Source organism: Gigantopelta aegis, chromosome 10 (genome assembly GCF_016097555.1).
Source record: "Gigantopelta aegis isolate Gae_Host chromosome 10, Gae_host_genome, whole genome shotgun sequence".
NCBI lineage: Eukaryota > Metazoa > Mollusca > Gastropoda > Neomphalida > Peltospiridae > Gigantopelta > Gigantopelta aegis.
The window spans coordinates 80,631,945-80,704,033 of record NC_054708.1 but is presented as its reverse complement, the minus strand read 5'-3'; the positions used below and the strand labels follow the sequence as shown (position 1 = coordinate 80,704,033).

The following is a 72,089-nucleotide window of genomic DNA, read 5'->3' as shown; positions in this document are numbered from 1 at the left end:
AATGCATTTTTACATGTTCCAAAAATTAACTTGTATGTATCATTCTAAATAATTTACTATTGTTTTCTTTTGGTGGTTTGTTTTACTTTGTTTTTGTTGTTTTATTGTTGTTGGTTTTTTTGTGTTTTGCTTTTGTATATTTGTTTGGTTTTAGTTTTGCTTTAGAGTTTTTTCGGTTTGCAGATGTGAAGGTTTCAGTATTTGAAATGATTTATAAAACTGAAAGCATCTCACGATTATAAAATATTTGAAATGATTTCTTAATTAGAAAGCATTTGCAAACTGAAGGTACATGTATTTCTCAATTTGCATATATTACAATACGTTATTTGAAATGATTGAATTAAAACTATTACCGTGACTTCAATTTTGAACGAGCCTCCAGGTGGAGGCATAAAAACAAATTGAACAATCCCAGACGAGGTTGTCGTTCCTTGTAGTGAGTGATCACCAACGCTGCACTGCACCTGTCGCTGACCTACAGGGTTTCCATTAGAAACGATTCTCACCTGTTACCACAATTGAAACTAACATTAACGTCAAGGAGAAATCATGTTTATAGCATCAGCGTAATATTAATCTAAATCAGTATCATTATGTAATACTAATTACTTAATTAAAAATACCGAGTATAGCATCCACGTAAATTATTAATGCAAATTAACAATGGTATATAATAAATATATGGGGGCCTACCTAGAAGAGATAGACACGGACAGACAGAAGAAAAATAGATGGATGAAGAAAGAGGGTCTAGTAATAAAGAGACAGTGAAAGGAGAGAAAATGATAGTGACAGAAAACTCATAGTGGTTAACTCTGAACTCATACAGTGACTAACTTTGAACTCACACAGTGACTACATTTGAACTCAAACAGTGACTAACTTTGAACTCATACAGTGACTAAATTTGAGCTCATATGGTGAGTAACTAATTTTGAACTCATATTATGGCTAACTAACATTGAACTAATGCAGTGACTAACTTTGACCTCATACAATGACTAACTTTGAACTCATACAGTGACTAACGTTGATCTCATACAGTGACTAAATTTGAACTCATATGGTGAGTAGCTAATTTTGAACTCATACTGTGACTAACTAACTTTGAACTCATACTGTGGCTAACTAACATTGAACTCATGCAGTGACTAACTTTGACCTCATACAATGACTAACTTTGAACTCATACAGTGACTAACTTTGATCTCATACAGTGACTAACTAACTTTGAACTCATACACTGACTAACTAACTTTGAACTCATACGGTGACTAACTAACTTTGAACTCATATAGTGACTAACTGAACTCATACAGTGACTAATTTTGACCTCATACAATGACTAACTTTGACATCATACAGTGACTAACTTTGACCTATTACAACGTCTAACTTTGAACCCATACAGTGACTAACTTTGAACTCATACAGTGACTAACTAACTTTGAACTCATGCAGTGACTAACTTTGAACTCATATAGTGACTAACTTTGAACTCATACAGTGACTAACTTTGAACTCATACGGTGACTAACTAACTTTGAACTCATACAGTGACTAACTTTGAACTCATATAGTGACTAACTTTGAACCCATACGGTGACTAACTTTGAACTCATACAGTGACTAATTAACTTTGAACTCATACAGTGACTAACTTTGAACTCATACAGTGACTAACTTTGAACTCATACAGTGACTAACTTTGAACTCATACGGTGACTAACTAACTTTGAAGTGGTACTCCACGCCTGGTTTGTAGTAGTTTCTGAAGTCGACCGGTTCCACAGCCAGACTCTGCAAGGTCACCAGCGCCGACTTGAACCTCTTGCTGACGGCGTGCCGCGTCCTGTTCTCCGTGGCCGTCACGTCGACCTCCAGCTGGACCGGGTCGTACGCCGGGTCGTAGTCGTACCCGTCGCTGTTGTCGCAGTGGTCGTACTTCTCTTCGATTGTCTTCGCCAACGTCGCACTGTCCACGTGTATCTGTAGACGCCCTGACTGATCCAACTGTAAAAGAAAACAAGTCCCTATTCTGCGTGTAGATCATTAGGCTTGTATCAACATGTACGGGTCTCTCTGATTACCTCACAACTAATGGTTGTGGTTTCTGTTTTGTACATAGCCAAGCAAATATTGGCCTGTTGTTTTTACATAGCCGAGCATACAAATATTAACCTATTGTTTTTACATAGCCGAGCATACAAATATTAACCTATTGTTTTTACATAGCCAAGCATACAAATATTAACCTATTGTTTTTACATAGCCGAGCATACAAATATTAACCTATTGTTTTTACATAGCCGAGCATACAAATATTAACCTATTGTTTTTACATAGCCAAGTATACAAATATTAACCTATTGTTTTTACATAGCCGAATATACAATTATTAACCTATTGTTTTTACATAGCGGAGCATACAAATATTAACCTATTGTTTTTACATAGCCGAGCATACAAATATTAACCTATTGTTTTTACATAGCCGAGCATACAAATATTAACCTATTGTTTTTACATAGCCGAGCATACAAATATTAACCTATTGTTTTTACATAGCCGAGCATACAAATATTAACCTATTGTTTTTACATAGCCGAGCATACAAATATTAACCTATTGTTTTTACATAGCCGAGCATACAAATATTAACCTATTGTTTTTACATAGCCGAGCACACAAATATTAACCTATTGTTTTTACATAGCCAAGTATACAAATATTAACCTATTGTTTTTACATAGCCGAGAATACAAATATTGGCCTCTTCTTTTTACATAGCCGAATATACAAATATTAGCCTATTGTTATTACATAGCCGAATATACAAATATTAGCCTATTGTTTTTACATAGCCGAATATACAATTTTTTTTTTTTTTTTTTTTTATTTTTTTTTTTTTAATTGTCCCAGATCACAAACATAGCAGAGTCAGAGATGGGAGCCCCAAATCACTGTTGTACATATTATAAATATACAACACATATATTCATACACAAACAAATACATACACACGTACCCGGATGTCCTCCGATACATACACATATGTACATACATAGCTTCACACATACATATATACAAAAAGGCATCAATGTAAGTGGGTACAAGAGTAGTAAATATACATACATGTAATTGGTTTAATCTGGGATATTATAAAGAGAAGAGAGACGATAAGAAAGAGGAAAAAGAGGTAGAAGACGAGATAACGTTATACGTGAGATGTATGTTTATTTTTCTTGTTTTCCGCTATCTCCAAACAAGCCATAGACAAAAACAAACTTAAGCTAACATCATATATATATATATATCATTTAATCGTTATCATTAAATAGATTAGCCCATGGAGCCCATTGTTTATTAAACATTTCGTATTTGCAATTTTTATATAAAATAAATCTTTCTATTTCAAACTTTTGCTTCAACAGATTTTTAACAACTTTGATTTCTAAATATTTTTTTTGTATCTTAATTACATAAACATAATATTTTATGTTAATAATTAACCAGTTAAGGAAGTTAGATTTTTCGTTATTAATAATACCAAAGATAACATTATCTTTATTGACATTAATTATAATACCAGTCTGAGTCAATATCCAGTTTTGAACTGCAACCCATAAGTTGTGAACTTTATAGCATTCGAAAAATAGATGTGGTATGGTTTCTGGATGGTTGTTACAAAAGTTACACATGTTTGACTCAACATAGTGAATAATATATAAGAAAGTGTTCGTAGCTAAGATTCGGTGAACTAGCCTATATTGAAACTATATTAATGTTGAATCCTGAGTGCTCTGAAATGGAAGTAAATAATATTCTGCCCATTCACTTGATGAAAAGATAAAACCTTGATTGGTGTATTTAGCTTGCGATTTTGGAGTTATGGATTTAGAGTTTAATAAGTTGTACATATCCTTACATCCTCTTTGTCTTTTTAATAAAAGATTAAGTTTAAATGGAAGAATTGGGTTATTAACCATTTTAAATTTGTTATCTTTCAAATCATCTAAACTATATATGTACGTTTTTATTGCATTTGTTAACGAAGCATAGCTAATGTAATTGGTGGATATATTGTATTTTTTTATAAACTGATCATATTTTAAAATATCACCTTTTTTGTCAATAAGGTCGTTTATAAAAACAATTCCTTTTTCAAAATAATTTTTATATAGAAATGGCTTACGATCAATACAAATACAAATATTAGCTTATTGTTTTTACGTAGCCGAACATACAAATATTAGCGTATTGTTTTTTCATAGCCGAATATACAAATATTAGCCTATTGTTTTTACATAGCCGAATATACAAATATTAGCTTATTGTTTTTACATAGCCGAATATACAAATATTAGCTTATTGTTTTTTCATAGCCGAATATACAAATATTAGCTTATTGTTTTTTCATAACCGAATATACAAATATTAGCTTATTGTTTTTACAAATATCAGCTTATGTAGAAATTAAACCACAATTTCCTTTTACTTTCTTCCTTAGAAGAATAAAATATCCCCAGTGATGATATTTATCTAAACAAGAAATAATTATCATTACGCATATGGTTAAGATATCTTGGTTCATATTAAAGTGTTACGTCCCGCTAAAGCTCGTGACAACTGACATTTATTTCACTCGAGACATAAACATGATACGAAATGGAAGCTCGTTTAATATCTATAAGTATTTTAACAAATATTTGAAATATTACCACTTTCAAGTTCGAGGGTTCTAAAAAAGGGAAGCAACTCTCATTAAACCTCAATATACAGGTAACACACTACATGATATGACACTGAGTTCTAGATGCAGTAATCAATCGTTTTTACAACATAATTCTGATAGTTGGACCCCCATTCAACATTGCCTAACGTAAGAGTTAAATCAGTTCTACCTCTCCTCCTAGGTTTGTCATCAGGTAGCAGGTCACATTGTTCACCATAGTAAGTATATCCAGCTTTACTGAGCCCTTCACTGGTTGCTTGTACACATACCTACATAAAGAACATCATCATGTATATTATTGCACGCGAAATTTGCTTATATAAATCAAATAAATATATACCTAAACCTCATTGTAAGCAAAACTAAGTTTAGTTAATCTACAAACCTGCAACACATCTGGTAGCCCGAGTACTCTGACTGTAAGAGAGCTAAACGGACATTTGGACGTAAACACGCTCTCATTACAGTCAGAGACCAAGCTATGTTTGTTTTTTGGCAATTGCCGACAACCAAAAAGTTGTCAAAGATTTCCGCTCTAATACCACAACAATCCTATGTTTGACGTCAAATACATTTACATCGACCATTTTCGAGTTACTTGATTAAAAAAAAATTCAAATATTAATCACTAATATACACACTACAGAAAGAAACCCGACAGCACCCACATTCAGCTAAGCTTCAGCAAACTCCGGACAGCAGAATTCTAAGTTCGCCGACCTATATCGTGACGTTGCGTCACATGATCGTCCACTCAGCCATTCCGTCTTCCGGGGGCCGTCTCAAAACGACAAGTGCCCGACAATCACACAAAAAAGTTTGTTTTGTGTAACGACACCACTAGAGCACATTGATTCATCGGCTATTGGATGTCAAATATTTGGTAATTTTATCATAATGTTAGAGAGGAAATTCGCTACATTTTATCATTAGTGATCTAGCAAGCACATACCACGGCCTTTGATATACCAGTCGTGGTGCACTGGGTGAAGCGAGAAATAGCGCAATGGACCCACCGACGGGGATCGATCCCAGACCGACAACGCATCCATTGAGCGCTTTACCACTGGGCTGTGGACAATCACCAAAGCGACAGAGAGTGGCACACACACACACACACACACACACACACACACACACACACACACACACACACACACACACACACAAACAATATTACATTCACGTTTTCTCAAGGTCAAAAAAGTATTTCATCTACGAGTCGTATGCCTGCTTGGCATGTGTACCACTCTGGCATGTCAAAGGCCGTGGTATGTGCTATCCTGTCTGTGGGATAGTGCATAGGCCTATAAACATCACTTGCTACTAATGATAAAATGTAGCGGGTTTCCTCTCTAACACTATGATAAAAATTACCAAATATTTGACATCCAATAACCGATGATTAATGAATTAATGTGCTCTAGTGGTGTCGTTACACAAAACAAACTTTTTTGTGATTGTCGGGCACTTGTCGTTTTGAGACGGCCCCTGGAAGATGGAATGGCTGTGTGGGCGATCATGTGACGCAACGTCACGATATAGGTCGGCGAACTTAGAATTCTGCTGTCCGGAGTTTGCCGAAGCTTAGCTGAATGTGGGTGCTGTCGGGTTTCTTTCTGTAGTGTGTGTATTAGTGATTAATATCTGATTTTGTTTTAATCAAGTAACTCGAAAATGGTCGATGTAAATTTATTTGACGTCAAACATAGGATTGTTGTGGTATTACAGCGGAAATCTTTGACAACTTTTTGGTTGTCGGCAATTGCCAAAAAAATACATAGCTTGGTCTCTGGCTGTAATGAGAGCGTATTTATGTCCAAATGTCCGTCTAGCTCTCTTACAGTCAGAGTACTCGGGCTACACATCTGGATAAAGTTAAAATATAGAGTGAAACAAAAGTCTGTGACATAAAAACGAGGAAATAGACAATATCGTTACTTCTCAGAGGTAAGTGATTTTTTTAAATATGAAAAATGCATTTCATGGTATTAAAAACACTAGGAAGGAAGGAAATGTTTTATTTAACGATGCTCTCAACACATTTTATTTACGATTATATGGCGTTGGACATATGGTTAAGGACCACACAGATATTGAGAGAGGAAACCCGCTGTCGCCACTTCATGGGCTACTCTTTTCGATTAGCAGCAAGGGATCTTTTATATGCACCATACCACAGACAGGATATTACATACCACGGCCTTTGTTACACCAGTTGTGGGGCACTGAATGGAACTGAGCTACGTCCCGCCCCCCCCCCCCCAAAAAAAAAAAAAACACACAAAGAAAACACACAAAAAACACACACACTAGGATGAGCAGAAACACTTCGAACGTACACAAAGGGATAATTTAAACAATGAAATATCAGTAATGTCTTATTTCAATTGTTGAAAACGGCTTTATTAGTGAAAAATAAGACGTAGTGTGGAAACCAGGATCTGTCACTTTAACAGTGTTTCAGTTGTTGAAAACGGCGTTACTAGTGAAAAATAAGACGTAGTATGGAAACCAGGATCTGTCACTTTAACAGTGTTTCAACATGAGCGGCGCGCAATTCACCTATTTTCCACGCCTTCGCCAATACCATGTCAAAAAAACCCCGGGAAAATTGAAAACGGTTTTAATAGTACTCACTTTGCTCTCACAGTCAACGTTAGTCTTGTCATTTCTTGTTCCACGTATATTGTGGCCGGGCTTGAAGAGAATGTCAGTCCGAATCGTGGCAGAACTTCAATGATATAAAACAATGCATTTAATATTTTTACAGTTTTAAAGAGTTAAAGGTTTGCTAATGTTTGCAGCCTGGGATAGAATGGGCACAGTAATATAGTCTAGTAACATCAACATTTTATTGAAATTTCGGGGGCGGGGTGGGGGGGTGGGGGGGTGGGGGTGTCTCCCTTGTTTTGTTGTATGTATAGGTGTCTGCGTGCGAGCGTGTGTTATGTCAAAAAAAGTATTTTATTTTCTTTGCATTGGTTTTGTTGCTTTTTCCTATTTCTTTTGTGGTGAGGATTTTTGTGATGGGAGGATTTATTAATAGGTTACACTAAGCTGGGCGATTGCATTTTATGTTTAGTGGGTATTCCAGTTTATCTAAATGAAATACATACCGTATTCCATGACGTCAAAGGTGATGATATTTTTTGTGTCAACCTGCAAATAAAAGTGTTAATGTCCTGTATTAAAGAGACTCACCTCACTTAGCCGCATGGCGCTGTCTAATATAGTTTTTTTTTAAATATAAAAATTACATATTGAATACATATATTGTATGTCAATATAGAGAAACAAGAGGGTTCAACCCCCCCCCCCACCCCCCACCCCCCATTTGCGTTTAACACCAATCAGCCCTGCCCACCACCTTTACTGCTTTCCTTTCATACTTTCAGACAATATTTAACACAAAAGACACCACCGAATCCCATGTCACCATGCTGTGATGGTGAACTATACTTAATCAGACCACCAAAACAAATGCAGATAAGTCCATGACCACCAGGTTAGTGTTGGCCTGTACAAGTTTAAACTCCGTTGAAGTCCAATGAGTTATTTACTCGAAATTCAGTAATGTTCCTGCACCCATGTCACCATAGTTGACATAAATGATTTATTATAATATTATTATATATACAACATCACTGTATGTATGCCCAGTTCACGCTACATACACATCAACATTCAAACACAGATACACACATAATGTAAACTTTAAAATGCCCCCCCCCCTCTCTCTCTCTCTCTCTCTCTCTCTCTCTCTCTCTCTCTCTCTCTCTCTCTCTCTCTCTCTCTCTCTCTCTCTCTCTCTCTCTCTCTCTCTCTCTCTGGGTTTTTTCATTCATTGTCATCTGTATCTATATGTTCATGTCCAATTAATGTTTAAGCATGCTGTTATGAACACAAACCTCAGCTGTTAGGGTTCTAAGTCTTGTACAAAGATGAATATTAGAGGTTTAATATTTGACTGAGCAGCAGTCCTTAAAGCTGGTAGGTACTGGGTTCGCAACCTGGTATTGGCCTCCCACGAAAACTGCGCTTTATGGAATTGGTGACAAGCTGTTGGTTAATATCACCGACTTCTCTCTCACTAATATCTTGCTAAGGCATGAGGTGCGTGCCCAGCATAGCATGATTTAACCTTAATTGGAAGTAGCTACAAAACTCAAGCCAAAATGAATGCTTTTGAACTCAGCTGAATTGAACGGGTACTGAGAGATGAACCCAGTGCGGACAGGTATATAAAAGATTCCTTGCTGCTAGTGGGAAAATGTAGTAGGTTTCCTGTGTAGACTACGCGTCAAGATTACCAAATGTTTCACATCCCTCAGCCGATGGTTAATGAATCAGTGTGCTCTAGTGGTGTCGTTAAACAAAACAAACTAGCACATAAGCTTTACACTCGGTAATTTACGCAGTTACACATTAATAAAATCAATCAATCAACCATCTGACTCGTGCTTACATCCACTGAAGTTTCAAGCACGCCTGTCTTAGGCACATTCTCCGAGATTCCCCGGTGGATGTTTCTAAGACAGGCTGAAGAAAATGTAATTCCTGCAGAAAGTCTATATCGATTATATTGGGGTGATTTTTCTTATTACCTGATCATCGTAGGTGGCGCTAATCTTCCACGTGCCTGTCATCGGATCACGTGACAAGGGAAACTCCGCCCCGTTGAATGCATCTTGTGGTGTTTGTGTTATTCTGTCAACAACAATGCCTCGAGGATTCTGAAAGAAAACAACATCGTATTGATGGTGATAACATTGCTGGTCATCATCTAATTATGATGACGATGGTGTTAGCTGTGATAATGATGATGCTAGTCGTGATGATGATGATGATGATGATGATGATTATTATGATAAGGATTTTGTTGATGGTGAAAATGATGATGTTGTTAATGATGACGATGATGTTGTGATGATGACGATGATGATGATGATGGTGCTGATGATTGTGATATGATAGTGGTGGTGGTGATGATAATGATGATGATTGTGGTGGTTATGGTGGTGATGATGATGATGATAATGATGATGATGATGATATGGATTTTGCTGTTGGTGAAAATGATGATGTTGTTGTTGAAATGTTGACGACGATGATGATGATGATGGTGATGATTGTGGTGGTGATGGTGGTAATGATGATGATGATTACCCATAATATGTGGTGTTCAAGATAATGATAACGATTCTGGTGGTAGCAATGGTGATAGTGATGAGGATAATAGTGGTAGTGGAGATGTTAGAGGTTGTTTTGGTGGTGCTGATGGGAAATGTGCATCCAGTAGACATGCATTTAAAAACGCATTATATAATGTTACCATTTAAACTTCAGATACACACCTAAGAACACGTCTCAGATATACCTCTGTACGCTTCCTAGACACGCCCCTGTAGACCACTCAGACACACCCCTGCACATTACACAGATCGCCCGTATACACCTTTCAAACACGCGCTTATACCTTTCCATGACACGGCCCTGTACATACTATAGACACACCACTGTACCTCTTCACATATGCCCCAATACACCATTCATATACATGTACACCCCTGTGCATTTCTCTGACATGCCTCTGTATATTTATTTGATATGCCACTTTATTCCACTCATATACCCCCTATACACTTTTGTGACATGCCCCTGTATACCATTTATATACCCCCGCCCATAGACACTTAACAGACACGCCCCTTACACCAACAGATCCTTGGGGGGATCAATCATGACCGTAGAATTAGTACTAGCTTAGAAATTCCATTGCTTACTATAATATCAATCTGAACCCGCCATGGTGCCCAGCGTTGATCCTCGCCCAGTGCTATTATACGATATTTCACTGAAATTCAAAACATACATTGATCAGTTAATAATAGTCTCTAAAATTCCCTTTACAATGTTCCAGAAGGGAGGAATATTATATACAACGAAAATAGATATGTTCGCCTCTTTTATCAAGTTTTGGAAATGAAATATATACATGTGACATGATATGTACTTGTATTCACGAATACCTTATTATATCACAATGAAAACGTACGTCTGTCTATTAATCTGTCTGCATTTATAGTTTATCTGTATGTACGTCTAACTAGATTGAAACATATTGTATTGCTTTTTAAAGAACAAATGGATTAGGCAGAAGTTACACAACTTACTAGGCCGTCTCCAAAATACATACATATTACGACAGTAATATATTTTTGCTATTTAAATATAACAGAAAGACGTCTAACTGTGTTCTGTTATCTGTGAATGTCCTGTCTACATGTCTGTGTATCTGTATGTCTTTCTGTATATACATTTTCCCGTGTATATCTCGTTCTGTCTATCAGCCAGTCCAGTCTCAATGAAATCAGATCTAATGTCGATTCCACCTATGATATTTACGTAAGTATATCTGAAAACGTCCAGTGTTAGCCCGTATTCAAATAACTTGTCATTCGTACAAACAAAGCAGTCCTAACATACATGTAGCGATCATTAAACAGGCCTTCGTGACAGAATTTCACCTGGAGACATACTGCATTTGGTTAATATCAGATCTGCTAACAGATTCATATATGACTTGTTGGCAGTAAGATCTACTTTCAGTCAGATTGTCTGTCGACCTCATTGTCCGTCCGTCCGTCTGTTGCTAGAATACCTCGCTGTCTCGGCGTGTAGATGGGTTTGTCTGTTTGTATGAAGATGTACCCAGAGACTCTGGTAACGGCAATGTCAGTCTGGTGTTTGATCTCTCCACTGATTGATTCCAGTGTCAAGACGACCCGGATGTCCCCGGGGCTGGGAATATCGTCCACGTCCACGCGTACATTCACCTTCCTGGCTTCACCTAAAATTACAATTTATATATTTCTGTTGGAAACAAAATAATAATAAAACCACCTCCACCAAAACAAATAAATATATTAAAAACAAAAAACAAACATGCCCATAAACAATTAAGTAAAATCCATACAACAAACATGCCGATAAACAATTAAGTAAAATCCATACAACAAACATGCCGATAAACAATTAAGTAAAATCCATACAACAAACATACGAAAACCAAAAGAAAAAAGAACTAGAGAGAGAGAGAGAGAGAGAGAGAGAGAGAGAGAGAGAGAGAGAGAGAGAGAGAGAGAGAGAGAGAGAGTGAGAGTGAGAGTGAGAGTGAGAGAGAGACAGACAGACAGACATACAGACAGGGAGACACACAGAGAGAGAGAGAGAGAGAGAGAGAGAGAGAGAGAGAGAGAGAGAGAGAGAGAGACAGAGAGAGAGACAGACAGACAGACAGACAGAGAAAGAGAGAGAGAGAGAGATACAGACAGACAGACAGACAGACAGACAGACATAGGGAGATACAGAGAGAGGACGAGAGAGGGGTGAGGATGAGATAGAGAACTGTTAATGTGTTAATCGTCGTGCTTATGTTGTCAACACTATCAATTTGGCGATTGTGTGTGTTGCGTCCTGACTGTCATTATCATATACTAGTATAAAAATGGGAAATTTTTGTGTTGTATTATAAATGGCCCAGATATCACTTAGCTTAAAATAACTTGTGGGTGCAATAAACAAATATTATTACTCAGTAATGTAGAACCTTTCTAGTGATTTATTTATTTTTACATCACACGGCCAGCTTCAAAATTCCTTCCAGTATTAAGTGTATGTTGGATGTTTGCATGTTAAATATTCGTTACTAAATAAGCAGGCCAGTCACCATTCTCCACTCGAAATGTCGTCTCTGAGAAACGAGGTTTGTGGGTGGAAGACAAATACAACCGGAAGTCGCTTTCCGCCTGTGGTAGTCCGTTGATAACAATGATGACGTCATGATCAGTTCCCAATCGCAATTTATTTGGTGCCAAGACAAGATAGGATCCACTGAAAATAAATAATATTATTTAGCAAAACAAAAATATAAATATTTATTAAAACTACTGGTGAATCGTTCAGCAATCGTTATTTTTTCTTTCTTTCTTTCTTTCTTTTTTATCTTTCTGTTTTCTTCCTTTTCTCTTTCTATCTTTCTTCTTTTTTAAACCCCAAACGATACTAGGCTATATATACTGTACGGCGAATTATGGATCAGAGTGAATGTTACAAACATGTTCGGGTGTTAGACTATCACCCGTGCCCATTGTTGGAACTGCCGGGCATTTTGCTATCACAACTAGTGCCTGGCGAATGTTACATTACAGATTATCATATGTATTGTCCTATCTTGAAAGAACCTTGTATCTAAAACCAAATTAACCGTAGTTTAAAATGTGCCACGGTATCTTTAAACAAATGTCCTTTCCTTCTGCTTAGAAAAGGTTTGTTTATCGACACTCCGGAGAATTACAACCAAACATATTAAATGTTATAATGTAAAATGTAGTACCAATAACACTTGGTATCATACAAATATGAATGAAGTATGATAGAAATAAGTAATATTCAAAAACAAATATGACAAATAAAAAGCAAAAATTAAAGAAAGAAAAGGATACATACACTATAAACAATACTTTGGATTTTATGTAGATCTATCAGCATTAAAAAAGGTTAAGCCACTTCCACCAACGTCCGTTGAATTTGTCATACTCACAAGTTTTAAAATAAATATATTTTTCTATTCGCAATTTGTTTTGCAAAATATGTGTAATAACATTTGTATTACCTGGTATAATTGTAATATTTTATATTGATTATTGACCAGATAATTACTTGATTTATTCACCGTTTATCAAACCAAACATAACTATTTTTATTCAGAGACATTCTTACTTCTTTTTGTTCAAATATTCAGTAAATTTTTAAAACATTTTATTTATGTTTTCTATACTTTGTTTTGGTGGATTTTGTAATGCTATTGCAATACATGTTTACGTATTGTTAAAGTTTTGAGGATTGTAACTCTTCCTAATTCTGTAAGCTTTCTGGATGACTAAATTTTGATCAAGTTCTGCATTTGTTTGATTTTAGAGTCAAACTTAAATATTCGCTCGAATGAAATTATCTTTAAGCTGTTGTCTTTTTAATTCTGTTAGGTTGTGGATTTTGTTCTCTACTAATTTGTGGTTTATAGTATCATTGTCTTGTAATTCTATTAGAAGTTGATACCAAAAACAGCTTATTTTCAATGTCATTCTTTTTCTCTTTCTTTTTTCTTATATGTTGAGTATCAAATCGGTTTTCATCTAATTTCCAATTGCAATGATTCCAGAAAACGTTGATCGTTTATTATAAACAATATTTCGTCTTTAGGCATGGTTGTGTTGAGTGCGTCGTTAAATAAAACATTTCCTTCCTTCTTTAGGCATGGTTGTGTTGAGTGCGTCGTTAAATAAAACATTTCCTTCCTTCTTTAGGCATGGTTGTGTTGAGTGCGTCGTTAAATAAAACATTTCCTTCCTTCTTTAGGCATGGTTGTGTTGAGTGCGTCGTTAAATAAAACATTTCCTTCCTTCTTTAGGCATGGTTGTGTTGAGTGCGTCGTTAAATAAAACATTTCCTTCCTTCTTTAGGCATGGTTGTGTTGAGTGCGTCGTTAAATAAAACATTTCCTTCCTTCTTTAGGCATGGTTGTGTTGAGTGCGTCGTTAAATAAAACATTTCCTTCCTTCTTTAGGCAGCTTATTAAGTTATTATATTATTTATAGTTTATTTTATAATTTTTTTTACATATTCTTTATTAGCCAGAAGTGAATTATTTAATTTCCATAATCCTTTACTACTTAATTTACTATTTAATTTCAGGTAGAGAACTACTCCAGAATGGCATGACCTATAGCTGTTCTCTATAACAACATTCTGAACATATGGCATTACGTTATTGGAGAGTATAAATTCCAAATCTAGCTAGGTTTAAAGGATTTTGTTTTCTTCATGTATATCTTCTTAATGTTAGATACAGTTCTCTGAAAGGATCTTTCATTTCAAAAGTTTCAATATTTTCTATAATTGTTTTTTGAGCTATAGTATGGTTAATATATAAATAGGTGTTTTTTTGTCAAGACCTTGGTTAAATATCAAATTAAAATCACTGCATATTAAATATTGGTCACTTTCATACTCCTCAATATATTTGAAAATATTTAAGAAAAACTGTGTATTATCACTTTATCTAATGCAATGAAATTACCCAAGTTATCTGCTTTGATTATATGTTGTTTTTATTCAAAAGTGTTATGCTATTCATAACTGCAACTTTAATAAATGGCATTTTGTAAATAATAGCTATACAAATGCTAATTATATGATATATTAATAAAGAGATCAGTAAGTAATATTTAAAAACACCAAGTAAAAACGTAAATACATAAATAAATAAATAAATAAATAAATAAAATTAAAGGATGTAGAAAACAAAACAAAGCCAAAAATAATAAATAAATAAATAAAAACGTTTGAAAAAGGCAAAAATGCCGAAACATGTCATTAAATGACTGAACTGTTGGTGGTGGTGTTTTATTTAATAATATATGTGCGTGTGTTTGTGCGAGCGTGTGTGCTTCCGCGTGTGTGTGTGTGTGTGTGGGGGGGGGGGGGGGTCCAAGGCAAGAACATATGATGTCACATTTGTGGTATTTTGAAATGATCGAATCTTAAAATTTACAATTAGTGTTAATATATATATAATAGTGGAATATTTATACCTAAGCAAGCATAATTTACCAATAACTCTTAACGGCCTACCATAATTATTAAATGTGGGTATCATAGGTTATTCCATTGTATTTTATGTTTTTGATAATATGACGTCTGCAGAGGCGGATCTAGGGGGGACAGGGACCCGCCCCCTCCCTAAATTGTGATAGTTATAATTTTATTATATATTAATTTTTTTTTATTTTTACGATCCCTCTCCAAACCTCCCACAAAGTTCCATCTCATACCACTGCCCCCTCCCTCTAAATGGATTTTCTGGATCCGCCACTGGTCTGGTTGACAATGAATCCACATTGTTTTCGTTTCATTATTTACTACTTTCTATTTGTTGACCAAATGTGTCATAATATAGTGTTACAATAATTAACTCAACCGAATGTGAGGTGTATAACTATTACATGTTTTAAGTTCGACTGAGTTACCTATTTACATAGCTAGCGGGGCGATTCCTATTAAATGCATTTTAAATATCCTTATACCGTGTAAATAAGCATGCTGTGTTACTGTAGTAGTTTGTAATTAAAAAGTACATATTCTATATTTAATACCTCAGCTGTCAGTCATAACTGAGAAAATATTTTTCATATTTTCTCAGTAAGAAATATTCTGCATTGTTGTACACTATTATTGGACGATTTGACGCTTACAAACCAATGACCTTGTCGGTAGTAATGACACAAAATGACGTCACGTAGTTTAAAGAGTTTGCGTTTACGACTTTCTGTTTTAAAAGTTAAATTTGTAATAAAATGTTAGCTTAAAGTAATTCATTATAGATTTGTTTACAGAACTCTTTTATTATCTCTCTCTCTCTCTCTCTCTCTCTCTCTCTCTCTCCTCTCTCTCTCTCTCTCTCTCTCTCTCTCTCTCTCTCTCTCTCTCTCTCTCTCTCTCTCTCTCTCTCTCATTGTCGTTTTGAGACGGCCCCTGGAAGACGTAATGGCTGAGAGGGCGATCATGTGACGCAACGTCACAATATAGGTCGGCGAACTTAGAATTCTGCTGTCCGGAGTTTGCCGAAGCTTAGCTGAATGTGGGTGCTGTCGGGTTTCTTTCTGTAGTGGGTGTATTGGTGATTAATATCTGAATTTCTTTTAATCAATTAACTCGAAAATGATCCATGTAAAGGTATTTCACGTCAAACATAGGATTGGTGTGGTATTAGAGCCAACTTTTTGGTTGTCGGCAATTGCCAAAAAAATACATAGCTAGGTCTCTGACTGTAATGAGAGCGTATTTATGTCCAAATGTCCGTCTAGCTCTCTTACAGTCAGAGTACTCGGGCTAGTTGCCGACGTATATCGAAAGTAGGATTAAGGATGAACATCAGGTTGAAGTGAATCAGTAAAATAAAAACAGGGTCTTTTAACTGTTACGTTGTCGGTCCTGCTAAAAAAGAACCCTTGGCGAAAACAACTTGTCAAACAAAACAAAAGGTGAAGATTTCTAAAATACACTTACATGATTGTGGAGGGGGGAGTGGTCAACATTGAAAGTGTCAGGTCACTCAAACTGATAAATTTCAGTTTTGATTGCGCACTAGTAACGCGTATGTCCCCCATTTGAGACAATACATGATGTACAGTGTCTTGGAGGTTTTAAATAAAATAAACTTTCAATGAAAAAGTAAATAACAGTCTAGGCTGTGAACTTTGGACTCTGCCGTGGTCCTGCCTGACACCCCCAATACCTAACCCATAAGTGCAATTTGATTATACTTTAAAATATGTGGTACGAGATAAAACTAGCTCAAAATAAACATGTAGATCATACAGTCTGAAATGGCAATTGGGTCCCAAACTGGTTATGCTCAAACATAGGGGTACCATATAAAATCAATTTAAAGGAATACGTACATCACACAGAGTCTGGACTAACCCATGACAGACAGTATAACTCCTGCGTTCGCTCTGCTTGACACCCGCAGTGTGAATAACAAAAGTAACAACTTCACTTTTCCAATAGTCGGTTTGTGCTCCAGCTTTTGTTATCTACATATCACATCTTCTGAGATAACTTTTGAGCATGGCCATTATCGTTTTGAAATAACTTCAAATTATTGTGGCACAGCATTTGTTCCATCATGATTATGACATTAAAAGGACTCCTGGGGATTTCAAAAAGTTTCAGGTGGACATTTGAGATTGACAAACATTTATGTCTGATGCTATACTTCATTTCGACCTTGTATATATATTTATTCATCTTTTTGCTGAAAATTGTCTTTATGTACCGTTTATATGAAAACTACAGAGTTGACAACTAATGATTGTGCTTATGACATGTACTACCGGTGGGGTAGAACATGCTTTCCTTCCACATGATATCGCAGTGATTCATGAGTGCATACTGTCTCAGGTGACTTTGCCCGCTCTAAGAGTTGGGATATAGCTCAGAAGTATGTGTAGAGTAGTTGTAGGATTCATTTTCCTCTGTAGACCTGTCAGGTGTGTTTTTTACCAATGCGCCATAAACGAATATCAAAGTTGATGTCCAGTGTGCATTCCTGTTTTGGGTAAAGAGTGCATACAAAACACCATATTTCCATTCAGTAAGAGTAGCATTTGTGATTACACACGTCCTCTCTCACTATCTCAACCAAGTTTGCAAATAATTGTGTTAGATATCAAGAAGACATAGTGCTCGGGTGTCATTAAACAAGTATTCCTTTCTTTCCTTTCTTATCATCTTAGTTCAGTTAGAACCCTTTCAAACAGAGAAGACAATCAAATAAATGAAGAAACAGGTTTTAACTTCAAATATAATGCAAACAAGGGTAATGCATGCAAAATCTGATGACGACCATTTTGGATTATGACATCACGTGGCCAAAATGAGACAATGTACGGTTGATCCTATATTAACTTTCACTCTGTAACACAACTAAATGACAAAAGTAGATATCATATTTCATATGCAACTTACATTTTCATGTTTAAAGAAACAGAATGCATACCGTCACTTTTGTCGTAAATCAAAAAGAGGTGTGACTTATTACATCAGCATAACATTTTGGCACTAATACAGGAAGTCTGTCTTATTATATATATGTTTCATCTTGGAGGTTCCTCTAATGGAATACATAGTAATTTAGTGAATACAGGCATGCATACAGGATTATTCCATCATTATGTGGACTGCAGTGCTTTGAAAAAAGGAATACATAGACAGTCTGGACCATCACAAATATCGTCCAAAATACAGAGGTTCACATTATTTGATTTTAGTACCCCAACCCTAGTTTCATTCAGGGAATGTGTACAAATTATAAAATAATGAGAAAGCTTGAGCTGATAATAATAATAATAATAATAATAATAATACCTTTAGCATTTCACACCCATTTTTTTCTAAACTCACACACGTTATGTAAAATTCCTATCATCGTCCCCGTCATACTGATAACTGTAGTAAAAGGTACAAACATTACCTTGTCAGACACAAATCTACGGCTATCCAAAGAAAAACCAACAGGAAATATACTGGCATCATGCTTAGCACGTTTCCTCAGTTTGCTATGGTAGGAATATCGTTTACATGGCCTCGTCGTGTATAGCGGAGAAAATGGTCACTGGTAGAGAGCTCGCGTGGCGTGTGATGAGTCGTAAGACACGCCCTCCCTCCCCAGTAGATATATCGGTTTGGTGTTTTATTGATCCAACCAAAGCGCTTTGATTTTTTATTAAATGGGAATGTGATGTTCTGTGTGCTGTGTCCTATGAAATGTGCAACCAATGCGGGTTCGTGTTTATTCTCCTAGTCAAAGTTGTCATATATTAGACACCTGTTAGCTATACTTTAAAGGCAGGATTCATCTCAGTCGGTAGACCAAACTAAAGCAAAAAAAACCCCAAAAAACAAACAAAAACAAAAAAAACCTACCAAACATAATGGTGATGATGACGATGACGACGATGATGACGACGATGATGATGATTATAACGGTGATGGTAATGTTTGGTTTTCTTTTTTGTTAATTCAAAAACATTAATTCGCCTATTTCAGAAATATTTCATTTTTGCACATCGGAAATGACATCACTTTAGCCATTTCTTTTCACTTCAAATCACTTCTTTTTATAAGGAGCTTAATTTTTTTATTTAAATAAATAATAAATAAATAAATAAAAACCCGACTATATATAGATGAAATGCATATACTCCGTTCCGACTGTAGTTTGAACAATTGAATTACTGAGGTCAGTCAAACCAGGAAGAAAAGATAAGGAGAAACAACAACATGATAATGTTATATCATGTGACGATATTGCGGTTTCGAGTTTGCCGTTAAAGGTCCATGTGGTACCTCGCAGTGGTATTCCTTCGTTGGCATTAAGCCAGATAGTATATACATGTACAGCTATTAGTAACGAAACATGAATTGTGGTGAAAAGAAAAGAACAAGTTTCAGAGATTGTTTTTTTGTTTTTTTTCATATTTATTTTCGTGCTTATGTCCACTTAAGGTTCAAGCACGCTGTTCTGGGTATGTACTTCGGCTATTTTGGGTGTCTGTCGAGGACAGTGGCTCCGAGATAAGTCGGTGCAGTGCCTTACACCTAATCATTTAGTTGTTAAACTCGCTCTGGTTGGAATCCGGTGCCTGGATGCGAACCCAATGCCTATCAGACTTAAGTTCGATTGCATATCCACTACACAAAGACGACGTTTTTCAAGATTTATATATTCTAGGCATCACATTCTCATTTTCAAGATTTATATATTCAAGGCATTACATTCTCATGTTCAAGATTTATATATTCAAGGCATCACATTCTCATGTTCAAGATTTATATATTCAAGGCATTACATTCTCATCTTCACGATTTATATATTCAAGGCATCACATTCTCATTTTCAAGATTTATATATTCAAGGCATCACATTCTCATCTTCACGATTTATATATTCAAGGCATCACATTCTCATCTTCACGATTTATATATTCAAGGCATCACATTCTAACCTTCACGATTTATATATTCAAGGCATCACATTTTAATTTTCAAGATTTATATATTCAAGGCATCACATTCTCATTTTCAAGATTGAGCCGTAAAGGCTGCATTATACCAAAGAACGTGTGCATCGTCAACTATTTACAGTAAACGCAGCTGCGGCTGTGATTGGTAGCAATATGTAACTTTGATTATTTACGCAAACACTATTATATTATCCATTGGCAATAAATACACTTTTATTTGTTTTGCAGTTGTTATGCAGTATACACCATAGTTTGAATCTAGTGCAGGGTACCCCCAAAATTGGAATTGCGATTTTCAGCATAAATCAGGGTAGCTAACAAAACAATAAATTAAATCTCTTAAATGGTATGCAAACCCCCGTTTTCTTGCAGATAGAGTAGGTGCCACAGTTTGTATTGGTGTAATGTCTGCCTGGGCGTTAACATTATCGGCAATAGGAATTGATTTTGTACATTGGAACCTACATAACAACAAAATGAGGCGGAGCTCTTGCTTAAGGGTAGATAACTAAACATTGTTGTGGTATGAATGCACCTTTAAGTATGAATTTTAAAATTATTAGTCTATCAATACAACATAATATTTTCATAATTAATTCAGGGGCGGATCTAGGATTTTGTAATAGAGAGTGGGTCACAGAGCAAGTGAGATCTGTACGAGGTTTGGAGACCATTTTGAAATAAAAAGTCGATATTACGTTTGGGTCAGTATATTTTTAGACTTTTATTAGGAAACATATTAAGTGTTAAAATAAATATATAAATAAATAAAACATTTAAAAAGGTAAATGTGAAATGTACGATTTGAAATCAATGTCACGATGTTGTGAGCATGTAACCAACCATCAAAAGAATTGCCGACATTTAAACTGTAAACAGATACGTTTTGCAATTACTGTAACAATTCAGATGTGAGATGAACGAATTAAGTGATCTAAGAAGTGGTCCCATCGAACTTAAAACAAAATCTAGCAGACACTTAATACAGAATGCAACTGTTGATATGGCTTTTGGTTTTGAGATATTAAGGACTGGTACGAGAAAGATTAATTTGTCTTGATAGGTTGATTAGTTGTTATTAACAAAGACACTATTGTTTCTGCGATGCTGGTTTTATTGGAGCATAGATATCACAGAACACTAGACAATCAAAGTAAACGACGAAAGGAACTTTAAATATTAATAATACACAACATGTTTATACTTACCTTTGTTATATCGATACTTACCGGTTCGTTCCGATGTTCCTGTGAGGCGTAGAGCTGCCTTAAGATCCTGTTGTTGGTTGTTATCTGCTCCCTAATGAAAAAGAAAGAAATGTTTTATTTAACGACGCACTCAACACATTTTATTTACGGTTATATGGCGTCAGACATATGGTTAAGGACCACACAGATTTGGAGAGGAAACCCGCTGTCGCCACTACATGGGCTACTCTTTCCGATTAGCAGCAAGGGATCTTTTATTTGCACTTCCCACAGGCAGGATAACACAAACCATGGCCTTTGTTGAACCAGTTATGGATCACTGGTCGGTGCAAGTGGTTTACACCTACCCAATGAGCCTTGCGGAGCACTCACTCAGGGTTTGGATTCGGTATCTGGATTAAAAATCCCATGCCTCGATTGAGATCCGAACCCAGTACCTACCAGCCTGTAGACCGATGGCCTAACCACGACGCCACCGAGGCCGGTCTGCTCCCTAAAAAGACAGAATAAAACTTTTGAAACGAAAAAACAAACAAAAAAACCCTGAGTCAGAGATTCGGAGTATGAAAGTGACCTCGACGACGACGTTACAACGTCACACCTAGTCGCCAACGGTGTGACTTAAGTGGAATATGCATGTACCGACTGAGTCAAGAGATTCAGCACTATAAATCTTTTGAAGGCGCTTTGTGAAATAAGGTGTCACTATATGATGTATTTACAATATTGGCATATAGCATATTAAAAGAAAGGGCAACATTTAAACTATAGTAAAACATTCTGAATTAGTGTATGAAGCTGAAAAAGACCGATAAGAAAAGAAATATGGCAGTGAATGAAGACAGATTGCAGTATATCTGAATATAGTCAGGTCTAATAATATCAAATTGAGGCTGTTTGGAGACGGGCTGGACAAAAGTGCCATTTTCTCACCAGAGACCCACACTTGTGTGTAGATTACAAAAATTCTTAAGAACCAGATTTTTAACCAATAGGAGGCCATTATGACGTAATTTTCTAAAAATAGCTGCCAGTATTAAAAATGGCTCCATCTATGTTGCATACTGGTGGATTTTAATAACAAATGTTTACTAATTTTTGTTTGTAATGTAATTAATATATCGTGAACTACATGCCAGTGTTTCTGCCAGAAATAAATGTTTTGGTATGGCACTATGGAATTGAATGCAACCACAGTCAACAGAGGGAAGGGGGGACCTCCCCCATAAAGAAAATGGGTTACATTTAGGGTTAGGGTTAAGAAAACCATACAGTAATGGTAAAGGTAATTAATTTTGTCAAAAGGTTAACTTACAAAAATAAAATATTCCAACAAATTTGGGTATGGTGTCATACCCGCTTTACCCTTTGGCAGAAACCTTGCATGCCCATAAGAAATACAATGAAGCAATTTAATATACTAGCAGAAATAAAGTTAGATGAAAAATGTGTACAGGGCGTGACGTGACTTATCGTGTATATGTTTTGCACACAAGTCATAATACCGTGACAGGAAAGAAATGGGAGATGTTTTAATGGACACGCCATGTGGATATTTCTGTTTCAGTTTACTTTCAGTTTGTACTAAGAATTATTTAGAAAACAACTGTTTACGCCGAGTAGCATCACATTACAATTTTGATGTACTTAACTGAATTGTGCAAAAATGGTGTGTGAAATCGATTAACTGGAATTTATTTATCACAACAAAACAAAACAGTGAATATGACACTATATCTTTATGCTACTCTTTATGAGACCATTTCCATGTCCAATGCTACCCTCATGTCAAATACAGCACTATAATCAATACATCAATCTACATTCATGATCGGTATCTTCCTGTTTCAGCATCAAGTGAGTGTTACAATGCGAGTAACAATTGTCGCTGATGTTATGTAGTTTTGTTTTAGGAGTACCTTCCTTAGCTGATAACTAATCACGAAGAAAGTAATTGCGTAATGTGGCATGGTTAGCATCTGAATACATGCATGTGGAACGACGTTATGACATATTGCACTACACTGCAAATAGCAGTCACAAATCTGACCATTTCTATATGTCATTCTCTTTGTTAACAGCAAAATGTTTTAATGTTGAAACTGTTGCTATGTAGTATCCGATAGAGTACTCAATCATTAAAGTTCTGAGGATGTTCACATCCATCCAGTCAAAAAAACAATTCCTGTGTGCAGGTTGTTAGCATCTGGTACAAATGGGTATACATGTACTGTAATTTCATGATATAAGAATACAGAAGGATATAAAGTTTCCATTGTGTACACTTAATCAACTTATCTGTTATCATATATTCGTTTAAAACTTTCTCTGAATCATCAATGCAATCTCGTGTATTTAATACCATCAAAACAGGACATTTCTCTGAAAGCGGGTCACCATACTTGCTAACTGCTTGGTTGAAATGTAGAAATATGTTGCTGTAATGAAATACCTTTCAGGTGATGCTTTTAGTTTATCTCCTGGTATGGATCTGGTTACAAATTCCTGCAAGAGTGATCCACTATTTGCGATGGATTTTCAGTTGACTTATTATTCCACTTTCCCCTCTTCATTTTCGTGGGGTGGGGTGGGGGTCATGATTATTTTTTTATGGTGACATGTTTCCTGAATAACTCAGCTTTTGTGGATCTCTTGCTTTATAGATTATATAATACACGGCAGTGACTCTTAGAGGTACAGGCAACCACCAACAGTAATTGTAGTGTTCACATGCTTAGAAAAACGTCCTTTAATAGTCCTTTGGGCACGTGAGAAGGTGTTGTAAGGTGAAATATCAGATTTGTCCAAAACATTGAGTATACGGTGTGAGGTCACTTTTTAGCATATATCTCAGTACTAAAGCACTATTGAAGGGTGTATAATACCAAATCAAAACCCATAGACGACAATAGTAACATATGTGGCTAAAACTCCTACCTGCAACGTATCAATCGACATAAACGCCACGGATATAAATACTACCACCCCTTACACTTAAAGTGAATCAGAAGAAAATGGGGGTCAAGCTGCTCGTTTCTCAGATAACGGGTAGCGTCTATGACTACCCTAGTTTCGCAAAAAATTCGAGTACTTGTTTTACAGGTAACCCATACATGTTTCAAGCACAAGGCTACTTGACACATTGGTACTAGATGAAATAAAATTGCAATTTTTTTTTACCCAGATGAAACTATTATTTTTTACAACCAACACACTCACATTTATAACCAATCACAGGACTTGTGGTGTTCACTTCTCTATCAAAAGTTGGGTGCACCTCGAACTTTGACCCAGCCGGAAGTTATTTGGTTTAGTACTACCTGAAAGACTCTTATTTCAATCTTCTAGCCATATGTATATTTACGTTCAGAAGACACATGTACATTTCTGTCACAAAATGGTTACTCGGTGGGTATGTTTGGTTCATGTTGCGTGTAACATGGGCCAGACATGCCCATCATACATGACTAAAATTGGTGATTCCAGCTGTTTCTGAGAGAGCTTCAGTGTACTGTGAACCTCTCAAGATATTACAGTAGGTATTCCATGCCCACTTTTTCAGACGAAGACCAACAACACAATGGTAAATTTGTCTTCACCGTGGGTCAATAGCCCCTTCCATAGTACTCTCTGGAATATGGCAACGAGTGGGTAATTGCATGCCAAAACCGGAATCCGCAAGTAGTATGTAACATTCTTCATAAAATCTATTTCATGTCTCATTTATACCGTGTTTATCGTCTTAAGAACCAGTGGTAGAAGACCATAATTATTTTGATTTAAAAACAAATATATAAGTTGCATACATTGTATAATAAAGTTGATTAATAATATAAATGTCTGAAAAATTATAAAATAGTTACAACCTGCTAGGGAATCCTCAAAACACATAATTCATATATTTTCTATAGCTTTCAATAATAGTTACTATTTTATTTGTATGTCAGCAACAATAGTAATGTAAGGAAATTATCCACACTTCAAATAGCTATATGCTGTAGATTACATTTAAATATATCATTAAAAATACCTAGAATGTGAACACAAATTATGAAAATATTGAATGGGTTAACCTCAAAAACTAGTGACATCTAGATCAGTATGACATGTCCACTCGTCACAAAGATCATTCATATCCAATGTACTATACACTTTTACTTTTTCATGAGGACAAACACATTATCAACTATTAAAATAGCTTTATAGAAAAAAAAAGCTGAACGTTTGTGAAGAAATTTCTATTACAGACGATTTTTAATTATGACGTCACAACAGCCAACTATTGGTCAGATATTTGGTTCTTGAGAATTTGTTTTATCTACACACCGATTTGAGTCTTTGATAAAACCAATTGGCACTTTTGTCCAGCCTGTCCCCAAAGTATTGCTAACACTCAAAAAAAAAAATGAATAAATTATTTTAGTAATTACGAGGCTTCTTTTTAAACTGTGTTACCTAGATATATATTGTGTTCATTAATTTTGACTAAAACAATTCTAACAAAACAAAAATAACAATGTTCATTGGAACGTTTATTCACCAGGTGGTGACCCTAGCAAAAGAGTCACCAGGCCTGTCTACTTCGCAGAATCACCCGCAGATTCACCAGATATGGAAATACTTTGGATACATATCGGGGTTGATTGCATGTATGTACAATTTAAAGATATTTACTACACACGCACAAAACACGATGCACTGCAATCTTTGAATGATTAGGTGCTCTGATAAACTGTACATAATACATAATAAGCAAACCAATATTTTCTATGTTTTACATTAATGACTAATTGGTCTGTATATATTGGCACCAAGGAAAGTTTTAATGTTTAACTGCATGGCAGTTAGGGTCCACTTGAAAACTCAACCTAAACATTTCCAAAGAAACTGAAACACTGTCCAAAGCGCACAAGCCAGATAATCCCATATAGAAATATCATGGTTGACAATGAAGTTGACCCTTCCACCGGCCGATTGGTTGTTTAGACCATCCAGTGAATGCATTCCGCGTTCCTGAACTGTGATATTGTCCGAAGCAGAATCGTTGTCCAAAGCACACCAAGACCACGTGCCACTGTAACCATGGTAGTAACCCCACAGGAACTGTGTTGGTGACGTCATGCCGCCGCCTCTCTTTGAACTGAATTCTCCAATTATAACAGGCTTGTCAAGGTTATACATAGAACTTTCAACCTAAACAGAGAAGAAAAAATGGACTTCTAAATATATAATAAATGCTTATCGGTGCAAAAGCTGGAGAACATAATATATTTCAGTTTTTTCCACTCAAAAAGAAATAACTGGCGCAATGTACGAATCATTCTGGAATCGAACTCGACCGATGGTTACTGTGTTGTACAATGATGTAAACTTGTATAAGCCGTGAGCTACATATGGTCCGTGTGTACCCCCACCCCCTCCACAACTCTACTACATTATGTTTTTAAAAAACCCTATTAAGCTATGTCCTCGACATAAAACAATCTGGTAACAGTGAAAACATTGGGATCCACTACTCATTTGTCTCCAGCGCTGGATAGTACCTTAGAAAATGTTATTTCTTTCGTTGATGTCATGCCATAATCGGTACCCTCTAATTTATGTGCACCAAAATACACACACAAGCGTCAGTGAGATGTATAAAAATATCGAATCAAATCTTATGCTCCACTTGTACACATGATAAGTTTTAGTATAGGATAGCTATTAAATAGACACAGAAGTTCCGTGATTTAAAACGTGCCGAGGTGCGGCTAAATACTAACGCTACTTTTCTTGCTTCTTCCCGTTCAGCAAGCAATACAAGTATACAGTTGAACTACATAGAGAAAACGAACAATCTGACACGGAGCTACATCACGCTAATGGTTGAAGTTATAGGTGCACATCCATAAGGAGTGAATGTAACTTCAGCTGTGATTATGTGATGTATGTGACAGTGGTTATGTGATGTATGTGACAGTGGTTATGTGATGTCTGTGACAGTGGTTATGTGTGCAAATACCATGTCAGTACGACATATACTAGTACCCTATCAATTTATTAACTTATTTACCTCAACTATTATATTATTATTACACCAGTGACATTTGGTACCTGGGATGTCAATGAAATTTCCAACTGACATTTTGTGTTTTTGAGTAATATCTATTGAGAGGTAACACTGTCTGGATTGAAATGTTGCCTCTAAGTTCTATTACTTTTAATAATTGGTATTAATACTACTTTAGTCATCAATAGGTTTATATTCGGTCGAATGGAACCAAAAACGGAGTAGAAAGAAATGTTTTATTTAACGACGCACTCAACACATTTTATTTACGGTTATATGGCGCCAGACATATGGTTAAGGACCACACAGATTTTTAGAGGAAACCCACTGTCGCCACTACATGGGCTACTCTTTCCGTTTAGCAGCAAGGGATCTTTTAGTTGCGCTTCCCACAGGCAGGATAGCACAAACCATGGCCTTTGTTGAATCAGTTATGGATCACTGGTCGGTGTAAGTGGTTTACACCTACCCACTGAGCCTTGTGAAGCACTCACTCAGGGTTTGGAGTCAGTATCTGGATTAAAAATCCCATGCCTCGACTGGGATCCGAACCCAGTACCTACCAGCCTGTAGACAAAAACGGAGTAGAGACACGATGTTACGACGACGAACTGTTTACGTTACCACAAACGGGTCGTGTGGCAGGTACACGTGCAGCGTGTCGTAGGTGTGGATCTCGTAGAGGTCAAGGTGAGCCTGCGAGTCGTTTGTAAGTCCTTCCAGACAGTGGTCCGAGTAGAAGTTACGTCGACCTAGACTGGTCGCCACGCTCTTGTACGTCCACGCGCCAATCGTCACTAAGGCCTGTAACAACAACATGGTCATCAGATTCACGCTAGCTGTTTACAATGTGTGCAAAATGGCTTATACCCAGCCCGCTACCGATCCTGGTCGGGCTGCTTGTGCTCCATTGCACATGACAGCGTGGGCGATCCCCTCTCCCACCCAACCGCACCCACCGCACCCCACCCCATCCAAACCCTTTTCCTATCCTGGACGAAGGAGCCAGCGAAAGTCGGAACCTGCGCCCATGACAGGCGTGCTCTACAACACCTTGCTCTGAATGTGTTCGTAAAACCCTCTGACCTAACCTGATCTGCTCATTTAACTAGTGCCTTTAGTAGGTGAACATTCGTGCGACTATAGCGTCTTAGACCCGAAACACACTGGTATAGCATTAAAGAGATGCATCATGACACTGCGGTGTGAAATACCTCGAATTCGAACAAACAATAGCATTATATGCATTTCAGGTAGCGTACTGTTTTGTTGAGCGAATGGGATTCCTGATCAGGACCCCGTTCCACGAAGCGATCTTAGCCCTAAGATCAACTTAATCGCATAGGGTAGCTATGCGCCTAAGGTAATCTTAGGGCTAAGATCGCTTCGTGGGTGGAACGGGCCCAGGTCGTCGTGAATGAGGTTGTCTGCGCTTAGCATCAAAATACAAACCACTGACCGAAGCACCGATTGCCGATTATTTGCTTCTGGACGGGTAAAGCGAGGGGTAAAAACGTGACGTAAATTTAGTTCTTACAATGGCTGACCGAGAAATACTTTCCGGAGTGTATCTAGAGCAAATGGGCACATGGATAAAAACGTGAAACGGGCATCCCAGTTGATAGACGTTTTGCATTTGTGAAATGAAACTTGTAAACAAATTGTTTTTAAAAATTGGCACTTAAATGTTTTTAGGGGGACAGGTTCCTCTGATCCAGCCCCTTATATCCGCCTGTGGCTTATGTGGACACAGATCTTAAATTAAAATTGCTATATGATTGGTTTATATCTCATTCCTGTGGTTACAAATATTGAGGACACTTGTATGGTGAAAGATAGGCACTACTACACCTGTTCGAACTAGTTGCTTTGAGTATAGTAAAGTAAGAAAAGGGATGCAGGGGTGGAAACGAGATCGCAACTTTGAGATAACGACATACTTTGTTGTCAGCCGTGTGTATGGCGCTGATTTGCCGTCCGGCGAACACCAATAACAGTTCCAGGGGGATGCTGCTCAATGTCCAGTCGGCGAAGTCGTACACGTGTAGGGTCGTCGTGTCCAAACACGGGTTGCTGGAACGTCGTCCTGGAAAAATAATTAAAATTACTTATCGGGAAGATATAGAATCATCATCAGTTAAAACATGCAGTTTATTCGTTATTAATGAGATATAATTCTACTTAACCCTCTCGGTCTTTGTGTCAGCAGTGTGAATCTAAAACACATTGTATCCACCGACAAAGGTCGATCTTACGACCTATCATATTTAAAGCGAGCGCTCTTCCACTGAGCTGCATCGCACTCCTTGTGTCACTGACAATAAGTTCAGCCAAACAGACAGAAAAACAGCTGCCGGCACCGTTCCATGGGATAGTCTTTTCGATTAGCAACAAGGAGTCTTTTATACACCTCACCCCACATACAGGATTGTATATATAACACAGTATTTGTTAAAATTCAGTTGTGAAACGCTGGTTGGAACGAGAAATAGCCCAATGGGCCCACCGACAAGGATTCAATGATCCTTAATCGATCGCGCATCAGACAAACACTTTTGACACTGGGTTAGATAATCAATAAATCAGTGTGCTTTAGATCAACTTGGCTATGTCCCGCCCCTTGTTTAACGGAAGTGGCTCTAACCTATTGCCACGCAGCCTTCAGGCTCGTTCATGATTTCCCAGATCCCAAGGGCGGGCTCGTCCTTCAAGGCCAGCACCATTGGCCGCAGAGCGTTGTGTATGTAGGACTCCAGCTTACTCGAGTTGTACACCAGGCCGTGCAGACGCCAGCCTAAAACAGAATGAATAAAAGAATGTTTAACGACATCCCAGCACGAAAAATACATCGGCTATTGGGTGTCAAACCAGCTTAAAACAGAGTAACATAACACGTGAGCACGCGGACAGAGGGATGAACGGACAGATGGAGTTGGGTGGGCTAATGAATGGATGGATGGATATTATGAGTGGGTGGGTGGAAGGATGGATGGGTGGATGGATGGATGGATGGATGCGTGGGTGGGTGGGCTAATGGATGGATGGATTGATGGGTGGGTAGATGGATGGATATTATGAGTGGGTGGGTGGATGGGCGGATATTATGGATGGATGGATGGATATTATGAGTGGGTGGGTGGAAGGATGGATGGGTGGATGGATGGATGCGTGGGTGGGTGGGCTAATGGATGGATGGATGGATGGGTGGGTAGATGGGTGGATATTATGAGTGGGTGGGTGGATGGGCGGATATTATGGATGGATGGATGGATGGATATTATGGGTGGGTGGATGGATGGACGGATATTATTAATAGGTGGATAGATGGATATTATGGGTGGATGGATGGTTTGGTGAATAGTATAGGTGGGTATTATGTATGTATGTATGTATGTATGCGTGCGTGCGTGCGTGCGTGCGTTCGTGTATGTATGTATGTATGAATAGAAAGATGGATATCTGCAGGACAGACTGGTGTTTAAAATATCTATGGAAAAACGGATCTATGGAAGAAATGATGGATGAAATATCGTATAGTGTGTGCGATTTATTACAAACTAAGTAAAATGAAACTAAATAAATCCAATTACTTTAAAATGTTAAATACATATATTAAAGGGACAGTCCTGAGTTTACAAAACCATTGCAAAATGTTTCCGACCAACACAGCCTTTTCGATTACGTAATATACAAATTAAATACAGTTTCTTATTTAAAATATCAGTGTCTGTATTTAGAAGGTGTTTGTTGTTGTCCTAATGCTTGCAGTACCCCAAACCGGATTTTATCTCCCAATAATTTCGAACGAACGAAAAAACATATATCACGAATAAAGTAAGTAAAGTGCTCGAAATATTAGTATACGACCGTAAACACATTCGATATACAGACACAGGTATTCTAAACAAGAAAGTGTATTTAACTACTTATGAAATAGTAGTCGCCAACAAAGCTATGTTCTCGCAAACATCTTACAATGGCTATACACTCAGGATAGTTCCTTTAAATTTTAAATTCTACGAGACAAAATTAACAGAAATTTAGGGCTGCTACAAAAGAAAAAGGTTTATAATTTTAGTGATAGTAGTTCTGGTGATGATGGTGGTGGTGGTGGTGGTGGTGATGGTGATGGTGGTGGTGATAGTGGTGGTGATGGTGATGATGGTGGTGGTGGTGGTCGTCGTCGTGGTGGTGATGGTGATGGTGATGATGGTGGTGGTGGTCGTGGCTATACACTCAGGATAGTCCCTTTAAATTTTAAATTCTACGAGACAAAATTAACAGAAATTTAGGGCTGCTACAAAAGAAAAAAAGTTTCTAATTTTAGTGATAGTAGTTCTGGTGATGGTGGTGGTGGTGGTGGTGGTGGTGGTGGTGATGATGGTGGTGATGGTGGTGCTGGTAATGGTGATGGTGGTGATGGTGGTGGTGATGCTGGTGGTGGTGGTGGCGGTGGTGGTGGTGGTGGCGGTGGTGGTGATGGTGATGATGATGATGGTGGTGGTGGTGGTGGTGATGGTGATGGTGATGATGGTGGTGATGTGTCTGTTTGCAATTCTGGTGTTGTGATGCTGTTTTGTTTGTATACAGTCAGACTCGAGTTTATGTGAAGGAAAGTAGTGTAGTTAAAAAATGTAGTTGATGATGAAAATAATGATGATTACACCCGTCTAGCTGGCAATATTTTTTGCCGTTCGTTACCTCCAAGACGTTAGACTAGAATGTTTATTTTAAGTCTAAAATTAACCCTAACTCTAACCTAACTATTTGCGTAATGTTCAAATTGAAATATAATCGGAATCCAGTATTATGACTAAAATGCTTCAGTCGCAATACTGGGAGCATGTACTATGGCTGGCTGAAAACACAAATGTTTACTTGGGGCACGTGCAAAATTCCACAGAACGATATTGATGATAATGTTGCGTATGCGTGCTTCATGCAGAAAGTCCTTTAGGTCGTCGATGATGTACTTATCCAAACCGGTGACGTAGCCGTTGGCGTCAAACATTGGCGTCGACAACCCATCGACGTGAAGCCAAATTCCTAAACCACACAAACAAAATGAAATAAATAAAATGAAATTACATAAACAAATTAATTTTTAAAATATAAATCCAACAAACTGGGTTTTTTTAAAAAGAGAAGAAACTGTTTAACAAAGTATACAACAGGTTACAATAAACCAATAACAAAAGTTTAAAAAATACAACAAACGTTGATGGGATTCATCATGAAGCTGTTTGATAAATATGAAACAATTTTATAAATACAATAAATAAACGTGCAATATTTAAAAGGAGAACTGAACGATGCGGTTGTATTCCGAGAACGTGGTGATTTCTATCCAACCCCCCCCCCCCCCCCCCCCCCTCACACTAGGGGCTGTGTTGCGTACGCTTGGGCCTTTGTCCAAGTATCGCATACAACACGACAGCGACTCATCGACTGTCATGCTAATCTACGGCGTGGACAAGAAGCGACGCTCACCTAGCAGAAGACGGAGGAGCCGACCTAAGACTACCCAGTGGGGACCTAACTTGGCGGCTCAACCGCCAGGGGCGGCCCCTCCTGTTCCGAAACGGAGGACGAGACCGACAGGGGCGGTGCAGGGTGATCCAAGCCCGGTGGCTAAACCACCGGGAGCGGTTCATTCTGCGTTGTCGCCCCCAGCTACTCGACCGAAGCACTCGCCAGGAGCGGCACGGGGGGGGGGGGGGGGGCAAAGCTGTCAGCTCCACTGACAGTGGCGGTCCCTCCTGTAGACGTACTAACGCAGATGGAGACGGGACATGTGGTCATTAGTGACCCCCCCCCCCCCCCCAGCCAGCTCATCAGCGCCTCCGGAAGTTGTTGCGGTTCCAGCGGCGGTCCAGCGGGAGTCCAAGAGGAGGAAGGTGTCTGCGGCCACCATACCAAAGACATCCGACCAACCCGATTGGACTCTCGTCTGCGACAAGCTGCCAGCTAAATACCGAGGAGCAGTCTACGGCGACTACCGATAGCGCTCTAATCAAGGGCCCTTGGAGAGAAGATCATTGGCGCCAACTTCCAACTGGACAAGGGAAGTACCAGTTACAAGGAGCCCTTCACTCGGACCAACTCTACGTGACGGCACAGCAGGACGGACTGTACAGGCAGGGACTCCTGATGCCATCGATGCCCAACGCAACCATCCACCGCATCTTGAAGATGGTACTGCGGGACATCTATCCAGGAGCCATCAACAGAAACATCGCCATGTTGACTGAAGGACTCCCCAACTTCAGGCCTGAACAGACCATCACTTCGCCATGAGTCCTCGTTTTTTGGGCTTAGTTGGACTTTAAAAAATTTCGGCCGCGGCTCAAAATTCTTATGTTTATTTTTTTAATAAATAGTCCAACGCACTTTACTTTGGTGGCCAATCAACTGCTCAAATCACCTTAAAACCTTTTAGGCCGAGCAGTCAAAAATTCGTTTGATTTAAATTCTTAGTCCAGACATGTGTGGAAGTGTAGAATGTCGTTAGGATTTTAGGACTTAGGTCTTTTCACCGACCACTAAATTTTTTTTTCCAAATTCTGCCTACCTCAAACTTACCCCTCCCCCCTCCTGGCCCGAACTTAATCACTGGCGAAAGTCAAAGATTAAGCCCGTGACAGGCGTGCGTGAAACCTTCGTGGTATATACGCACGTGTAAAAACTTTCACTCACTCGCAATATTTAAATCGCTGGCCACAGTTATTTTTTCACTATAAAATTGTTTCCTCTCATTACCGTTAATTTACACACTATTTAAATATTTTCCTTAAATTAAAATTTTTGACAAATCCAGCATATTTCTGACCGCCTTGTTGTTTATAGCAATCAGCTCAAAATTATGTGATCAAACAGGGTACATACCTTGGAAGCTACAGTCAGTAGTTTAATAAATAGAAATAGGATGTAACCAAAGTTTTAAATAAATAACTAAACTTTAAAGTTTGTTTTGTTTAACGACACCACAAGAGCACATTGATTTATTAATAATTGGCTATTGGATGTCAAACATTTGGTAATTTTTACATATAGTCTCAGCGAGGAAACCCGCTACATTAGTATAGCAAGGGATTTTTTATATGCACCATCCCGCAGACAGGACAGCACATACCACGGTCTTTGATATATCTGTCGTGGTACACTGGCTGGAACAAGAAATAGCCCAATGGGCCCACTGACAGGGATCAATCTCAAACCGACTGCGTATCAAGCGAATGCTTTACCACTAGGCTACGTTGAAAGTAGGGATGCAGAGGGATGAAATTAATAATACTTTAATATAGGTGTCGCGGGATGCCAGAAACTAATGTGGTCAGTAATATATTGCTTCACCTTTCAAAGGTATTGGGGGTAGCCCCTCCCCCTAAATTTTACGACAGTTATATTTTTAGTTTATTTTTTAATTTTGTACGTCGAAGAATCCTAGGAATCCCTTCGCGAACGATTGTGGCCTTCTGCCATGTCATTCCCAACTTGGGGCCCCCGATATGGATTTTCTGGATCCGCCACTGACAGGCCTATCTAGGCTAGGGGAGCTATGAATAACGTTCAGGCTTGGTGGGGAATGTTCCCTCTGCATCCCTACTTTCAACGCCAATGTTTAATGAATATTGCAAATCAGTTAAAATGTTTAATAAATAAATTGCAAGATTTATAGCAAACAATTTTAAAAATAAATAAATAAAATAAACTGAACCCGTTAACGTCAACGATATTTTTTTATTATTCATGTCCAATCCTGTTTTGCGAACCAGTATTTCTAACACAGACCGGCCTCGGTGGCGTCGTGGTTAGGCCATCGGTCTACAGGCTGGTAGGTACTGGGTTCGGATCCCAGTCGAGGCATGGGATTTTAATCCAAATACCGACTCCAAACCCTGAGCGAGTGCTCCGTATGGCTCAATGGGTAGGTGTAAACCACTTGCACCGTCCAGTGATTCATAACTGGTTCAACAAAGGCCATGGTTTGTGCTTTTCTGCCTGTGGGAAGCGCAAATAAAAGATCCCTTGCTGCTAATCGGAAAGAGTAGCCCATGTAGTGGCGACAGCGGGTTTCCTCTCAAAATCTGTGTGGTCCTTAAACCATGTGTCTGACGCCATATGACCGTAAATAAAATGTGTTGAGTGCGTCATTAAATAAAACATTTCTTTCTTTCTTTCTTTCTTTCTTTCTAACACAGACACTAAATTGCCAATATTTTAATATTATTCCAATTATTTTTAATTGTGTAAACGGAAGACAATAAACACATTTTATAAATTATACAGAAAAACACTTACGCATGGAGTTGCCTCCCGCTTTACGGATATTGTCGAGGTTCCGGATAAGGGTCGGTCTAGATTTAACGTAGTCGCCATTACCGAAATCCGCGCCATAGTGTACCCAGGCCTGATTCATACCTGATAAATACACCCGTTCATTATTCAAGCTAAGCTTAGTACCCGTGACAGTCAAGAAAGAGTCGCAAACAACCACATTAATAATAATGTTTGAAGCGCAAAAAAGGATGAAAAATACGCGTTGTACACTATTAAAACACATTTGATGAGGCGATGATAATCAAACAACATGTATTGATACTGTCACGTGTTAAAAATAGATAGCACCTGCTAAATAGTTGACAGTGTTATCTGGAGTTAGGTCAGGTCAGGTCATAGGATTTAACGTACCGTACACATTCGAAGCAAGCTGTTGTAGCGCACGCCTGGCATGGGCGCAAACCTGTGTCGACCCATGCTGGCTTCATTCAGGACAGGAAAGGGTTCGGGGTGGGTGTGAGGAAGGACCGTCCGCGCTGACAAGTGCAAGAGAGCACCATTAGCTCGGCCAGGGTGGACAGCAGACTGTATTGTGCATATAATGTTCATGTAGTCATAGTGTGGTTGGTCAGCTTAGAAGATTGTGGGTCAGTGGAAGCGTTCGATTGAGTCGCGATAATTCAATCATACCAATTACTATTCCAAGCTTATTAAAATCCATATATGGTATGTGCTACCCTGTCTATGAGAAAATGTTAAAAAGAAGTAATGTTGCTCAACTAAATGGTCACATGTGCAGGCTGTTATCACTGATATTCTGTATGGTTTGTGACTAGCATGCAAAGGATTTTATGGAGTTAGGGTGTGTGTGTGTTTGGGGGGAGGGGGGGGGGTCATTGTGAGGGTCACCCTAACTGTCTACACGTGTGGTGTAGTAGGGCGACAGTCAAATACAAAAGGTAGTGCGGGAAAAGTGGCTATGCCAGAGTTTGAAATCCCACATAATCCTAGCTAGTTTGGGTTTTGTTTTTTTGTTTGTTTGTTTTTGTTTGTTTTTTTAGCAAATAGTATTGTATACTAGTAGGCTCAACGTGGATCGTTTACGAAGTGGGGGGGAGGGGGGGGGGGGTCGGGTTTTTTTGGGGGGTAGGTGGGAGTTTTTTTGTGATTTTTAAAGGAAATAGTGTTATATAACAGTAACGTGGAAATTTACATGGGGCGGTTTTGAGGAGGGGGTGGCTATTAAAAAAAAGTTTAATAGGTACATGGTACATGGTATAGAAGCATTTTCATTGTTGAACAAAATAGTTTGCTATATTCAGATACATGTACTGTGATATTCAGTAGCTGGTTTGAGGGCTACAACTTGATGTTGGCAAATTGGATAGGCATGATCTTTATTGGCAGTAAGATCGGAATAGCTACACGTTAATAATACACTTAGAGCTTGTGTTCTAATAGGTTTGATTTTTTCCTGGTGTCACCATTAACATTATAAGTTATGTCGCTTGATTTTGATAGTAGGCCTATATGGAAAAACTAATTAAAAAGTGGAGGGGCCAAAGCCACCCCTGCCCCCAGCGTCGACGGACCTTAAATAAGAGAGAAAATAACATAAATAATTTTTACTACATAATTTAAATGTTATTAAAAGCATAAATTGAACACATTTTGTTGAAAGTCACTCTATTGTTCACTTTTTGAACAAGTCATTTATTGGTGTGTTTTTTTTTATATCCACTGCATTCTGTTACCTAATTAAATAAGTCCACGAGACGCAAAATGTTGCGGTAAGAAATCATTATACATCAACGAAAGGGAAAGTTTGACGGTGTGTAACAGCTGGGGAAAAAAATCGTGCCAGACTTCCGAAAACTGCTTTTTTATAGCAATCATATCTGACTAGCAGCAATCACACATTTTGAAATACACTACGTTTTATTTTTTTAGTGCAAGTTTCATTTCAACCACTGACAAGTCGCCTTGCAAATGATCGACATGACACAGATGTAGCATTCCGATCTATACGATTAATGGAACGTGTATACCTGTTTTGTTTCAACTTGTATATATACTAGTAATTAAAGAAAAAAACAGAACCAAATAGTGGCCGTTTGCCTCGCTAAGCAGACGGGTGTTATAAAGTTTGTTTTGTTCAACGACACCACTAGAGCACATTGATTTATGAACCATCGGCTATTGGATGTCAAACATTTAGTAATTTTAACATATAGTCTTACAGAGGAAACCCGCAACATTTTTCCATTAGTAGCAAGGGATCTTTTATATGCACCATCCCACAAACAGTATTGCACATACCACAGCCTTTGATATACCAGTCATGGTGCACTGGCTGAAACGAGAAATAGCCCAACTTGCCCACCAACGGAGATCTATCCCAGAACGAAGAATCCGGGTCGTTTTGCCCTAAAACCAATTCGAACACTGCGTTGTTTCGCCAAAATAAAAATTAGGGCGAAACGACTCGGTTGGAGGTACGAATCGACCCTGCTCAAAACGACTCGGATGAACTAGTAATAAGGGCGAAACGACCTGTTACCCAGAACGACCGCGCAGTAAGCGAGCGCTTTACTACTGGGCTATGTCCCCCCCCCCCCCCCCCACACACCACTACCACAGACGGCTGTTATAACATACAGGTAGAATAAAGAAGTAAATGCATTAGGCGGATTTTTTTTGGTGGTCGTTACAGACAGGTAGCTGTTATATACAGGTAGAATAAAGAGGAAATGCATTGGGTTGGAGTTATGGATAGGTGACTGTTAGATCACTCTCGACCGTGCTAGATAGATAGATGGATAGATAGACAGACGTACAGACAGATATATATGGGATTGATATTGAAATTTAAAATAAAAATGCAGGTGCCTAGCCAATAGGCCTCCACACATTTTGTGTGTGTGTGTGTGTGTGTGTGTGTGTGTGTTTGTGTGTGTGGTGAGACCAAAACTGATCCGGAATAATTATCAGAGTTATCGCTCTTCTTTTTCTATGGTTACGAAGGAGCCAGCAAAGCATCAAAATGGAGTACATGGGAAGTTCGTACGATGGCGATTACAAAAATGGAAGGTAAATAAAATGGTGATGGACAAATAAAATGATAATTATGCAATAGTATTGTATCCAGAACATAAAGAATAGTGTGTACACAAGCTAATATAAATGTGGGGTACCCATTCATACAAATTGTAGTGTACCGTTACCTAAATCCGCGTGTCGCCTATTCCCGTGGAATGCTGATCAACTCGCCACCAAAGTAACCCCCACCCCGATTTTTGTTGTTCAGACACTGTCATGGGTAATAAAATAATATTGTGAATGGCTTATCCCTTAGCTCTGTCCTGTTCTTGTATGTGGATAGGTCTACTAAGGTGGACGACAGTCACTTTTTGCATCCATGTTTTGGCTTTGTACACAATAAATATAACATATCTATTGGTAATTTTTTTATATGATATATTTGACAAAAGGTACTTTTTATTTCTTGCATCTTTTAAAACTTAAAATTAATATTTTGTTAATAATTATGAAAAATACAAAAATACCAACCTGTAAACAGTGTTTGTTATAGAAATTTAACTGGGGTCAAGGTTAGTAGACCAGTTTTTATTTTAATGTGGCGAAGCATTATAATAATATAGCTAATTTTGAATTTGAATAAAATGAGTATTCCAATGACGTCACTTTGCATCTACTTACTATAACTATAAATTGGTTTGATAACGTTTCTGTTTTGAGAATGCTGGAAAAATTCCAATGCAAAATTGCTAGTGAAACGTTTTTGTTTGAAAATTACTAATGCACCAGAATGTGTTTGAAGAAAATCTTGTGATTAAAAAATTGTACCTTTTATGAAATATGGATATTTATTTTGTACGAAACCAAACCAAGGGTGTGAAAAGTGACTGTTGTCGACCTTAAAGGACATTCCTGAGTTTGCTGCATTGTAAGATGTTTCTGACTAATAAAATATTTCTACAATTAAACTTACATATTAAATATGTTTTCTTGTTTAGAATATCAGTGTCTGTATATTCAATGTGTTTCTGGTTGTCTTAATATTTATAAGAATCCCAAACTGGATTTTGTCTTCAAATAATGTCATACATACGAAAAAACAATATTTTAGGAAATAAAATAAAATTTAACCTAGTACAAATATTAGAACAATCAGAAACACGTTTAATATACAGCCACTACTATTTTATGCAGAGAAAATATATTTGATATGTAATTACAATCGTTAAAAAGTCTCTGTTAGTCGTTAACATCTTAAAAATTGCAGCAAACTCGGGAATGTCCCTTTAATAGCTCCTCAAACAGCAAAGTCCAAATCCTTTTTTGTTTTTGTTTTTTTGGTCACTGTATTCATGTAACAAGTATATTATTATTAAAATTATAGGCTACATATAATTGTGCATATTATGATACGAAGGAAATTTAGGCAAACTTCATGATTAATAACAAAAGAGTAATTTAATTACCATTATGACAGTTGTAAGATTTATGAAATAATAGTTTATACTTTTTTTTCTTTGTTTTTCCAGAATGGAGGGTAAAGGTGTCTACACCTTTCCCACGGAAACCCGTTATGAAGGTGACATGTACGATGGAATGTTCCATGGGCGAGGAACTCTATATTTTCCCAATAAAAGTCAATTTGAGGCCGAGTGGGACAAAGGCTATGTTGTAAAGGTACATAATACTACACATAGATTGAAAGAGTTAAATGTTATCCTTTAAAAATACAAACAAATACTTTCTGTTATCTCAACCAATTACTTGTAAGTCAGTATTTAATTTGGTTAAATATATATACATACTAGGATATGATTTTTATTTTAAAATAAAAGTTGAATTGATTTATGAAAAGTTGACAACTAATCCATCCTTGAATCATTATGGTAATATTTTAGCTTTTTTGTGAAATCTGTTTTATGCCTCTAAAAGCAGAAATTGGATTTCTAGAAAATGGCATCCCTAATTGTATTAAAGCCTATCCCTGATAAATGGGAGAAAATTTTGATTGTAAAACTTTAAAGATATATTTAGCTTTTTGCTAAATGATTCAGACCCATATATTGCTTTGAGGTGGTTTGAGCACAGTAAACTATTTTTTTTTTTTTAAAGTTGGTCAGGTTAAGTCATAGGGTTTCACATGCACATTCAGAACCAGCTGTTGTAGTGCATGCCTGTCATGGGCACAAGTTCTTGCATGAGTAGGCCTTTCCATCCAAGACAGGAAAGGGATGGGGAGGAGGGACTTTTGCTTACTACTTTAGCATTAAAGGAGCACTGAAGACTGGTTGTTGCGGCCGAGATAAACAAGATGAAAGAGGTGGTGGTAATTTTTAAATTTTCTCAGTAGATGAATTAAGTCAAAAAGTTGCAGTAATTTTTTGCGTTATGTCTAAAAATATTCTTGTGATTGAACCCTAATTTTGAATGATTCCGCCTAAAGTTAAAGTATGTCGGATTTTTAATTTAGGCTAAATGTACCAACATTATACAAACCTAGGGTAGGTGGGGTAGCCCTGAAAAGGGCTGTCAGGGTTGCTTTTCGGCATCAACGTTTGGTATTAGGAACACCTGTTGGTAGTCCTGTACGACACTCGGGGTACTCTCTGGCAAAGACCCTGTGCAATTAAGACCTTGTGTATTATCATGTGGGAGTAGCCCACGTGGACAGAAACCTGTAGCAGCACGTTCCACTGGACACTAGCTCCATCCATGACATTCAAGACAAAGCTCCTCGCTGGTTGTCAAATTGGTGCAGGAGTAGCCCACGCGGACAGAAACCTGTAGCAGCACGTTCCACTGGACACTAGCTCCATCCATGACATTCAAGACAAAGCTCCTCGCTGGTTGTCAAATTGGTGCAGGAATGACTTCCTGGATGGCCGACTGGGTAGCTGCTCGAATGTGGGGCTGGATATAATCAAGTGTTGTTCTGTGGTTGGTACTGTCTGGTTAAGCCAGAGTGCTGCCTCATCCGTGGGTTTTACTCCTGAGGAGTATGTGGTTGGTCTGGTTTTAGATGTAGTTTAAATAGCATCAGTTGTATGGTAAGTTGATTTAAAAATACTAGTAAAAAGGTTTGGTGCTGCAATTTATTTCACTTAGAAATTTAATGATTGTAACTTTGTGATGATTGTTTGCATGCTACATACAATTGTACATGTGTATATTATATATTATGCACAAAAAAAAGAAGAAGAGCAGACAGACAGACTACCATATTTATAAATATTTGTTGGCTGTCAACTGCCTCGGTTATTTTGTCATACGTTTTATTTGACATGCTAGTTTAAATTAATTATTTTATCAAATTATAATAGATAACAGAGCTGGGGGTGTTTCCATTTTAGTAAATGAAAATATCCCTCAGAATGTAATTCCATTAAATACTAATTTGCAAGCTGTGGCTGTAAAGGTCACAGCCCATAAAAGTATAACTTTATGCTCTCTCTATTTGCCTCCTCGTAATAATTTCAATTTCAATCCCAAAGATCTTCAAGATCTCTTCGACCAACTCCCTAGCCCTTTTGTGGTTATGGGAGATTTCAATGGTCACCACACTTTGTGGGGATGCGAGGATGTAAATACTCGAGGCAAACAATTAGAAGACTTAATTCTCAAAAATAACTTAATTATATTTAATGATAAAAGTCAAACTTATTTTCACGCTGCAAGTGGCTCTTTCACTTCAATTGATCTAACTTTATGTAGTCCATCACTGTTTCTGGATTTCTCTTGGAAAGTCGGTCCAGACCCCTGTGGCAGTGACCACTTTCCGATTTTTTTGGAGAATGATGGACCACCATCACTTGAAAGAGTTCAAAGATGGAAGTTATGGAGGGCTGACTGGGATCAGTTTCAGCATCTATGCAGCACTCGTCTGCAACAATCTGCCATTGACGATGCTGACTATCCCATACCCTTTTTTACTTCCATTTTAAAAGAAATTGCAGAAGAAACTATTCCCAAGACTTCGGCAGTGCCGAAACGTTTCACTAAACCATGGTTCAATGAATCATGCAAAGATGCTATTAAGGAACGAAACAGGCACATTGAGAGGTTTAAATGGGAACCCACCTGGGACAACCTCTCTGCCTATCGTATTGCTAAGGCAAAGGCCCGCAGAGAGATCAGACAAAGTAAGAAAACATCTTGGAGAAAATATGTCTCCAAGTTGAATTCCCAAACCTCTGTGAAATCTGTTTGGAATAGGATCCGTAAAATCAAGGGAAAAGAATCCAGTAGTACTGTCCATCATTTGTCTGTCAATGACACAAACGTCACATCTCAACGTGACATCGCCAATGCACTGGCAGACAACTTTTCTCATAACTCCTCTTCTGCGTTCAGCTCAGATCCTTTCACATCTGTCCGTACTAAAGCTGAAAAGCAACCTATTAATTTTTCATCTGAGAATGCTGAAGTATACAACAGGCCCTTCTCTTCGGAGGAGTTGCAGGATGCTCTTCGAAAAGCCCATGATACTTCGGTGGGACCAGATGAAATACATTACCAACTACTAAAACATTTAACCAGATCTTCTCTTTTAGTTCTTTTGAACATGTTTAATAACATCTGGAGTTCTGGTGACTTTCCTTCTGATTGGAGGAAGGCTATTATAATTCCTATTCCAAAGCCTGGCAAGGATCCTACTGACCCTACCAGTTACCGCCCCATCGCTCTCACAAGCTGCATCTGCAAAACTATGGAATGAATGATCAATCGTAGACTTGTCTGGTTTCTCGAGTCCCACAAATTGCTTACTAACGTGCAATGTGGGTTCAGATCCAGTCGAGGTACGGTTGATCATCTCGTTCGATTTGAAACGTTTTGTCGCGAGGCCTTCGTCAATAATCAACACCTGGTTTCAGTGTTCTTTGATTTGGAAAAGGCCTACGATACCGCATGGAAGTATGGGATTTTAAAAGACCTCCATGGCATGGGCCTAAGAGGTCTTCTTCCAAATTTTATTTCTAACTTTTTAAAAGATAGAATTTTTAAAGTGCGAGTGGGATCCACGTTTTCAGATTCCCACTCACAAGACATGGGGGTGCCCCAAGGTAGCATCCTGTTGGTTACCCTATTCTTAATTAAAATTAACAGCATCGCCCAGTGTTTAAAACCTGGTGTCGATTGCTCACTATATGTTGACGATTTTCAGATTTGTTACAGGTCGTCCAATATGAGTATCATTGAGCGTCAGTTGCAGCTTTGTTTGAATAAGCTTCAACAATAGACAACTGACAATGGCTTTCGATTCTCAAAGTCAAAAACGGTCTGTATGCACTTCTGCCAGAAAAGAGGTCACCACCTAGACCCTCAGCTGTTTCTGGACAAAAGCCCGATTCCCGTGGTCGAGGAGACCAAATTTCTGGGAATTATATTTGACAGGAAGCTATCTTTCATACCTCATTTAAAATATGTTAAAAAGAAAGGGCTAAAGGCCCTAACTATTCTCAAAGTTATTGCCAGCACAGAGTGGGGAGCAGACCGTAAGGTTATGCTCCGACTGTATCGATCTTTGATTAGATCTAAACTAGATTACGGCTCTATTGTGTATGGGTCGGCACGCAAGACTTACTTGCAGATGCTTGATCCAATACACAACCAGGGACTTAGGCTTTGTCTTGGTGCTTTCAGAACATCTCCTGTGGAAAGTTTGTACGTCGATGCACACGAACCTAGTTTGGGTGCTAGACGTGCAAAGCTGTCTTTGCAGTATGCTACCAAGATAAAGTCAATGCCAAAACACCCCACCCATAACGCTATCTTTGACAACCGATTTATGAAGTTGTTTGATGCGAAGCCAAATGCAATCTGCACATTTGGTCTTCGCATTAGGCAGCTTTTATCTGCTTCCAACATTGATCTTTCAGACATTTTGGAAACACCTTCATATTTTGTTTTGCCACCTTGGTGCATAAAACCACCTAAAATTGTGTTGGATCTCGTGCATCTGAAGAAAGATCGCACGGATCCAATTATTTATAACCAATATTTTATGGAAATAAAAGAGAAATACTGTGACTACATCCCTATTTACACGGATGGGTCACGGGATGGGAATTCTGTGGCTTGTGCCACAGTTTTTCCATCAGACAAAATAATCTCTATGAGATTGCCTGATTTGGCATCTATATTTAGTGCCGAAACTTGGGCAATTATTAAAGCCCTAGAGGAAATCAAAACCTCTAGCTCCTCTAAATTTATAATCTATACCGACTCACTTTCGTGTCTCCAGTCTTTACAATATATGAAGCTGGAACATCCCTTAATTGGGATGCTGATACGAAAGTGTGTCTTTTTATCTATTAACAATAAGAATATTGTGTTTTGTTGGGTACCCAGCCATGTTGGCATCAGAGGCAATGAAGAGGCAGATTGTGCTGCCAAGTCTGCTTTGACTTTGCCACGTGCCAATGCTGGTATTCCCTATAGTGATCTCAAACATCACGTAAATAATTATATCTTTTCTACTTGGCAAGACGATTGGAACGGTGCGGTCGCGAACAAGCTTCATTCTGTTAAGCCAGTCCTGAGAGAGTGGCAGTCCTCCTACAGGCGGTGCAGAAGGGATGAAATAGTCTTGTGTCGTGCTCGCATCGGACATACTTACATTACCCATTCATTTATTCTCAAGAAGGATCCTCCACCTCAGTGTGAGCATTGTCAGTGTACACTGACGGTGCACCATATTTTGGTGGAGTGTAATCATCTGATCCAGACTAGAAACGATATATTCGAAGCAAGGGATGTGGTGGAATCCTTTAGATTCCACCCTGAACTGGATTTTATTCCAAATTTATATTTACTTTTGTGTAATATTTGATTTGTAACATGAATTTTACCTTTATAACAAATGTGATATGTATTATTTTGTACAGCTCTTTACACTGTCTTTGACTTAACATTTCAAATTTCATGTACCACCGCACAGCTCTATACACTGTTTTTAACCTAACCTTTTATTTTTACCATTGTATGACACCCAATAGCCGATGTATTATTTGTGCTGGGGTGTCGTTAAACATCCATTCAATTCAATTCAATTCAATAGATAAAAAAAATCATAATAAAACCTTTTTTATTTAGGGTAAATACAAGTTTGCTGATGGACTAGAATATGATGAAGATAACTGGGAGTATTGTGATGGCTATGATAGGAGATTCTACACAGAAATATGTAAAGGCTTGAAGCCAGCAGGTAAATATTTTAATTTCACTAAACAAGTAGCTACTTCAGGAAATTTGTTACTGACAGCTTAACCAGTAAATGCCTGTTACAGAGAATTTAACTTGGTGTGGTCACACATGTAAAGAGTGAATACCATGGTGTGGTTAAGAGATATGGAAATTGTTTTCTTCTTGTAGATGGCCTGAGACATTTTAACTCTGCTATTTTATTATTTTAAATGCTCATTGGGTAAAACCAGGTCGACTGAATTGTCAAGTACAATTTAAGGCCTCCAGATTTCATGAAAATTATAATTTTCAATAGCATATATAAAATAACAAGAGTACCGGTGAGGTACTTGATACGCCCGTCAGGAATTTGATGGAAAACCATATCTATATTAATGAATATGTTATGGGTATGATTCAATTCTAATTATGTGAAATTTTTGCAATGGGGTGGAAGAACAGTTTGTTTTGGATCAACTACTGATGATACTATATCCATTGGAGAAGGTGCTGTCTGATTAATGAAGTTATTGTTCTTTATTAGATGATAATTATTATATGATGTTCAGAATATAGACAAATTATTTGATTTATTTGTATGACAGTGAGCTAGTAATTATATGTGACACACCACCATCCCGAGTTGTTCCTATATGTGAGCTTTGATGGTCCTGTATGCATCTGTATGTGAGATATGGTTCGGACAAGGAAAAAGTTAACAGACGGATGGACAGACGAACAATGCCATACCATAATACAACCCATCATATATAGGCGTATAATAAAAAAATAAAAAATCAATACTGTTATGTGCAGTAGACCATGAAAAGTAGGTCACAGTCACCTAGTAATAGTACGCGACACTCCGCCATCCCAAGTTGTTCCTACATATGTGAGGTTTGATGGTCCTTTATGCATATGTATGTAAGATATATGGTCCGGACAGGAAAACGTTAACAGAGGGACAAACAGATGAACAATGCCATACCATAATATGACCCATCATAGGTAATAAAAAAAAAATCAATCAATAATTGTTTTTTTTTTAAATCACATAAATGAAAATATCCATTGTCACCAACCAATATCACAATTACATGAAAACAGTTTCTGATGGGTTCAGATTCTGTTGATCACATGACATGGAACTAAAAAGGTATTTCCCATATATTTTGAAATCCTGAAGCCTGAATTTATTATGCTCCCATATAATAATAATAATTCAAAAAGTGATAAAATTGGAGGGGCTAGGGGAAGAGGGTATATTAGCCATGGTAACATAGTCTATGTTGTTAAATCATCCACTTTAAGGCTGGTAGGTGCCTTAAATACCATGTGTTCCCTTATGTTTATTTCCATCAATATATTTATGAATTTGCTTGTTACAGGAAGATCTCAGCTCACAAATGTAGACCCACCTCGAACCATTCCAGAATTTCATTATGACTGTGGAGACGGTTACTACAATCCAAAAACTCGAGTCATTGTTGATTACAACTTCAAGTTCCTCCGAAATGCAGGTCAGCAGATATCAGTATATATTACACACACAGTATATTTTATCGAGAGTGCAGGGAACTTTTTGTTTTCAAAATCTTGATTAGCTATATTTGTAGTGAATTAAAAATTTATTAGCAACTAGCTACTGTTTAATGAAACTTGCATAGTGAATTGCGATGCAATACTGAACAAAATCTTCATTATAGTGATCAGAATGTAATTTTTAAAGCTATAGTTATTGCTAGGTTTACTGGCATGTTCCATGTTTATAATCTTCCACAGGAACTTTTCTGTTTTACACAACCTCCCCAATGTTCTAGAAGCTGGTTGGATGAAAATGCCTGTGTAAAACTGCTCCCATTAAAAATTGAAATGTGCATAAAATGTTACAACTACACTCTTGAGGCTCAGTTTCGATTCCTTTTTAATACTTTACTATTTACTATATATAGTTTTTAAAAAAGATAGCGCCCACCCACTTCACATTTCATTCCTGTTAGGGATGGGGGTGGGACATAGCCCAGTGGTAAAGTGCTGTCTTGATGCACAGTCAGTCTGGGATCGATGCCCGTCGGTAGGCCCATTGGGCTATTTCTCATCACAGCTAGTACACCATGACTGGTATATCAAAGGCCGTGGTATGTGCTATCCTGTCTTTGGGATGGTGCATATAAAAGATCCCTTGCTACAAATGGAAAAATGTAGCGAGTTTCTCTCTATGACTGTCAAAATGACTGTATGTTTGACATCCAATAGCCGATCATTAATAAATCAATGTGCTCTAGTGATGTTGTTTTTCCAACATATGTGGTATTATTGATATATCTGAATTCAAAGGATAAATAATACATATTATAATACACCCTATCTGTACTGATACATTTGCTACTGTTTGTATTTCACATTCGTTGTCAGTTATGTACAAACCCGTACCTCTTAGATTTGACTAATTTTCATGACTTTTTTTCAAAGATGTGATAAACAAAAGAATGTGGCATAATTAAATAAGCTTTAATACCCTAAAGTGATCCGTATATTTAATTTTCAAAATAATACATTTCAACTTGTATCATGTATTTTGTTACTTAGTTACAGTCACAGTGGTGAAGTGCTCACTTGATGTGCAGTCGGTCTGGGATCGATCCCCGTCAGTTATTGGGTTATTTCTTGTTCCAGACAGTGCACCACAACTGGTATATCAAAGGGTGTATAGTATGAGCTATTCTGTCTGGGATGGTGGATATAAAAGATCCCTTGCTACTAACGTAAAAATATAGCAGGTTTCCTCTCTGACTATATGTCAAAATTAACAAATGTTTGATATCCAATAGTTGATTATTAATAAATCAATGTGCTTTAGTGGTGTTGTTAAACAAAACAAACTTTAACTTTCTTAAAATTGGTTGACAGTGTTGCAAATAATATATTATGTTATACAGGACTGGCCATATCTTAAAATTTCAGTTCCTCACCGGACAAGTAACTAAAATTTCACTTGCCCACAGAAAAAACGTAACTCGTCCCAAAATGGAAGCAGTTTAATCAAAATTTAAACAAACTGTACATGTCAAACAATTTCACATCATACAAAGCACTTGTAAGCCCTGTATTACTAAATATGTTTATTTACTTCAATTTGTGATTGTAAAAAAAAAAAAAATACTATGGGAATGAAGGAAAATGGGAAATTAGTTAACGTTAACCCTTTACTTTAGAATGATCATTGAAAATATGTTACTTTGAGTTAATGATTTCAAAGTGAATAACATTAATTTGGGTTGTTTTGGTTTGTTTGTTTCGTTGGGTTTTTTGGGGTGGGGTCATAATAGACAAGGGTACCAGAGATGTTTTGTGTTTAAATATTTTTAAAAAGTATACCCCTCTATATGCAGAACATTGCATTTCAGGACATTTAATTTTTCCAAATTTTCAGAGGGAGTGTATCCTCGGTTTTCCTTAGAAATTCAGGCATTTGGCATTCTCAATGCGAGTTCGACACACAGACTCAGTCGGAGACTGCTTATATCCCGTTGCAAATTTTTCTGATCATGTGCCTACTCACTGTTCTTTAATATTTAGTCAGTTAAATGTTAATTGCATGTACATTTAATATATCAATTTAATTGGAAAACAAATGCAAAAATTTGCAGATGGACAACCTAATTTCTTAATATGAAATGCTAGTGGAAATACCCTGACCTCGTTTTACATCATAAACGTGTTGCGTGAGCTCACATAGATAAAGTGAAGACTAACTTTACAAAGCATCTATACTTATCCATTTTAGTAACATGCTGGATCGATTGTAACATTCTAAACAGCTTTTTCTCGATCTTTCAATGTTTTTTGCAATTTACTTCACGGACACCAACATGAAATACCATGTTTTACGAATACAGGCCTAATTTCTAATAAAAAAGAAGAAGAAATAAGTGTTTTATTTAACGATGCACTCAACACATTTTATTTACGGTTATAGGGTGTATACTACCAAATCAAATCCCATAGACGACAATAGTAACATATGTGGCTAAAACTCCTACCTGCAACATATCAACCAACATAAACACCACAGATATAAATACTACCACCCCTTACACTTAAAGTGAATCAGAAAAAAATGGGGGTCAAACTGCTCGTTTCTGAGATAACGGGTAGCGTCTATGACTACCCTAGTTTCGCACAAAATTCGAGTACTTTTTTTTTACAGGTACCCCATACATGTTTCAAGCACAAGGCTACTTGACACATTGGTACTAGATGAAATAAAATTGCACTTTTTTTTTTACCCAGATGAAACTATTATTTTTTACAACCAACACACTCACATTTATAACCAATCACAGGACTTGTGGTGTTCACTTCTCTATCAAAAGTTCGGTCTCGAACTTTGACCCAGCCGGAAGTTATTTGGTTTAGTACTACCTATACTGATAACATACATTTTTCAAAAAGTGTCCAGCTATGTGTCTTTATGACAACCAGGATCTGGTGTATTCTGACATAAACTGACAACCTCACTGAAACTGTTGTTTCTACAGTGCAACCTAATATAATGTACACCTAAAAAAGCATATATATTGCATATAGTTTTGTACAAATGCAATATGTCATATTAAACAACAAAATGTTTAAAAATAAAACTCCTGAAGATATTTACTTTCAGTTGGGTGTGTGTACTCAGGTATATATGTAGAGACAACAAAGATAGTCAGAGTACCTCTACCCCTTTAAAGAATTTCATTAAAACACATGCACTTGATTAACCCCTAGATTATGAAGACCTTAACAGGCATATCAAAGAAATATCAGTATTAAAAAAATACACTGTCTGAGGAAGGAAACACAAACATGACTGTACCTGTATGAAGTAATGACTTAATGTCCTGAACATTAGTGTTGGGAGGAAATCCTGTATGCTGGGTGTGGGTGTCTTCAAGTTACCAGGTGTGGGAAATTCAAATCCATCGACCATGCTAATTTTCATAATGAACCATCAAAACTATTGGCAGCCACCAATATTCCTGACTATATTTTATTTATAGCCTACTTTAGTTGGAGGTTTTAATAGTTGTGATATCTGGAATAATCATGCAGCTTTAACACATTTATTTTTGATCAATTACTGAAAAAAACTATTTTTAAATGACAAAATTACCCGAACATCTATTTTCTTGCATTATTTTCTAATCCGGATGAATACAGTATGTACATTAGATGTATTCCTACAATCTGTAATCCAGCATTTTATTTAGCTAGTAACATTAGGTAATACAGCTTTAACAATAAAATAAATTATCAACTTAATCCAAGGCAGATAATCAAATCTGAAAAAATTGGTTCTGAATCTAGTATAAACTCAAAATGCTTTTCATGAGAGCTAACTAAGTGATTATTAAGAAGAAAAAAATGATCTGGAGATCTAAGGATATGTTTAACAACATTTTTGTTATGTACAAATAAGAACAGAAGGCACAATAGTGACAACAAATTTACTTATGTTTTTGGTAAAGTTTTTCTTCAAATTTACTTAAAATTTTGCATAAAACTACAAATTTGTCTAAAATATAACTCAGCACCCTATAAATATGTCAAAATGACAATAAAAATCAACTTCTTTACAAATTTGAGTTTTCAGAATTTCATACATAAAAAATTAACAATGTTAATGGAAACTAAAGACATTAACCCACTATTGGCACATGCTATTTTTAATATAAAAATAAATTGCTATTAAAATCTTAGTTCAGGTTGCCTATATATAATACCATATTTAAGAGCAGTTGTATATGGCAAGTCAAATACCATGTAAAAAGAAATTATTGAAATCTTTACAGTATGAATTATAGGCCAAAACCAACTTTTCTTCAGTGCTAACTTTGATTCAAACTCCATTCAGAGCCATGTACAGAGATTATTGTCAAGGTCATGGTCATTGTGAACTTGCATGATTGAGTGATGGCTAATTAATCAACCAGTATAGTTTAATTAAATAAAATGACAAAATCATATTTTTTATTATGCACTGAATATGTGCTATAGGGTGTATACTACCAAATCAAATCCCATAGACGACAATAGTAACATATGTGGCTAAAACTCCTACCTGCAACGTATCAACCGACATAAACGCCACGGATATAAATACTACCACCCCTTACACTTAAAGTGAATCAGAAAAAAATGGGGGTCAAGCTGCTCGTTTCTGAGATAACGGGTAGTGTCTATGACTACCCTAGTTTCGCACAAAATTCGAGTACTTTTTTTTACAGGTACCCCATACATGTTTCAAGCACAAGGCTACTTGACACATTGGTACTAGATGAAATAAAATTGCACTTTTTTTTTTACCCAGATGAAACTATTATTTTTTACAACCAACACACTCACATTTATAACCAATCACAGGACTTGTGGTGTTCACTTCTCTATCAAAAGTTCGGTGCACCTCGAACTTTGACCCAGCCGGAAGTTATTTGGTTTAGTACTACCCATATGGTGTCAGACACATGGTTTAAGGACCACACAGATTTTGAGAGGAAACCCACTGTCACCACTACATGGGCTACTCTTTCCGATTAGCAGCAAGGGATCTTTTATTTGCACTTCCCACAGGCAGAATAGCACAAACGATGGCCTTTGTTGAACCAATTATGAATCACTGGTCGATGCAAGTGGTTTACACCTACCCATTGAGCCTTACGGAGCACTCACTCAGGGTTTGGAGTCGGTATCTGGATTAAAAATCCCATGCCTCGACTGGGATCCGAACCCAGTACCTACCAGCCTGTAGACCGATGGCCTAACCACGACGCCGGTAAATAATTTCTAACATGCCTTCAATGGGGGTGCATGGGGGCTTATTCAAAGATATGGGCCTACTTCCAGTCAAATACGGTCATCGATATAATAATCATGGGAAATGAAAGTTCGGTTCCGTGATATTACAGACACAATACCGAAAACTATCGTTTCTGTGAAATCCAGGGGCCTGACATACACACACACAGTACATATGGGATGGATGGATGGATGGATGAATACAGAGACAGAGAGAAAGAGAGACAGAAACAGAGAGACAGAGAGGTTGGGGTGGGTCAGTTATATTTTACTTGCACAACCAATCAGTCTGTGAATGGCTTCGTGGTCTTGGCCAAGCTTTGAAATGGCACTTGCTGCAGACTACGGAATTACAAAAATCACAAGTGTACAAAAGGGATAAAGAGGTAGTTTGGGTATAGAAATTTTGTTTGCCCAGCAGACAAATGAACTGTAAATTTTACTTGTCCATGCAAATTTTTACTTGTCTGGGGCAAGCGGACAAAGAACCCATATCACAATACATAAATTCATAATACCCTGGATCCTACAGCTCTGCTACTGTTAGTCTAGAGCATGTAAGTTTTTATTCATGTTTTTTTTTTTTTTTTTTTTTTTTGTCATTGGCCTTGCATACATTCACTTTCAGATGATGATGAGCATGCCTGGATCATAAAAACCTGCAGAAAAGGTTGGGACGAGTTTGTTGGCTACAAGGGAATTCTTTGTATGGTCACATCCGACAAAGACGTCACTCCAGGAAACAGTCAAACCATGGCATCAGAGAGTCAGATATTGTCATAGTTAGTGTTGTAAACAACTACACAACTTACACATTGATGGGTTATGGTGGCAAAAGGCACTATATGGCATGGTGTTAGCTGTCTGGTTTGAAAATTGTTCCTATTGGTTGAAACCAATGTGTTACTTGGTTTTGTTGCATAACCTGCTTCCTATACTCCTAAGACTACCCAAAAATACAATTCCAAGGACATGGTCATGTGTAGGCGAACTACCTTTAATTGTTTGTCTAAGGGCTGGTGTGTAATGATTAGTTGCCACTGATGCACCCAGTGCAAGATTTGTTTTGAAATTTTATAGTGAAAAGTGATAAACAGCCGGCTCGGTAAATGCTTTATGGGGTAGGTCGGTTCTGTTTTTAAAATATGTAATGGGGTTATCCCAAACACTATGCTTATTTGTGTTGTAAAATTGACGAGTTTTTTCTAATGTGAATAAAGCCTTCCCCACATGTAGGTTTGGAAATATGTTTGGTTTTGGCTTGGACCAATACAATATTAAATGAAAACTGAGGGGATCTTGGCAAATCTCAGTGGTCTTATTTTCATGTTACATTAATATTTAATAATTTTGCTACTCTAGAAGTCTATCCTTTCTGGCACCTTTAGCATACTTTAAAAAATAAATAAAATTCTTTAATGTGATGTGGGGACCAATTTACAGATAAGTGACTAATTAGGAACCTGTTTCTGTAATCATGCTTCACTTTTGGCTAGCAATCGTAAAAGTCATTTCCCTTCTGTGGGAAAGTGAATTAAAAGGTGCCTTGCTGCCGCTATTTGGTAGCAGTAGTGTGTGACAGTAGGGGTGGATTTGGGATTTTGTATGAAAAATAAGAACCTCAGAGATGTGTTTTAGAGCCTTTTAAAATATAACAAAATCACAAGTTAAATAACAGACAAAATATTGTCAGTTTATTACTGAAATGATTGTATGTTTCATTTTATCGTGTCAGTACTCATTAATGATGTTCATGTGCATGTGATTTATTAAGAATGATTTTACTTTGACATGTAGTAGTTGAAATCAATCATCCTGGTTCATTTGGGGTGTTTGGTTTTTTGGTCATTCCATTCATCAGGGTTTTTTTGGGGGTTTATTTTTTTTTTTTTGGGGGGGGGGGGGTTCCATTAACTCCATGCTTATGTTTTGGCTATTTTATTATTATTTTATTTTAACTATACCCCAATTTAATTGACAGCATCATGGTTTCTGTAGCCTTGAAATTCAACTACTGGTCTGAATATATTGATTGTGTAAGATAAATTATCTTTCAAATGGCACATTTGTACAACTATGTTTTTAATATTTTTTAACAATTGTTTACCTCTGATGACTTTTATACATAGACTTTATGTAAATATATCACAGTACTAGTAACAAATTTGTTATATGTAAATAAATAATGCAATAGCAAATTTATATTGCTTATTGAAATATTATTTTTATTTAAAAACAAATGAGGTCTATTTGATTTCTCTAACAACTTACATGATAATGAATATACTGTTGTTGTTGTTTTACCCTGTTTTCCACCAGTAGTTATACTTATCAACTTTATAATTATAAAAACATCATGCAGTAGCAAAATTATACTAAAATCATCATTTCACTGTTAGTGTTACAATAGAAATGGTTATGCTGTAATGTATAAACTACATGCAGTCAATCCTTATTAAGTGACCCATTTTAACCAGCCATCTGCCGTAAAGAGACCAGTTTCAATACTCCCTTAAGTGGCCACTTAATATTGGTTTGCCTTCATGTGTATAAATTATGTCGAATGTGTAATCATGTGTGTTTGTGTGTTTTAATTAGTTTCTTGTGTAATGGATATGAATATTAAGTTAAGGGCTGTTTACAATTATCAATGAACATACAAACCAATCATGGCTGTTTGGTAACCTTTCTGCTTTTAAAAACATACATGAAAAATGTTGATTTTAAAAGTACCGGTAATATCTTTATTATGTTGGTTTTTTTGTAAGCATACACTGGAAATTGTGGCATTAAGAACCACCACACACATATCCAGCATACTGTTTGTATATTTATAAAACTATTGATAATTGTGCACTCTCTCTTACTATTGTACTTGGTAGCAGATTATATGTTACAAAAGAAACTACCAAGTTATTTTATATTGACATATATGTTCTCAAATGTTCTTGGAAATATTTATATCTGCTTTTATTATATTTATTACTGTAAATCAGTGAGCCATGTTTTGAGAATGATTAAAATGAAAACATCAGTACCAAGGTTGTGTTTATTTTGCTTGTATTATGTAACACATCATTCAAAGTTTACATGACATCTCCCATTGAATTAGAAACACTACACAATGTCTCAGAATGACCCCTACCATGAAACTTAATCTACTGACATGTAATGCACCTTGCAAACATGTACAGGAACAATCAAACTTGTACAAATTACATGAGATGTAACTTAATCTATTGACGTGTCATGCACCTTGCAACAATCAGACTGGTACAAATTACATCAGATGTTAAAACAAAATACTGTATGTATTAAAGTCTCAGTACACATGCACTTGACTTCTGGGTGAGAATTCATTCATTCCTACTTGTGACACATGGAGTCCACATATTCACTTTTACTATCTGGAGAAAAATTAAAACAATCTGTATTTTTCAATAGTAATATCGTGCATTGACATTTTAGGGTATACAGTGGTAAGGGGGACTAGTGTGAATTGGTTCCTGCACTACCAAGATACTACAGCAAAATGGTGTCTAATAAAAAAAAAAAATTGAGATGCAATTTCTTTCTTTTTTGCGGGGTGTAAGGGGTTTGATTTTGCTCACTCTGTAGAGTGCTCACCTGAGGTAATATTGGACAGAACCTCCTCTGCTGACCCACTGTCTTTTTTCTTGTCCCAAACAGTTACCAATGACTGGTATATCAAAGACCATGGTATGTGCTATCATGTCTGTGAAAAAGTGCATATAAAAGATTCCTTGCAGTTGATTGAAAAATGATGTGGGTTTCATCTGAAGATTACGTCAGAATTACCAAATGTTTAACATGCAACTGCTGATGATCAATTAATCAATGTGCTCTAATGAAGTCTTTAACAACTAAACTATTTCTTTGAGTGGGGAATATGTAATCAGGACTTTAAATTGCAACAAAGTTGAGGCAGTAAAGAGTATGCCCAAACGAAGTACAAACATGCTAACTTCAAAACATTTCACCTCAAAATCAATGGAACGTTAACCTGTAATTAGATTAAAATGAAATTTTGAATATGTACATGTTCAACTATTTACAAGCTACTATTAACATCCATGCACTAAAAACACCTCGGTGTGCTCAAAAACAAGCAAAAAGCATTTTGTGACCAAACTAGTGAGATCTGGTAATATTTCGGCAGGTTTGGTGTTCTTGAGCAAGAATGTGATGGCATGCTATTGTGCTTTAGAATATAGTACTCTATAGATTCCTTATTTTAAAAAGTTAAACTTCTCCCAGGCGAAGTGATACAACTGCTCCGAGTTTACTGATCAGAAACAGAGATCGAAATGGGAAGTATAATATATTGCTTGTTATAACTTTTAAAAGAAACCGGCCAAAGGATACATGTATCATATTATTACCCATATGGGCTCAAATATACGGGGTAATATTTTTTTGATCTCTGCACAGTGTGCAGATTGCTTCTACAGTCACTGATTGGCTGGCTTTAAAAAGACTAGATTTGATTGGCAATTACATACTGCCGGGACTACGTTTTGTTCATTCATGATTCCATTCATCGGTCAAACTATTACTACGAACTTCAAATAATTTTTTACGATACAAACATTTACGGAATTAAAAATCAAAATATATGTACAAATGTTTAAAAATGTTTTTATTTTATTATTTTGACTGTTTTTATTTTTAACTATTCTTTGGTGGATACTGTTGGGTGTGCACCGGTAACGGTGCGTATGAATATATTGTTATGGCTGGTAGAGCTTGTTAGTTGTTAAAGCAGCGACAATGTAAATATACTTTTAAAATCGTTAAAGATTGACAATGGGTAATAAAGAGAATAACCAACTCACTACGGGGAATTACGGATTATCTGTCCCTCGTGAATTAATGCTGTAAAACATTAATTCACTCGGGACAGATAATCCGTAATTCCTCGTAGCTCGTTAGTTATTCTCTAATTATGTCATACTAAGAAAACATATAATAGGATGAGAGAAGGGTTTGAGAGGGTGTGAAAATTTGGGACCTGGGAGATGTATTTTGGAGTAGTATGCAGTTGAAATATAAAAGAATCACTAGATAATCATACATACATGCGTTTCTTGAAACATGACCTATGATTTTTTAAATTGGTTTTAAGTACAAGTACATGTAGGTGAATTTCAATGACACCTGCTAGGTCTAGAAAATGGACTTCTTTTCCAAGGCTGCTATTTCAAGTCCTGAAACATATTTTGCCCAGATGACATAGTCAACCCAACACCTACCACTCACACCAGAATCTCGTCCTCACATTTACTGCAAGAGATTGTTTTTTTATTAGAAATACAACACTGAATGGATATTTCAATGTCCAACATTAACATTAATGTTGAAACTCAATGCCTCAGCCCGTACAGATTTATGTCTATGTTCAATGCCTGCATGCAGTGTCGATGTACATGTTAATGTCCAAACTTGATGTCTGCATACAGGATTAGCTTTCATGTCTGGCCACATTAATATCGAAACTCAATGTCTGACAGTATACAACTCGGTGTCTTTTATACACAATCTATTTCAGTGTCCGACAATGAACACATTAGTGTCAAAACTTGGCCTGACATTGTACAAAATAATGTCCAATGGTACCTCAGTGTCTTGTAATGTGTCAACGGAATCGATTTCAATGTCTGACATTGAACACATTAACATAATCTGAGCAGGTTAATGTCGAATTACCCGTGTCTGTGCTCAGTGTGTGACAACAGTTCCAGTCGTATTCCTACACGTTAACATAATGTTAATGTCGAATTTTGCATGTCTGCAGCTCAGTGTGTCATAACAGTTCCAGTCGTATTCCAACCCGTCTAATAGTTTCTTCAGGCATACAGAAAACAGGGTTCACTGGCTTGATAGTTTCGTTACCTAGCAACGAGAGACCTGCCACACCAAACAGTGTGTGGAACGGATCAACCTGCAAATAATAACATATTTCTTTGAGCGAAAAGGAATTTTTAGACATAAATACACAGATATATCAAAATTACATGGATCATGACATTGAATGTAGATCTTCTGGTTTTATATAGTAGATATTGCAACACTAAATGTATGGTCTTCATTACTTTTATTTCTAGAAAACTTGTTTTTTCATTTCACAGTGTAACAGCAATAGTCACCCATTATGAAGAATTTCACCCATTATGAAGAATGTCTGCTCCACAGAGTTTCAAATGACATTTTCTTGGATTTGTTTTTTGAAATACTATATACATACAGAATAGATCCCTAACTAGAAAAGACAGAGTAACAAAATAGTAATCAAATATAGAGTTTAGTAGGATAAATCACTGAAATGATAGATGTTTGTATGTTAAACTCTATAGAGAATACAACATAACTGGCCATTTATCTTATAATGAGTTGTTTTAAAAAAGTCAAAAACAAACTGTAAGATAAATGGTATCTAATGGACACAAATGATACATCGTCAAAAAGAAATTTAAATGTCTTTTCCAACTAAATATAGTTACGTCCCCTAGCACTGGTTGTTAACTTATGTGTCAGAGTGAAATCAGTTTCAGGTTAACTTATACATGACAGAGTAATTGATTTCGACTGGTTTTTCTTTTTTATTGGATGGTATGGCAGTAGTGAACTGGTCATCACCTAAGAGAAGCTAGTCGTCTGTCTTTAGATTATTATCACACGTATACCCTGTATGTCCCATGTATTTTTGTGCTGGGTTGTTGTTAAAACATTCATTCATTCACATGTAGTAAGGAAAAAATAAGGAATGGTGTTGTCACCAACAGGTGTGTAAGAAACGTGTTAGATATAGATCTGAAGTGTTTTGTGTATTACAAGTTTGAAAACTAACCACATCTCCTGGCCGATCTGCAATCCCTCCTGTCTCTTCATCCTGACACGCCAGTATGTAACGCACCAACTTGTCCTGTCACAAACAGAAAACATGTATCAATTTTTTGTGTGAAAAAAACCCCAACCCATTAATTACTGTTAAAAATGGAACAGTTTGGGGAAAGGAGATAAAAAGAAAGAAAGAAGGTAAACTTTTGTCAAAGAACACAAATGTATAAACTATTAAGTCTCATTTTACCTCTTTTAATGCAGGGATTCTAGAATGTTGTATAAAATCCACTAGCCACGGAATCAGTGATTTAACAAATGTACTAGCCACAATTAAAGATTCACTAGCCCTACTTTACTTTATCTTAATACAATTTTACTAAATAATAGTAATAATCAGCTATATAACCTAAAGAGGGAGATAGAACTTAAAAGCACTAACATCGGGGGGTTGGGGTGGGGGCAGGATATTCATATTTACAAAATAGACAAAACTGCAACATTTGACAAAAAACATTCACTAGCCGTTGGGCATGGCAATAGTAGTTATTTACTAGCCCAACATTGAATATCACTAGCCATGGGAGTGGGGCTACCATAATCTAGAAGCCGTTTAATGCCATAATATGTTTGCCTATTCAGGCACTATGAACTTTTGTGTTATCTAATAACTGATGACACTATTATTTCAATAATCTAATATATCATTTTGTCAAATGTTATGATAATACATTAAATCATAGTGAAAACATGCTTAGTTATACATTATCCATTATCCCTAGTTGCAAATAATCATATTCAAATATGTCTGACATACAGCAGCCAATGTGTACATTCGTTTGTTCATTCATTCATTCCTAGTTGCATGTTACACATCTCCACAAGATGCAATGATGGTGCTAAAATAAGTTAGCACAAATATCATAAAATTAATTCATAGTTTTTTATAACATCTACTACATGTACCAACAGACGCCGGTTTAATCTTGTGTAAATACCTTGTCAATCCAGTTCAGTCGTCCAATGATTTTAAGAGAAGCTAGAACCCACCAAGAATAGCACACATCTGGCAGTTTCTCTGGTCGTCCTACAAGAAGTAAATATTAAAATATAAAACAAGAGAGAAGCAAATGTACATTTACATGGGAAATTTCATTCAACATAACCCCAGCTGAAAGGCGAATTGGTATGTAACAGTTGCTGGCATCATCTGATGCTTGAGAAATGTCAATACAACAAATTTAATTTAGTAGTAGTTTGATAGAAGGCATTCATTTTCATTTATGTTATATGGATTAAAATGAACTAAAAACAAGTAAGTAATGAGGTTTTGTCAACCAGAAGTTTGTTTTGTTTAACGACACCACTAGAGCACATTAATTTATTAATCATCGGCGATTTTTTTCATTAGTAGCAAGGGATCTTTTAAATGCACCATCCCACAGGATAGCACATACAACAGCCTTTGATATACCAGTCATGATGCACTGGCTAGGACGAGAAATAGCCCAAAGGGTCCATTGACGCAGATCGATCTTACCGTTAAGACCACCTGAAGGAAGCTGTCTCTCACACAACCACCAGCCGAGCAGATCAGCGTTCACCTGGTGGAGTCGGCCAGTGATCGCCAACGTGCCTACGCAGCAGTACACCTGACAACAACAACGGCATATGGTAAAAAAACCCACCTGTCATCGCCAGTTTTTCAACACTGTGGTACAGACAACAATAACAATAACAAAAGCAAATGTTAAAAAACATGTCATAGCCAAATGTCTTTACATATAACAACAAAAACAGACGTTAAAAAGTTTGTATTGTTTAACGACACCACTAGAGCACATTGATTTATTAATCATCGGCTATTGGATGTCAAACATTTGGTAAATTTGACATATAGTCTTAGAGAGGAAACCTGTTACATTTTCCCATTAAGGTCGACAACAGTCACTATTCGCACCCTTGTTTTGGCTTTGTACACAATAAATATAGCATATCTTACCGTATATTAATTTGAAATCCATATTTCGTAAAAGGTACAATTTTTTAATCACACAATTTTCTTCAAACACAATTAGGTGCATTAGTAAAGTTTAAACAAAAACATTTCAATAGCAATTTTTAAAAATTCTTAAAAAGGAAATGTCATGTACCCACTTTATGGTCATTGTAAGGAGATGCAAAGTGATGTCATTTTTTTATTTTGCATAATTCTGGACAAAATATTAATATTAAGATTTAAAAGATGAAAGAAATAAAAAGTACCAGATCACTGATTTGTTTAACAGTGTTTCTATACACTAAAATAACAATAACAATATTGAGAAATATGTGGGAACTGACAGATATATAACTTGTTAAATAAAGAACATTTTACTGTAGATGTTGGGCAATATTTTATTGGGCCATTTAGCAAGTCACCTGCCTTTAAGGACAATATTATTTATTTTTATGTCCAGAGAGGTATGTACATAGTCTAGCCACTGCTTGTAGGTTCAGGCATGTGTGACAGGGATGTGTGACAGGGGTGGGTTTCAAGGATCAACCCCTGCTTTAAGGGAATTTTCTTTTTTTCAAAACATTTTCTGGGGTAGCATGACTCGATTCCACCCCTCCCTTAAGAACTTTGCCACATCATGAGACCCCCTCCCCCTGCACAATTTTCTGCACACACACCTGATGTCTGTTCACTAATCTGCTAATTCCCTTATATTGTTGGAAATTGGCGTGAATTTCAGTGTCTATAATCTGTTGTAATTAGTTTGTACCAAACTTTCTGTTATAATTGATCACTGGAACATCAATATCTTATGTTAATGACATTTTTAAATATGCAGAATGATATATTATTTTATTTCCATTGTTCCAATGTATGAATTTTCGAGACTACGGAAATTAATGTCATAATAACTCCAAACACTCAAGTACTGAATATTGAATTTATGATTCTTGTAACCTTAAATACTGGATAAAATGAGCACATGATGATAATTCTGTATCCATTTCACCTGAGCTGCGTGGGTTTCACTGCCGGGTCGACAGCCGAAACCTCCATCAAAGTTCATACATGACAGAACAAAATCAACTGCTTTGTCAACATCAATACTTTGAAGCTTGCCCTGTGGACGACAAATATACAAGCCTTTAAAATCAACCAAAATAAAACAATATATTACAGTTACTGAAGCATTTGTAGATATCAAACAATTGGCAATATACCTGTATTGGCAATATCAAAACAAATAAATCTTCCTAAATAATTTAACACCCAATCTTAATTTATTTCTTAAAAGTCAATTGACAGTTAAATGGAATTACTTGTGGAAATAATGTATTATTATACCTAACCAAAAATATATAGAATTACAGAAACCACTCTGGTAGAAATACAGATGTCATATGTGTATTGTTACTGAAGAAGTGCTGGAATATGTTTTCCCTTACATTTAAATTCCCTCCCTTAGATCATCTGCTTCACAACTTATTTGTGAACTGTGGGGGACAATTTTATTGGTGCTATCCCCTTCTATATTATATTACATTCATCTCAAGCAGGGAACATTTTGTTCAGTATCAAGTCGGGATTTGCTATGCAAGTTTTAGAGATCACTACACAATTTTAAAACATCAAACAGTATTAGATAATCAATTTTCAATTGACTAGAAATATTGCTAATCAGGATTTTGAAAACAAAGTGTTCCCTATCACATTAAGTGCAAATTCTGTCTAGTGAGCAACTGTGATCAGTCACCATCCTGTACCTGCTGCTGAAGAATTTGCTTTATGGCTTTCAAATATAAATTTTGATTTAGTTGAGAAACAATTACAAACATCTGAGACACATTTCCTGAAACAAAACCCAACTCAAACCATGACTTGAATGTAGGGTACAACATCAATTAACCTCTGTATCCTTTGAACAGAAATACAAACCAGCAATGACAGGCAGGCAACAGCACAAAAGGTGAACCGTGTATCCACTTCACCTGTAAGGCAAACAAAAAGCTATATTTCACACAGATGATTTGTTAAAGGAAAGAAAGGTTGGTTTAATGAGACCACCACTTAATGGTTTATCAGGAGCTAGTAGACATCAAATACATAATTACTATTAATTTATGAAGGAAACATCCCCCGTGGCTCGGGAACATGAAACAGATGATATTTATTCTTGCAGAATCTAGTAAAATAACAAGGGTTTTGTGAACTTTGCATAAAACAACATGGACAGGAGATACGAACTACCAAATTTCCAGAAACATTTGGAGTATTTTCATCTCATTATTATTGCAGCGTTGTCTTTACTTCAGCTGACAATCTGCAAAACTGTTGTTTACTTAGGGGGTCCTTGCCACCTATATTTTTGTGGATCTTGCAATCTTAATAAATATAGTCGGAGATCACTAATATAAGTATCTATCAAAGTTATTAGAGATAAAGATGCAAACACCTTTTGCTTTTACTGGTATGCACTGTATATCCTTTGATAATGAAAAGGCTGCACTGATATGGCTGAAATAAAATGAATTCTAGATTTTCATTCCAACTTGTCCTGAGGATTAAGGCCGGCCCCTGGTTTTTTTCAATGGTAAAAAAACAAAGGGTTTTTAATGTGCAGTATTTCCAATTTTCTAAAAATAAAATATATAATTTCACCTCCACCCTCATTTTGAAAAACCCCAAATATTAGGTTAAAAGTGTAGCACCTATTTTATTATCGCCTAATAAATGACATATATATTCACCAATATCAACAGACTAATTTATACTGGATGAAAAGCAGGGATCATTTTGTTCAGCATCGGGTCACAATTCGCTACACAAGTTTCAAAGATTGCAACACAATTCTATAACATTAAACAGTAGTTGCTAATTAATTTTCAATTAACTACAAATATTGCTAATCATGATTTTTAAAACAAGATGTTCCCTGTTCTGCTGTCAGATTATGTATTCATGCCAATCATAATCCTGACCCACTAGCTCCCCCATTATCTACATCGACTGCACACTTACCCCACTTGTCTCCGGTGAAACTACCGTCATCCTGTTGTAAGCCCTTCACATACTCCACAACCTTGTCAGTGTTGATTGTGTCCACCGCGTCAAACAAGGTTAATATCTGAAACAAAACATTAGTCTCGGGTCACTCACTTTAATACACTGCACATGCGCACACACACACACTCAACTCTAAAGTTACAGTTTGTTTTGTTTAACGACACCACTAGAACACCCTGATTTATTAATCGTGAGCTATTGGATGTTAAACATATGGTTATTTTGACATATAATTTTAGAGAGGAAACCCTTGACATTTTAAAAATTAATAGCATGGGATCTTTTATATGCACATACCCGACTTTTGAAGTACCAGTCATGGTGCACTGGCAGGCCTGCACAAATTAAAAATTTGCACAACCTGAAAAGGGGTTATGCCAAAAGATTTTGCGTAACCTATTTTGGTTTGCATAACCTGTTTTTATTCTTTATAATAAAAAAATAAAATAAAAAAAACTTAATTTTGAGAAACAAGAGAGTGGCAATGGTAAGTAAAAGGTATATGGATACAAATGTTTAAGAGATTTAAACAAAATAATAATGATTAGGACTATTGTAATAAATTGCCAAAATATAGTGAATGTCAGGCTTGGCCTATTATATAAAACACATCATCATGTGTGCATAACTACGTGTGAATAAATAAGAATTCACTGCAAGGCAATCTCTTACCATTAAATTTATAATATTAATCTTTATGTACACTAACACACAATGAAAACGCAAAAACAACTTTTCATTGCAAATAACAACAAATTATTAATGAATTGATGGATAATCGTAATCGAAAAGTTCAAAACCCCATATCAAGGTTAGTATCTGGTGTGTCCACCATTGGCCCATGAGCATGCGTGAAGACGACGAGGAAAGGATTGGCACAAACATATCAAATAAGCCACAGGAATGTTCCTCCACTGCTCCTGCAACGCCTGTGCAAGCTCAGCGACATTACACGGTGGTGGCTGGCGGTGACGTACACGACATCCTAACTCATCCCACATTATGTTCAATTGGGTTCAAACGGCGGGCCAGTTCATAACAGTGATACCGGCTTGTTGCAGGAATGCCTGGGTAATTCTTGCAGTATGTGGATGGGCATTGTCTTGTTGAAACAGAAGGGGACTTCCTGGTCTTCGGTGATGGCGCAAAAGTGGCTGGAGAGCTGGAGGTGGTGTCGTCGAATCTGCCGATCTTGGCGTGGGGTCGTAACGGGACGTTGACCAGGTCAAGGTCGATCACGGACACTCCCGGTCTGTTGATGACGTTCAACAAGTCGTCCAATAGTTGATGGATGGACTCTGAAGGTCCTAGCAACTTGGCTTTGCAAAGTCTCCCCTTGAACCATGCCCAACGCTCGCTCCCTTTGTTCTTCTCGGAGTCGTGGCATTCTTAATGTGATGAGGAATATGGCACCATTACATAACTTTTATGTGTCCACATACTGGCATTTCATGTGCATTGCATGCAGCATGATTGAGCATGTAGTGAACGCATTTCACACCATTTTGTGTGTTTCTGCTATTGTATGTGTAACGAGGACAAAACCAGGATTAAAACCCAGACAAAAGTACCAATAAATATATTTTTCATTAATCGCAACAAAATATTGAAAAATATCTGTTTTGTTTTTTCATTGTGTGTCAGTATATATATAATGTCATGACATTCAGTCATGAGTGGGAGACTCGGTGCCATCTTCCTCATCTGAGGAACAGTGGATACTGATACCGTCACTGTCAATATCACTGACACTGTTGTTGTCATTACTGTAACTGTCCGATTTGTGCAGGCCTGACTGGCTAGAGTGAGAGATAGCCCAATGGGCCCACCAATGGGGATCGATCCCAACCGTCAGACAAGCACTTTACCACTGCACTATGTCTCACCCTTCAACTCAAGTTTTGCATAACCTATTTTTTATTTGAGTAATAAATTTCGGACATTATTTACATTGTCATAACAGATTACCTGTATGTAAAACAAAATGGGTTACTTGATTTCTTTATTTGGGGGACGGGGTGTAACCAACAAATGTTAAATTCTTAAAAGCCTGATACACGGAGGACTAGTTCTGGACAACAGATTGTAATGGATCTGTCAAATTTGTTATACCTGAAACTCATTAGTGACTTACCTGTACCGCACTCAACGTACACAACAGGTGAGGGTCATGTCCGACACTGGAGCCGACACCCCCGCACTCATGCTGACACTGTTTGATGAAGTCAAGAACTTCACTGCGCTTCATCCGATCCAGCTCGCCCATCAGCGCAATCGCTGTTAAGCCCCAGTAAATACCATTCATCCGCAAATACTCAGTCATTATGTATTCCTGAAGCAAAATATTTACATTCATTATCATGAAAACCCCAACATAAATAGTATTAATTAAGCTCTTATTGTACAAGTACATTACACATGTCGCTTCAAACATTTTCATCATTCTAAACATGTAAGTTACATGTACTGCTTGTATGATAATTGATATTGATATCATTGCTAAAAAATAAAGGTGTTCCCTCCCCTAAAATGAAATGGAGTTTGGTAATGCTGATAAACCAGATCCCTCACCATACATGAACAGAAATTAATTACTTGACCAAAAATAATAGCCTCTGCCTTAATCTACACCTGGTAATGAGTGAAATGGTTATTACTTTGATACATGGTTATGAAAATATGTCAGTATTAAAACCCCAGACAAATGCCAATAGTACAAGCACTATTACTGCTACAACTACCACCATTGTTCTTCAGTGCTACTATTACTGTTACTACTACTACCACTACTACATGTACCACTACTTGTACATATTATATTATTATTACTTGCACATTTTGTAATAATATTCATAAAATTCAGGTTAGTCACTAGTCACTACTATTACTGTTACTAATACTGTTGCTAAGTACTACTACTACTACTACTACTACTACTACTTGCACTAAATTTTGTAATAATTGTGTAATAATATTAATAAAATTCAGATTAGTCAACAGGAAGGATTCAGGTCGATGTGAACCAAACCCTTCTGGTGGTTTATTTTCTGTTTTACGGTTCTTTAAAAAAATAAAAATAAAAAAATAAAAAAATAAAAAAATTGTCAAAAAATATATTACTTTTAAAACTTTGTGTAAATCATATGTACATGTGATTTATGTATATTATATAAATATTACAATTAAGAACAATCTGTAAGAAAATGTTTTTAAAAGGTACATAGTCATCTTTCTTGTTGCCGTAAGCAGCGATGTAGTCAGCATGCTTCTGTAGAAGGAGTGTTTTCGGTGCACTGTCCGATATCGTCACATCCTTGATCGGAGTACCCTGAAAACCAAACAAAATGTAGTTAACATAATGCTATTATATGCAACATGTATTTAACTACTATTTATCAATACATTTTAAACATGTTATTGGATCAAAAGAGGTACAATTAAGATGCAGTTCAGTGATAGAGCACTCATTTGAAGTGCTATGGGCTGTCTCAATGGATGCAGGATTTCCACCAATACCTACCAGTACATGTGCATGTACATCAAAGGCAGACATCTCTATGCTGTTTGCATGTACAAATGCTGGTTTCTGGGTCATTATAAAATGTTGAGTGGTTAATGGTTTAGCATACAGTTAACTTTTTGGATCCAATAATTGGGCTGTTTCTTCTTCCAGCCAGTGTGCCATAACTGGTGTAACAAAGACCATGGTATGTGCTATCCTGTCTTTGGGATGACACATATAAAAGATCCCATCCTGCTAACCAAAAGAACAGTCCATGGCATGCTGATAGATTTTCTATCATTATCTTTATGGACCATATAACAATAATTATATGTCTGATGTTATGACTGGTAAAGTGCTCGCTTGATGCGTGGTTGGTTTAAGATTGATCTCCGTTAGTGGGCCCATTGGGCTATTTCTCATTCGAGGCAGTGCACCATGACTGGTATATCAAAGGCCGTGATATGTGCTATGGAGAGCATATCACAATGTGATTCGTTATACAAGTTTCACAAATCACTATACAATTCTAAAATATAATTTGCTAGTTGCTACTCAGTGTCGGTATAAAGTGCTCCTACTGGCAGTAGCTAGTATCCCTGTCCTGGACTACCTGCACCCATGACAGGCATGCACTACAACAGCTTGTTCTGAATGTATACGTAAAACCCTGTGACCATGTTACATGTAGTTAGTTGGACTTGGAGTTTCTCTATTGTATTAAGAAGTGAAATTATGGTAAGATATGTTATATTTTATTGTGTATCAAGCCAAAACAAATGTGTGTGACTCGTCAACCTTAGCTCAGAATCAGATGGTGTCTACGCTGGACTTTCATACTGTGAATCTGTGGTTCGAATCCCCCCAGAGAAAGTTGATTGTTATGTTACATAACCATGGACGGTGGACTGGTTACCAGTCATATCGTCCCCGTGTGAAAACGTCCCCAGTTCCTACCAAAACGTCCCAGGTCACACTTAACACCGACTACACAACACATACACAATAATTATTTGAGAGAAGTGGAATCAAATTCAATGTCATTTCAATCCTATTCAATCCCTGAATGCCATTAGGCCTATATACATCAAATGATCAATATTTTTCTTCCAAATTTTTTTTTCCCGTGCCCAACACCGACAACTCTTTCGCCATTATGCCATTTCTAATGAAAATGGTTGCATATAAAATATTTTATAAAATAATAATATGATTGTTAGGCTATTTCTTTCTTTTACAGGGAATGTCAAGAACCAATCCCTCAAATGGGATAAGCGAACATATTTTGCCAAAATAGTTCTGTAAAAACTACATTAAAACAGTTGTAATTTGTGTGTTTATGTGAGTTCTGGGTTTTTTTAAAACCATTTTTAACCTAGAAAGCACATTGGGGCATTATTTAAAACGTTATGCCACTTAGGCCCTATGGTCCTTCGTTAAGTTCGTACGCGGGGACGTTATGACGCGGAGACGTTACGGTCCTTCGTATGCGGGGACGATTTGACGCGGGGAAGTTATGACTGGTCACCGGTGGACCTCATCATTTAGGTCTCACTACACAGATGACTTCCGGGTGACAGTTCATTCATCACGGTCCACTATAGTTCCTAATTGGGACACATGTTATGGTTCACATATTCACTTCTAGGAAATGGTGAAGAATTAAAACAATATGTATGTTTAATGGCAAGCCTTCTGGCTGTATTTTGCCCATGTTATTTTGTAATATTGTGCATCGACCTTTTGGGACATGGGTATATAGCGCAAGTGACAGCCGGAGTGAATCGGTTAATGAACCACCTGTTCGGACCGGTACTACAGCCAGATGGGGTCATATAGCAAAAAACTGAGACGGAAATGTTCTCAATTTTGGAGTGAAAATAAATGCTTATATAATGTATGTTTGCAATGGTGTATGTTGTTAGTGCCAACGAGAACATGTTCTATGGGCAATCTTCGCTTGAAGTTGGGCAGTTTAACATGGGTTTCAATGGCAGATGACATCCTTGTAGTCAGATCTTACTTATGGCGAAATAAAATCGTAAAAAACAATTTACCATTTTGAATAAACATGAAAACTTATCACAAACTTGTCAGGAAAAGTCATTCGTTCATGTTTTGTACACTGTTTCCCTGTAGGCTTTTATCACCTATGACATAAACAATAGAGAATCAGATACTACAGTGAGACAGTCTACGATCGCGTGAAGTTTCAAGAGCAGATAACTCCAGATTAGGCAGAAGACGCATTTCTCGGACGACTTCTATGGAACTGCATAATAATAAATTATATCACAGAGACGCACGCACAGTAACAGTGTACAGACGTGAGGGAAGATATATCGACAGCCATGGCAGCTGGATGGTCTGGCTACAATCAAATTCCAATCGAACGATCAGAAAATATATGTAGAGTTATTTCCCCTTCAATATGTTAAGATTTGGTTACAACTAAGTATAACAAGACGACATAGTTTCGCAGGATCGATTGCCTTTAATGAACCTGTTTTTTCACGTTCTAATTTCAGTCGAAGTCCGTCGTAGGCCTCAGATTACAGTTATCTTCCCATTTGGTTGTCGAAAATCCGGAAGTTTCACCGCGCAAGTAGTCTGCTGTTTGACTGTGATTATTTCATGGCAGACAGCTATGAAGTGGCAACTGTTTGACTGAAGTGACAGGGGATAGCATGTAGTTTGTAAACATGTGTAACTTGTTGACATTGAAGACTTGTTTGTGGTAATTCCGGCCCATGCAAAAGTAGTGCTTTTTGTGTAAAATGGGTGTACTCTGGCCTGGTTTAGAGGGTGTGTCTGTTTAAACCAATATGCTGGGAGAAAGAGCTGGACAACAGGGGTGTCCTTTTCAGGGTATGTGTCCCCCATGCAGGCAAAGGTACATACAAAACTTCACGGGCCTGCTGATATTAATAAAAATGTTATAGCCACTAAGGCTATATAGAAACATATAGCGCGAATTAATTGTGGTCTGAGGCCATCCTTGAAGTCTGAACACTGTTGTTGAACCTGTTGAAACGTGGTCTCTGTTAGTCAATTACTGTACTGTTACCAGTGTTCGAGATTAAAAATTTTGGGCAGTATCCCAGTTGGATACTAACATTTCAAAATCTGGTATCCCACCTGAGAATTTAGTATTATATAGTATCCCGGTGGGATACTGGGTTCTTGAAGTCTGGTATGCAAAAATTCAAAATTAGCTATATTATTACAATGCTTCACCATATTAAAATAAAAACTGGTCTACTAACCTTGATTCCTGTCAAAATTCTATAACAAGCAGACAATGCTGTTTACAGGTCGGCATGTTTTTATTTTTGTTAATTCTTGACAAAATAAAAATTTTAAGTTTTAATAGATGAAAGAAATAAAAGTACCTTTTGTTAAATATATCATAAACAAAAATTACTGTTGGATGTGTTATATTTATTGTGTACAAAGCCAAAACAAGGGGGCGAAAAGTGACTGTCGGCGACTTAAAACTTGATCAAAACTTTTTGTATGGTAATTATAAGCAAATTTGATCATTTATTTACTCTTCACAAAACTATAATTTGTATGTTTTGACCAAAAGTAGAAGCATTTTTGATTCATGGGGTTTTTTTTTAACGTCAAAACCTCTTGAAAATGAATTATAAGCTACCGTATGTTTATTAGTTTTAG

At 36.9% G+C, this 72,089-nt stretch overlaps 4 protein-coding genes across 4 annotated transcripts in view; 1 reads left to right on the top strand and 3 right to left on the bottom strand.

The window, feature by feature from the left end:
* Positions 1-11,490, bottom strand: part of LOC121383845 (complement C3-like) — a gene marked incomplete at its 5' end in the record, with an annotated part of 58,134 nt that extends 46,644 nt beyond the window's left edge. The window contains 8 exons of the mRNA XM_041513942.1: positions 357-509; positions 1,738-2,016; positions 4,908-5,007; positions 7,379-7,472; positions 7,858-7,900; positions 9,346-9,474; positions 10,525-10,595; positions 11,403-11,490. Coding sequence (XP_041369876.1) covers positions 357-509; positions 1,738-2,016; positions 4,908-5,007; positions 7,379-7,472; positions 7,858-7,900; positions 9,346-9,474; positions 10,525-10,595; positions 11,403-11,490 — 957 coding nt within the window. The remainder of the gene's footprint in view (positions 1-356; positions 510-1,737; positions 2,017-4,907; positions 5,008-7,378; positions 7,473-7,857; positions 7,901-9,345; positions 9,475-10,524; positions 10,596-11,402) is intronic.
* Positions 11,491-26,115: 14,625 nt separating this feature from the next.
* LOC121383844 (mannan endo-1,4-beta-mannosidase-like) lies at positions 26,116-36,211 on the bottom strand. The gene is made up of 6 exons (XM_041513941.1): positions 35,950-36,211; positions 32,527-32,694; positions 30,293-30,442; positions 29,589-29,734; positions 28,273-28,452; positions 26,116-26,789 (listed from the first exon to the last, which is right to left on the bottom strand). Exons 1-6 carry the CDS (start codon positions 36,209-36,211, stop codon positions 26,460-26,462), a joined length of 1,236 nt encoding a protein of 411 aa, XP_041369875.1. The 3' UTR covers positions 26,116-26,459.
* Positions 36,212-38,928: 2,717 nt separating this feature from the next.
* Positions 38,929-56,023, top strand: LOC121382931 (MORN repeat-containing protein 5-like). The gene is made up of 5 exons (XM_041512612.1): positions 38,929-39,018; positions 40,497-40,644; positions 46,060-46,171; positions 47,538-47,669; positions 53,618-56,023. The coding sequence occupies exons 1-5, from the start codon at positions 38,972-38,974 to the stop codon at positions 53,770-53,772; spliced, it is 594 nt and encodes a 197-aa protein (XP_041368546.1). The 5' UTR covers positions 38,929-38,971; the 3' UTR covers positions 53,773-56,023.
* A 2,499-nt stretch (positions 56,024-58,522) lies between these two features.
* LOC121384591 (geranylgeranyl transferase type-2 subunit beta-like) lies at positions 58,523-71,073 on the bottom strand. Its single transcript, XM_041515048.1, has 10 exons — positions 70,469-71,073; positions 68,130-68,237; positions 67,044-67,241; positions 64,865-64,970; positions 63,782-63,834; positions 62,856-62,966; positions 61,388-61,499; positions 60,846-60,934; positions 59,858-59,932; positions 58,523-58,951 (listed from the first exon to the last, which is right to left on the bottom strand). Exons 1-10 carry the CDS (start codon positions 70,469-70,471, stop codon positions 58,814-58,816), a joined length of 993 nt encoding a protein of 330 aa, XP_041370982.1. The 5' UTR covers positions 70,472-71,073; the 3' UTR covers positions 58,523-58,813.
* Positions 71,074-72,089: the final 1,016 nt, after the last annotated feature.

What these genes read in the sequence shown, in the direction of transcription:
- LOC121383844 (XM_041513941.1), bottom strand. Translation starts at nt 36,211, where the DNA reads ATGTGTTTTAATAGTGTACAACGCGTATTTTTCATCCTTTTTTGCGCT. An exon ending in GAATTTTGCACGTGCCCCAA is followed by an intron (nt 30,443 to 32,526) that starts GTAAACATTTGT and finishes ATTCTGTTTTAG; the next exon opens with GCTGGCGTCTGCACGGCCTG. An exon ending in TGAAGGCTGCGTGGCAATAG is followed by an intron (nt 29,735 to 30,292) that starts GTTAGAGCCACT and finishes TTATTTTTCCAG; the next exon opens with GACGACGTTCCAGCAACCCG.
- LOC121382931 (XM_041512612.1), top strand. Translation starts at nt 38,972, where the DNA reads ATGGAGTACATGGGAAGTTCGTACGATGGCGATTACAAAAATGGAAG. An exon ending in TAAAGGCTTGAAGCCAGCAG is followed by an intron (nt 46,172 to 47,537) that starts GTAAATATTTTA and finishes TGCTTGTTACAG; the next exon opens with GAAGATCTCAGCTCACAAAT. An exon ending in CAAGTTCCTCCGAAATGCAG is followed by an intron (nt 47,670 to 53,617) that starts GTCAGCAGATAT and finishes ATTCACTTTCAG; the next exon opens with ATGATGATGAGCATGCCTGG.
- LOC121384591 (XM_041515048.1), bottom strand. An exon ending in TTTCACCGGAGACAAGTGGG is followed by an intron (nt 63,835 to 64,864) that starts GTAAGTGTGCAG and finishes TTTGCCTTACAG; the next exon opens with GTGAAGTGGATACACGGTTC. An exon ending in TTGCCTGCCTGTCATTGCTG is followed by an intron (nt 62,967 to 63,781) that starts GTTTGTATTTCT and finishes TGTCGTCCACAG; the next exon opens with GGCAAGCTTCAAAGTATTGA.